The sequence below is a fragment of the Cyprinus carpio genome, chromosome A14, assembly GCF_018340385.1.
Source record: "Cyprinus carpio isolate SPL01 chromosome A14, ASM1834038v1, whole genome shotgun sequence".
In the NCBI taxonomy this organism is placed as follows: Eukaryota; Metazoa; Chordata; class Actinopteri; order Cypriniformes; family Cyprinidae; genus Cyprinus; species Cyprinus carpio.
The window spans coordinates 5181086-5238982 of record NC_056585.1 but is presented as its reverse complement, the minus strand read 5'-3'; the positions used below and the strand labels follow the sequence as shown (position 1 = coordinate 5238982).

At 38.0% G+C, this 57897-nt stretch overlaps 2 protein-coding genes across 2 annotated transcripts; both read left to right on the top strand.

Moving 5' to 3' along the window:
* Positions 1-1193: 1193 nt before the first annotated feature.
* Positions 1194-24716, top strand: LOC109056858. The gene is made up of 13 exons (XM_042769743.1): positions 1194-1608; positions 2757-4307; positions 6065-6203; positions 6428-6534; positions 15896-16075; positions 16349-16438; positions 17931-18125; positions 20719-20898; positions 21153-21385; positions 22135-22264; positions 22608-22739; positions 24300-24543; positions 24673-24716. Exons 2-13 carry the CDS (start codon positions 2829-2831, stop codon positions 24705-24707), a joined length of 3144 nt encoding a protein of 1047 aa, XP_042625677.1. The 5' UTR covers positions 1194-1608; positions 2757-2828; the 3' UTR covers positions 24708-24716.
* Positions 24717-45473: 20757 nt separating this feature from the next.
* On the top strand, positions 45474-47326 carry LOC109056864 (SH2 domain-containing protein 1A-like). The gene is made up of 3 exons (XM_019074055.2): positions 45474-45673; positions 45976-46039; positions 47060-47326. The coding sequence occupies exons 1-3, from the start codon at positions 45537-45539 to the stop codon at positions 47183-47185; spliced, it is 327 nt and encodes a 108-aa protein (XP_018929600.1). The 5' UTR covers positions 45474-45536; the 3' UTR covers positions 47186-47326.
* The last annotated feature ends 10571 nt before the right edge of the window (positions 47327-57897 follow it).

Genomic DNA, 57897 nt, shown 5'->3' with positions numbered 1-57897 from the left:
TGCTGTAGAAACCTATTAATAGTCTTTGGTTTACTGACATTAGAACCTCATATGTGTCACACAATGCCACATGAAATAAATAGACTGATTAGAGCAATGGCATTCAGCTGAAGTTTAAAGAGGTCCCATCTATAAATGTTCTTCCCAGCCAAAGTCCAAACAAGCCCTGTATGTCCTTATGAAAATAAGTAATGTGCATGTCAGGACAATTCAAATTCTGTCAAGTTGAAAGCCATGATAACTGTCAGCAAGCTAGAGCAAGAATGAATATATACCTTCACAAAGAAGAAAGATTAAGTATTTTACTTGTTTCATTTCTACTATTTGTAGCACTTAAAGGGTCTTTTAACTTTGTCATTATATAATTACTGGTGAAACCGTTCGAGGTCTAGCTGCTGTTGTTGTACTCGGGAACTGTGTCACAGGAAACTAAGGAAGAGGGCAATTGTTCTACAAGATAAAAAGTGACGACATCTCATGAGGTGCTTTCTGAATAACTGTTAGAAATGCAGATTATTCTGAACAAACATCAGCGTGTTAGCAGAGTAAACGTCCTTTAATTTTGAGTTAAACACTGATAACTCTCCCTCTGTCTCGCCCGCTTCCCCTTATCAGTGTTTTCTTTCTTTCTTTTTTCCCCCAGCTCATAAAAGTTTAGTCTTGCCCTTGGTTTTAAAAAACAAAACGAAAAGGAGGGTTTTCTTCTCCAGGATGTGCATTGTGACAGAAATGGATAGCAGGAAAGCCGCCTGCTCGTGCACAGGAAGTGGACTGAATGTGAGGCGCTTGGAAAATGTTTTATGGTCTTTTATAATCGTTAAGAAGAAAGGTTGATACCGATAAAAAGCCTTTGAATGTATGGTGTGTATGTTGGATACGTATACGGAGCGCCAGTGACATGTTTTAGTGGATGTTTTGGCCATATCATGTTGACAAACTGGAGTGTACTGACTCACAAGGGGAAAGAAAACCCAATTGTCTTTCCCTCACAATGGCGCAGCACAGACAGAAGGGAAAGAGTGTACGGCGCAGATATTTACATGCTGTCAGCCAGGCTTCCTGTCTTTGTCAAGCTTAAAGCACTTGTGTAAGATCCTCTCTTTCCTGTGTAGAGCAGGAAAATGCCATGTGATTACAGTAGTACCAAAACAGGACAAAAAGGAAGTGTTTAAAATAGGCCCTCAAACTTTGACCCTAGGTTTTGTGTATTGTGTCCATTTACTATGTAGATCACGACACTGGCCACAGCACTGACTAACATGTTCGGTTTGAAGTCATTTCCAGTTATCATTGGATTGTAAATGTAAAACTGACTGAGCCAGCTGAATAGCACGCTCCATTTGGAGCGTCAGTCTTTGTAGTTGCAGTGGAAGAGTGGCAGAAATAACTGGATCGTGACTTCAGACTTAATGAGAGGAACTGGGCGTGTGTGTATGTGGCGTCTGCTCGGTCTCTGTGGGGCATCAGGCTGAGAAAACCCTTGACCGCTCCAGAAGAATGCTGTGGATTAACAACCGGACAAATCATTATATCGGAAAACCATTGCTGATGTTAAAGGATTCACACAGAATGTTTTCTGGTCTTTTATGAGAGGAATACACTACTTCGGTAAGTTTTTTTTCTTTCTTTCTTTCTTCTAAATACATTCTCTTATCAAGGATGAGAACTTCCTGATGTGTGGGTTCATAACTTCCTGACTTTTTTTTTTTTTTTTTTTTTTTTTTAAGTGCATTCAGATCATGTAGAACTGTGACAATTCTAACAGGATTAGAGTTTGGAATCACACTTTATGTTGGCTGTAATTTCTTGTAAGTTCATATAGTTTATATTTATATTCATAAGCTGCATTTATTTGATCAAAAGTACAGTCAAAAACTGTAATTTTTTTTTTAAATTAGTGTCAGAATTTTAAAGTAAATTTTAAATTTGCTCTTTAATGAAGTGTGGAAACTGCGATACAGTGTGTTTTTTTTTAGGACTCTTTGATGAACGGAAAGTTTGAAGAACAGCATTTATTTGAAATAGAAATGTAATATTGTAACATTAAACTATAAAAATAATTTAAATGTGTCCTTGATGAATTAAAGTATCAATTTCTTTCCAAAAAAATTTCTTACTCACCACAAACATTTGAATGGCCTAAAAATGTGTGTGTGTGTGTGTGTGTGTGTGTGTGTGTGTCAGAAATTGTGTGTGTGTGTGTGTGTGTGTGTGTGTGTGTGTGTGTGCGTGCGTGCGTGCGTGTGTGTGTGTGTGTGTGTGTTTAATTAAGCTACATAGTTGTCTGTAACTATCAGTCTATGATTAGAGATTCAGATTTGTAAGCCAAAGGTCACGGGTTCGAGTCTCAGGTCCGGCAGGGATTGTAGGTGGGGGGGGGGGATGAATGACCGGCGCTCTCAGAAGATGGTGCCATCATGTGGGTGAAACCCTCAATACCACGACTGAAGAGAGACCCCTGAGCAAGAACCGAACCCCCAAGTGTGTGTGTGTTCACTACTCACTGCTGTGTTTATGCACTTGGATGGGTTAAATACAGAGCACAAATTCTTAGTATGGGACGCCACACGTCACTTTCACATTTAATAAATTATAATTAAATGTGAAAGTGAAAAAAAAAGTATTATTGTTTGTCTTTAAGTATGAGTCTATTAAACAGGAGACATGACTGAATGTCTTCTGAATGTAAAATGTTAAAAATAGATTTACAGTAGACACATTAATCTCCCATAGAGCATGGTTTTGTTTTATCGCAGGTTTTCTCAATGAGGATAAAAATGATGCTTCCTGAGCTGGACACCTGACATCTTGTCTGAAAATGCGAGAGGATGGATAGCACAACCAGCCCCGCGTCAGAGTCTGGTCTTTCCAATGGATTCGTCAATTGTGTGTTCAACGTTTCAGTTGACGAAGAGAGCAAAGCTGAGATCTCATGGATTCCAGAATGCAATTCCTCAGACTCCATTATTCCCGGTCAGACGCTCAGAAGAGAAAAACAGGAACCGGTGCGGCGCTCCAGGACGGCGGCCATCTGGAGGATCCTGCAGCGCCGCAAGACCCCCTCGGGCCTGGACAGACGCCCTCACTCCGTCATCCTCCCCGGTGAAGCGTCCTTCCTCAAACTGTCCATCACTAACAAAGTCAGGTCCTTCACGAAACTAAAGTCCCCGTCTGTATTTAAAGGGAAAGCTGGTAAGACTTCTGATGCCAAATCCAGCATTGACCTTAAAGACGAGGCCGATGATGTGTACATGTGCAAGGACTCTCCTTCTTCAGACTTCAAGCATGTGTTTAGGAATAAAGCCAAGAGACATTCGTTTGCAGGACACACTGCAGACTTCTACTGTTCGTTTGAGGACATCGCCCCCGCTGGAACCCCAGACAACGTCCAGCAGGAGACCAAAGACACCGTTAGCAACCAAAACGGGTGTAAATTCTCAGAAAGAGTCGTTTATACGAAGAAATCTCACCCCAGCTTCTCAAACTGCAACAATTCATCTGCGACGGAGCAGGAAGACTGCTGTGCGAAGCAAAGCCTCAAGATACCTCAAAGAAGTCGCTGGTCCAAGAGGGGGGACGTTTTGAATTACTTGAGAAGAATTTCCCTCAAAGGAAAAGGAAATCAGACGTTGGGAGAGAGTAGTTTTGAGTCGATGAATGCCCTGGACAAAACCATTGATTCTGACTACGGCTCGGTCAACTTTGAACTGGTCAAGGATTTGAACTCTGCACCTGAACAAACAGGGATTGATGGCAAAAGCAGCCACTTTCGAGGCCTTCTCAGATTTTTCAACACTGTGGCTGAGACTGCAATGAAATGGAGAAACTCGTCCCGCTCGTTCTCCCCCCCTGAAGGCCAGCAGTCGCCTCCCGGATTGAGAAAGACGCAGGAGTCTGGAGAACTCGTGCCTTTGACAGTCAGGAGTGAGGAGAAAGCTAAAACCTCAGTTCAAGGTAAACCCACGTTATCTTCTGACACGAGCAAGGCGGTCTCGTCTGTCAGTGCTGCGGTGGATTGCTCTCCTCCTGTGGTGCTGAAGGCCTGGAGAACATGCCCAGACTCTCCCAGAGATAACAGCTCCCTGTGTAATAACTCGGATGAATCGCAGTCCCAGCTCAGCTCTACTCACATCTCTCTAGCCACCATCGAGAGCCACCCCAGATCTGAAGAGACAGAGCCACCAAAAGAGACACAATCTGACTGTGAAAACTCCATCCCACATCACTTATCTAGCAAAACTGCTGATGAAAACCAAGATATCTGCACAGCAAGGAAAACAATGAACTGCCCGGAGGACATATTTAAGGTAATATAAGATGACTTGAATGACGACTTTTTGAGCAATGCAGAGTTGTTTCAACATTAATCATTAAATCAACAAGAAATGACACTCAAAACCCATATTATTTCAGTAATGTGCATATTTCCAGGTGAAACGGAATGAAAATATATCACAGGACTTTGATGGCTGATAGCTCTCTGTGTCAGGTAGATGGACAGTGGTTGACAAAATAAGAAGGATTGGCATGATCAGGAAAAAAAAACACAAACAATCATCCAGGAATGTGTATTAAGAAAGTAAACAGAAAGTTTCTCTTTGATTTCATGTTGACTTTAACATTATTGATTTATTATTCAGAGTTTATCTCCATCTCTAATCAAAAACAAATCTAATCAAAATCTTCAGGATTACTTGAAAACTACAAGCTGGTGTGTTTCATTAATGATGGAGTTAAACTGCGGAAGACAGTGGCCCTGAAGGAACGGAGCTGCCCATCTATGATGTAGAGCATGTGTAAAAATTAAGAAAATTAAGAATGTGTTAGAATTAGGCTGAATTAGAAGGGCAGTTTGGTCTGTGTCTGTTTAAATAGTTCTGGTGTAGTGGCCACTCATGCAACGTAAGCAATGAAATAAAGTACGTCTGAGTCAACGAGGAGGAGGGAAGTTGGTGAGGGAAGGGCATAGAAAAGTGGACCGCAGCCTAGAAATACATGGTGTTCCTCCGGGAACAGGGTTGAAAACACTGCCTTAATGAAAACACAATATAGTGATGGTGTTATATTCAGAACGGAGAGTCTATTTACATTAACTCCGCCCAGCATTGTGTGGTTAAGCCAGACGGAAAAAAAAACCATCCTACATCACTCTTCTCCATTTTCCCTTTATATATAGTTTATTTTAAATAAAAGAAAAGAAAACATTTGAAAAATGAAAATAAAGTGTCTAACTTGTATTTAATAGGGGTATAAACTATAAAGTGTTTTAACAGGTATTTCATAGGAAGTGACGTCCTCACACTGATCCCATGAACACATGCACGCGCTGCTGCTGCTGTTCTTCTTGTTGTACATCTGATGTATTAACAACCCTTCACATGACGAATGATAAGAAGACACATCAAGTCTGATCTGACTATTCAGAATGGCATGCATTAACCAAAAATCTAATTTTAATCTAATTTCAAACCACCTCCTGAGGACATTTAATGTTTACCATTCAAATAAATAAATAATAAACTTATTATTATTTATTTTTTTTAATTGAAATTGAAATTGAATTAATCATCTTTTCATTGATGTATGGTTTGTTAGGAGGATAATATTTGAAAGATACAATTATTTGAAAATCTGGAATCTGAGGGAGCAAAAAAATCTAAATATTGAGAAAATCATCTTTAAAGGTGTTAAAATCAAGTTCTTAGCAATGCATATTACTTATCAAAAATTAAGTTTTGATATATTTACGGTAGGAAATTTACTAAATATCTTCATGGAACATGATCTTTACTTAATATCCTAATGATTTTTGGCATAAAAGAAAAATCAATCATTTTGACCCATACAATGTATTTTTGGCTACTGCTAGAAATATACCTGTGCTACTTATGACTGCTTTCGTGCTCCAGAGACACATATATACAGTATGTGTGTGTGTATGTGTGACTAACCCAACTCCACTATTGACCCCAATCCAGTACTGTAGGAGATTCTTTGGATGCAGTAGGATGTGAAATGTTGTGAATCGTTCTAAGGTTACCTGACTTAATGCAGTGATTTTCAGAGCCTCTCGCGGCCCCCAGGCCAGTCTCCTGCAGATCCTCCTCTCAAAGCTCTGCTCCAGCGGTGTCGCTCTCTGCCGCTGCCCACCACGCTGTCTGCACTGGAGCCCATTGCCCTGACACACGTGCTCACTCCTCCAGGTACAGTGCAAGCCAAAACCATATCTGAATGGTTATTCATATGCAGACATCCAGTACAGCACATGCTGTAGCTGATCACCATTCAACAGCATATCACAGTTTAGAGCTAGCTTTATACTCCCAGGTTTCTCTGATAGTCCTGGTTACCGTGTCATGTTGTGGCATGAATTGTTTTATCATTTCAAATGGAGCTCTTCGGCTCATTCTAGCGATCTGTCCTGCAGCTAAGACCATGACTAAATCAGTCGTTCTCCGCATGAGGAACAGCAGCACAGGATCCAACAGACGCAAGCTGTATAGACCAGGATCAGGACCATTGCATGTCAACATGGTGAGTGATCCGGCCTCTGTCCCGAGACCTCATCTGCCCGTGGAATAATTAATAATGTTACTGTGTGAATGGTGTGAATAATTAATTAACAACTGTAAAACAACTGAGTTACTGTTAAAGCGTTAGCTCACCGCAAAATAAATCATCATCATTTACTGAAAAACCCATGAGATTATCATTCATGTTTAAACACAAATTAATATATTTTTAATGAAACTTGAGAGGTTTCTGTCCCCCACTGAAGTAAACAACCAAAACTTTGATGCTTCAAAAATGTCATTAATATTTTATACATAAATATAATAAATCCATATGAATTTATCAGAATCTTCTGAAAGTGATCTGACACTGTTTAAAAAGTGAAAACTGTTGAACATGTTTTTCACTTCAACATAATAGTTTAGATCACTAGAAGTTCTTGAAAGGTAACACTTGAGAAATTAATGATGCATTTTATGCAAAGTTTCAAAGTAATTTGCTCACATCTTGCTCACATTTAAACATTGTGATATGTAATTAATTGTTAATACTATTTATAACTGGTCATACAGTAGTTAGTTATTAGTTCTAAATGCGTCTCATTCAGTAATTATTGGTTTATGATGCGTCTCGCTCTTTCACAATATAGACCCAAAAACAAAATACCCCAAAAATAATATAAAAATCTCATCAAAAAACTCCAGAATAATATTTTTCTTTTTCTTTTTGTAGCTCTTTTTGTTAAAACTACAGATCATACTTTCATTTTTGTCTCCTGCTCACAGATCGAACCCAGTGTATTCTGAGTGTTGAACCACGTCCCTCTTTCACTGTTTTCTCTAGTCATGTAGCACCAGTTAAAAAAGAAACAAATAAAAATCTACTGCCAAATTTTATTACAAACCCATCTTGGCAGTGCTTCCACTGTGCTGCTATGAAATCAGCTGTGTACGTAACCTTGAGAACGCAAGAGTGGGCAGAGATATGATAGTGTCGATAACCTGGAGATAATGCATTATGGAGAATCACATCATATAGAAAGATATAAGTTCCCAGACTAGTCAAAAGGGCATTTACTGGCATAATATTTAAAGAAACTGGTATACTATGTAAGCTTTAATGAGTTGGCAAGCGTAATGTAGCTGCTTGTGATATTGTGCATTTTTATTCATAAAATAAAATTCAAAACTTTTCATCTCTTGCACACTAGATGTGAGTGTGGTGGAGTAGTGTCTGGTGCTGGCATCTGTCTCATTCCTAGCAGCAGATGCGTTTAACTTTTGAATGAAGGGCTGATGAAGCTGCTGAGTGTTGGTTTAGTGATGAGCTCAGATGCTGTCAGCTTAAAGGGTTAGTTCACCCAAAAATAAAAATTAGGTTACGTTTTACTCACACCCGAGGCATCCTAGGTGTATATGACTTTCTTCTTTCAGACGAATCCAGTTGGAGTTATATAAAAAAATTGTCTTTGATCTTTCAAGCACTATCATTGCAGTCAGCGGGTGTTGCATTGCTTCAGTCCAAAAGACATGAAATAAAAAGCGCCCTTCCATAAAAAAAAGTGTCTCACACGCAGTGGCGGCGTTTCACAACACCATAGGGTATGGGGGGGGGGGGGGGGGTCGGTGGTAGTATTGGGTGTTGATATATAAAACAATCCAAAAATTTAAGAATTAAACAACGCTGTCGTCAGCGTTGGTATTGTATCAGACATTATATGAAAATTAAGCTCAAATGGAGTTAACAAGGTTTTTGACCAGTCAGTGACGGAGCTGTAACTGTTATCTGATGCATAAAACACTTCACAACAATCTCAAATCAACCACTAAAGCATATATAACGTTTATTGTAGCTATGGATGCTTAGTTTTTCTTGTAGTTTAATACACTTTGCCAAAATCTCAAATGAAGCGCTTATGCACAGGATATTTAAAACGTACAAAATTAGCCTAAGTTATATTGGCTAGATGGCAAATAACCTACTTCTTCCCCGCTCTTCAAACACACGAAAACATTAGCCTTTACAGACATATATAGTGTTTGAGTAAAGAACACGCTGTACTATTCAAACATCAGTTATTTATTTACCCTTGCATTGGTAAAAGCGTCGACCTCCTCCAGGCTGTGCGCAGCGCGTCAGTCTGAATACAAGCAGAGAGAATTAACAACCAAAGATCTTAATAATCCAAACTTGCAACCACTTTTTAATGTAAAACTCTTTTTAATAAATAACTTCTCAATATAAATTATTGGATCAATATACATTAATTCAATTCTTTTGTTATTATGTTTTGAATATGGATATTTTTCTTACAAAAATACATCAGTTCACTAAAGGAGGACTTTGTTCATCCTCCCGAGCCATGTGAGACAATTTTTTTTATTGAAGGGCGCTTTTTATTTCACTTCTTTTGGACTGAAGCAATGCAACACCTGCTGACTGCAATGATAGCGCTTGAAAGATCAAAGACAATTTTTAATATAACTCCGACTGGATTCGTCTGAAAGAAGAAAGTCATACACATCTAGGATGCCTCGGGGGTGAGTCAAACACAGCCTAATTTTCATCTTTCAAGACTTTGATACTTCACTTGACGAATACTCTCAACAATGCAATTTGTGAAAAAAAAAAAATACTTTTCTTTTGTTACATAACAGCTTGTTTAATAACATTTTATACAAAATTAGACACTAATTTAATTAATTGGTACCATAAAATGTCATATATTTATCACTATTTAACCACATTGATGCACATGCATTTAGAGTTGTGTTAATCTGTTATTGTTTAATTGTTTCACTTCATTTTGTGTTCCTTCGGAAACTTTAGAAACTCACAGACTCAGTAAGACCAGACTTACAATTAAGAAGACTGTGTCAAGTCACAATAATGATGTGATTATAATGTTTGATATCGACAAACAGTTAATGGTGATTAAATTGCAGTGGCAGGTGCATAATGTATCACCATTGGCTTTCAAATTCATGAAAATATGCATAATTCATGATCAATTGCAATTAGCACAGATTATGTTTGCAAGACGGCACACTAGCAGACGTTCCAAGGCAAGAGTTCATCGCTCTGTTTGTGGATGTGGAACTATCCCTTGACCCAGTGTTGTTGAGGAATATATTATTCATGCTGATGATGGGTTGTTATTGAGGAGAATCAGACTCATCAGATGTTCAACAGCGCATTCGTTTGTCGCCCACCAGTGCTGCAGCTATGTGAGGGATTTTCTGGCTATTTAACAGAGTGTCGTATAGGAACAGGAACATTTTCTCATTCTCATTTGGATGCTGGATAGAGCTGATGATCACTGAGCTCAATATTCAACATTTCATCTAAACTGGTCAACTTTCTCCAAAGAAATTTTATGAGAAACATTTGAGCTAAAGATACTTAATGTGACAGGCCTGAACACTCCAAGATGCGAGAAGACATTCAGCTTCTTTTATCATGGTTTCTGTTTCCTTGGCAGTATCTTCTACTATAGAGCAATGGTGGGGGGACTTAAAGGTGAAGTGAGCAGCTGGGTGCCGTTACGCACAAGCTCTCACGACAGGAAGTGTCATTGTTTTTCTATGTTCGTCAACATTTTGTCCCGTCTGCTGTTGTTTCCTCAAAATGTATGTCTACATGACTAAAGGCCCGTTCACACCAAGAGCGTTAACTTTAAATATAACTATATTAGTGTCCACAACGACGTATGATATGGTTCTGTTTCTGCAGTTTTGTCGTCGGCCGTTTTAAATGCTCGAGCTCTTTAAAGTCAGGTGGGTTTGTCATTATTATTTTATTTGTGGTGTGGACTTCTCTGTTCTCGTAGAATTTTAACAGTGATTAAAAACAGTCAGATAGATAGATAGACAGATAGATAGATAGATAGACTCAGATTGCCCAAGCTTGCATTGCAAAACAAGCGTGTGTAAGTAAAAAAGCACGAGACGCATCATTCCTCTCCCCAAAAAACAATTAATACTGAGATTTTCAGTTTGATCTCACATTGGTTTAAAGTTCAATCTGTCTATAAAGTGGCAGTCTTATAGAGACACTGTTGTGTGTGTGTCAGTGTGCAGCTCTGAAATCATACATCATGCTGACAAACTTTGGCTTTGTATTCATGAAACTATTTGGATCAGTTTGAATTTCAGATGTGACCTTTGTTGTGTAAATGTCAGGATGTGTGGAACCGAGCCGTATGGGAATCTCAGTGTCAGCGTTATGTAACCATCTGCTCTGCATCTCAAGAGAAAAGCTCTCTCAATGCATCATACTTCAGATATTTCATTAGAATAATCTCAAGACACAAATGATTGTTTGCCTTCTGCCATATTGTGTGAATATACACATTCATCTGGCTGATAGGTATAGTTTTGTTTAAAGAAGTAAGATCATGTATAAACAGCAGCTGATGCAGGTTTTTTGGACTATTTCTCGTCTGTGAACATCAGTTTATAAACCCCCCAGTATTCAAGTGGAAGGGCTAGAAATCTGTTGTGAATCATTGTTACCTGAAATTGGAGTATTGCATACATTTATACTGTAGTTCAAAAATGATTATGAATCATAAAATGTATAGTACACAAACAACCTTTTTTTCTGAGCAAATTAGTGTGAATATATAATATATTTATAGGGCAAAGTAATATTATTTTTCTTTCTTTAATTTAGACCTTGTACTATGCAAAGTGTGAGTTGGTTTGGACTCAAAACATGAAGTGTGCAGAGCTTAACTAACTTCCCCGCAGTGAGTGAAAGCACACTGAAAGTACTGATGGAGTACAGCAGGGATGATGGCTTTCTCTGGACAAAACCCAGAAACGAGTTTGCATTTAGCACTTCTGGACCCACTGTTGCAAAGTCAGTGGGGTTTTGGTTAAATGCCTGAAATAAGGTCTGTGGTGAACACAAGAGACTACATTCTACAACATACATGTACATCAGCAAACCCCTTGTGATGTTTTTACTTATCTTGAAAATGGCGGTTGCTAACATGTGTCTAAATAGAAAATGAAAAAAAAAAAAAAAAGGAAGGAAACCGGGGTGATGTGATCTTCCGGGTTGTCCTTCAAAACTGGGTCATCACTGCAGTGCTCTATTATACCATTCCTGACTGAGTGGATTTATCCTGCGATAATTCACCAAACAATGGTAGATGTGACCACACCTTCATTCTGGTGGCCATGTGTACAACATAATAAAATTATGAGACATTAAGATATTCAATGATAAAAAAAAGGTGTATGTTGATTATGAGATACTACATTTTTAAGTAGGAGAAAGTAGGCTAATCGAGAAGAAAATCTTACATTCTGGCCTGGATGTTGTTGAGTTCCTATAATTTCTTCTTGTGAAATTGTTTTGCACGTGGATGATTTTGAACGGCTTGGCTTCATCGTTAGTTCATTCTAGTCAAATATGAGCCAGATGTGAATGACACATTGTGTGTTAGGTCTTCTATAGTAGAGTCGGGATGTTTGTTAATGTTAATGACGGTGTTTCCATGGTGAGGCTGTGAATATGATGTTCTGACGACAAAAGATGCCGATGAAGACGATGGAGAGGATGAGGCATATTTATGCGTGCCTTGTCTCACATTTCACAGAGCTGCATCTCGAAACCTAGTGGGCTGCCTAGCAACACAGCATCACCGGACATCACAGGTGCGCGCCGCAGCTCAGCCCAAGTGTGCAGTCTAGGCAGGCAGCGCGCTAGGTGTTGAGGTGTGTGTAAGCTCTCGCATGCGTGTCTGAGCAGCTGGATGCAGGATCACTGCGCTGATCGCAGGCTTGACAGAAGCATCGCGAATCTCGCAGCACTGCAGCATGACCTTGGACGTGCAAACGGTGGCGGTGTTCACTGTGATCGCCATTCTGCTGCTGGTCAACGTGATTCTGATCTTCTTCATGGGCTCCAGCTAAAGGATCTTCAGCATGACTGACGCACAGTCCAACAGGCGCGAAGATCTGTGATTGTTTCTCGTCCTGGAAACATCTGTTCGTATCTGTGATTCTGCTCTTTACTGCGGCGGATATGGTAAAATATACCTTACACCTGCGTTGTGAAGTGTGTGCGTGTGTGTGTTCTTCACCGTCATCATTCAGTCCCATTGCGTTATATAAGCTGATCTTAAGAATTATTCCAAGGCGATTTGAATACATATCATGACGTGTTCTATAGAAGTAGTGTTTGTATTGTGCGAATTATTCATAAACGTCCAATGCTGGTGAATTAATATTCATGGCCAATGCTCTGAAAACATAAAATGTAATACGACTAGAATTGTGCTGGATTCTGAACTGCATTCAAAACAGTCTGATAAGATATTTAAGAATGTAAAATGATAAAAAATACTAGTCTTCTGGTGAATCTGCAAAGCTTATTTTAGATCAGAGTCCTTACAAAATATTATGAGGCAAAATTACAATCAAAAGATCATGTGTATGTATATATATTATGGTTGGATGTCATTTTGTATTTAGAGAAAGGCAAATTCAGAGTATCTGTTAAAGTCATATGTTTGATCAGAGCTGTGATCACGTGTCTGTCGGCACACATGGTGTGGCAAGCTGAGAATTGTTAATGTCCACATCATTTCTGTGAAAATCTGTGCTTGGGCTTATTAAGAGTCTGGACGGCTGATTCTCAGACTTATGCTTCAAACGGCACATCATATGTTTGAGATGTGGAGGAGGATGCTTGTATCGATGTGTGTGTATGTGTAACCTGTCTCTGATTGGCCCTCGCGCTCAGGACTCAAGTCTGTTACGTAATATCTCTCTGCTGGCTCTTCAGTGACGATGCTGGTATTCAGGCTAATGTAATACTCACAGCAAATTTCTACCCATTAAAACAATCCCCCATCTCCAATGTTCATCTTGCTCACATATAGTTCCTTATTTTAATTCTGATTTGATGTTAATGCAAGATTTTCCTGAAGAAGTTGACTTTAGTCAGCTTTAGTATTATTTAGTATAGTATTTTAGGCATATTTCTTCCTAAAAGATAAGAAAGTCCCTTGAATCTGATAATTAGTAGCGCACATTGATGTGAAATGGCAAATAGATGACGTGTTTCTCCTTCTTCTTTTGATTTTTGACATCTTTGCATTTTCATACGCACTTGGTGCTGATCGATGCTTTCTGCTTTCTGTGTGCAGAAACACGAGGGGAACAGCGGTCGATTATATAACAATAATTTCACTACATTCGCAGAACCCTGGGACTCTGTAATGAGAGATGATTTTCAAGGTGTCTTAACATTATGATCTGGGCACTGAGTTATTCCATATTTGTAATGATTTATGTTCACAGAACAGTCGGAAAGTGCTCGAGAGGATATTTATTGGCACTAATCATCCAAACAATTATGATGATATGTAGCCTTCTCAAAATATGAAGCCATTGGATCGCAGAAGTGCTTGTCAGCTTGTGATGTCTGCAGTCTCAGCCCAGGGAAAGCTTGTGGCGTTTGCTGTTGGAGTCTGAGTGCTGAACCTGTGGCTGCCACCATCGACAAACACGCTGACGGCACCCATTCACGCATGCTGAAGGTGACACTCTCAGAGGAGCATGTACAAACAGACAGTCAGGAAGCCTTCTGCTTAGTGTTTCGCTGTTTGTGTCACACAAGTGGCATGATTGGGGAAAGACATCAGATTTCATCTGGAGAGATCTTGACAGACTCAAGATAGAGGCCTAGGCTCCAGGTTTCTCCTATATGCCACAGCCACCTTAGGCTTTCATTCTCTTTATGAAGCACTACACCAAGTAAAAAAAAGACTTGGAAATGGTTTGATGAGGTGGTGAGAATGGTGAGGGCCGGCCACACTATACTTTTCCTTCCCCTGACTTCCACTCATATGCATGTGTACTGAGAGACAGGAAACACGAGCTCAGGTGAATTTCACTGCGTCCCAAAGTTCAAATTTGGAGAACAAACTCTGATCTGTGAATTCGGATTACATGATCACGTGACCTATAGAAGATCGAACACAAAATTTAGATCTGTAGGATTGCAGTGAAGTACATATTTAAAATTATGCACACCATAATACGTATAAATCGTAAGTCTTTAAATATTTTGCATGCTCAAAGTCTAGTGTGACCGAGGTTTTCATAAGAATTACCTGCTTCGTTACATGCCACAGAGGACTAGAAACGGTTGCATTGCGTGACTATAAATAAGCCTGTGAATCACTGCAGGAACACGTGCTTGAGGCTCGTTTTGGTTCTTATGGTTCTTTGTTTGATTAAATGACATTTATAGTCACAGGGCCTGTGGAAAACAAATAAATCAATAAAATGTATTGAAATACAGTGATTTCAGAAGGAGCCTGTTCATCTGGTCCTGTCAGTCATTTAATAGGAGTTTATAAGCAAGCACACACACTTTTCAGTGACAAACTCCTCCAGCATCCCTCCTCCTCCTCCTCCAACCGTATCCCAGTTTCTGTTTCTCTAATCCCTGCGAAGATGATCAAAGACAGCAGTTCTCAGTTAGCACCCTGGGTCTCGCAAAACACTGGGTATAAACAGTATGATTTTAGCTGTCTTTTTCTTTTCTTCTTTTATTTGTGTATAGCTATTTATTGCAGCAGTGTTGCCTGCCCTTATCTGCTAACGCGAGGCTTGTGCTGCAAAAACACGCTGAAAATAGAAACCTCTGACACAACGGGAGTAGATGGAAATATAGTGCTGTGGAATCAACACCTTTCATGATTAGTTATTTGCATGATGAATTGAATCAAGTGTTTAAATAAGGAAGACAGTGCTGTGGGTCACCACGAATGATATCTTTAGCTGCACACTGCACTCACAGTACACCTTTGTGCTTCATCTACTTCTGAAGAGTGCATATTATATACCTTAAAGGTGCACTACGCAGATTCCTTTTCTTGGTTTATTCTCTATTGCGTTTCTGGGCTGCAGCCTTTCCCAGTAGGTGTGTCGTCTGTGTCTGAAGCTCAGGCTTATTGACTGCTTTCCGTAACTCGACAGATTATTAGCCATTGTAAGCATGATTTTATGATGACACGTAATTATTGTTTATTAGCGAGCCAGACTGAAGATGGGTAACTCAATTGCAAATTACAGCCAGTCATCTAGTTATAAGTACAGTATAACTGTTTGTTTATATGCACAAGCAATGCAGTTGATGTTAAAATGAATCTCTGTAGGGTACAGGTGCAGGACTAGAATTAAGGGGACTCTCTCTCTCTCTGTGTTTGCTTGAGCATCAGCACTGGCTCAGCCTGTGGCACGAGTCAGATGTTTTCTGACCAATGGCAGACGTGTAACCAATGGTAGTGTGTTTCAAACATGTAGTGTGTGTGACAGCATGACCGCTTCTCCATCAGGCTCATCGTGTTTTTCTACAGTTGATCAGCGGCGGTTCGGTGGTCAGCGCAGAGGCAGTATGGGATCACGTGACAATGGCCGAGAGGGAGCTGGCCTTCAAGGCGGGAGACGTCATCAAAGTCCTGGACGCCTCCAATAAAGACTGGTGGTGGGGTCAGATGGATGACGAGGAGGGCTGGTTCCCCGCCAGCTTCGTGAGGGTACGTTTCAGCCACCTCTATGATGAACTCTCTCATCTCATCTAATCAGCTCCTAGATCTTATCATTGAATTGTGATGCGGCTCAAGGTCTCAGGTGAAGAGACGAGGTCTTGGACACTGATCCTGATTAGATGCGTCCGTCTGGATTTCAGAAAGAACGCGGCCCGTGTTGAATCAGTGTTGCCAAGCCACTTCCATCTCACTGTTCCATTTCTATTCTTCCACAGCAAGAGTACATTAAAACCAAGTGTATTTCTGTCATTCTTTCCAAAGGTCGATCCCCACTCTCCTCAACCTTACACAAAACCAGTTTTCTATATCAACCCTATAGCAACTCCAAGGTTCCATAACACAACAGCAAAGGTGCGTTCCCAGCTCCTCAAATCTCATCAAGTGCTGCTTCAAAACAGCCGTCTCACAAAGCATTTTAACGCATCCAACTGAAATCACGCTCCTAGTGCGCTTCATAGCTTTTCAAATAGATGCGCATCCGATATGTTTCTTCATTACATGCGCTGCTTTGGATGCGTTTTGTAACAGCCTCCAAATGTTGAAATAGATGTTAGTAGTAGTATCTGCTTTGCATCCAGAACCATCTTCTCGTTTTCGCCAGGCAACATCCCATTTTGTGTTTGCATCTCTGTAGATGCCTAGATTTGTATTCGCAATGAGTGTCTATGATCATTCTAGATGGAATTTCAAAGCTGTTGGTCTGTATTACGCTGCCGTTTGATCAGCGAACGTGGTTTAATCGCTCAAGCAAGTGTTCCTGACGGGAAAGAGTTCTGGTAGGCCATGTTGGTGACTTATGAATGGAGAATCACTGAGAGTGAACTTTTATGTCCTCACTTGACCCCATGTGTTAAGACCAGACCCTACAAAACCCAGGCCGAGTCTAGACGCTCAATACTCAAACACACATCAAATATCCATAAAATGTTTTTATTTGTTTTTTCTCTCCATCATTCATTTAAAATTCATTTATTTTCAATGTTTCCAATTGGTTACCAAAAACATAAATCTTTTTACATTGCCTTTTTATTTTTCACCATTTTTATGTTTTTTCCTGCTGTTTCACAGTTTTTTTAACCTCTTTGAGCTAACAAATAAAAATTCCATACGCGTTTTTTTTTATTTACTCTGTAACATTACCAACATTACTTTTAAAAAAAGTTAAATTATTTTTTATGTTTCATTATTTTTCTGTTTATTCAGTGTGTTTAAAGTGTGTTTAAAAACAAAATGGAAGACTTCACCCTTTTCCATAACATAGGCCTACACAGTGCATGGGATGTACAAAACCGCAAAATTTCCTGGGACTGACCCGCCATGGAAACAACCCAGAAGACATTATCTCATGTAACATTCAAGAGTGTGATTCTTTATTTCCCAAAATTGTGATTTCGATGTAAATGGATTTATGCCACCATTAGATTTCTGTTCCCCATTAAAACATGAAAAGTCCATTTGAACTGCATACATGTCACTACAGAAGCATCTCCGGTGCCACCTTGCAGCATAATGCAGTCTTGTCTCAAACCATAAGCTGAAACCCAGACCAAGGGCAGATTTTTTTGGTCTTCTAACAAAGAACATGAGAGCAAGACTCCAGCTCATCACACATTTGGAATAAGAAGTGTCCCTCAAATGGTTAAAGATCAACTATCTCCAATGGAATTCTGTAGAGAAATTACTTAGTATTTTCATAGCTATGGAATCTTTAATGGCATGGACTTCTCAGTCAAACAACTGTCTGTCTATCTTTACCCCAGTGAGAATCAGGGCCCAAACCTGTTCCACTTCGCAAAACTCACAGCTTGGAGATATAATGTGTCTCTCTGCCTTTTCCTGTTAGCTCTGGGTTAATCAGGATCGCGCAGAATCAGCTGAGGGTGCCAGCGATGTGCAGAATGGTCACACCGACCCCAGCAACGGCTGCCTGTGCATCGGCCAACCACTGCAGAACCGAGACCAGATGAGGGCCAACGTCATCAACGAGATCATGAGCACTGAGCGCCACTACATCAAACACCTGAAGGACATCTGTGAGGTACTGCTGACAGTATCAGATGATTGTGATTGGTGCCCTCTTGGTTCCATGGAGAGTTTAAAGGGACAGTTGAGCAAAAAAAACTAAATTCATGCCATCATTGCCATTATCACCCATGTCCAGTCCACCTGAGAGATTTCTGTACATCCACGCAAATCGTTTACTCTTCAAAAAGATCACAAAGACACCATAAAATAAATACAAAATAAATAAAATATTTAAAACAAACTTCCACTAAAAGAATAAAAGCTTTAAATGATAAACAGATTAAAATAAACATTTTAATTCACATAAACATTGATCAGTGCATATACATATATAAAATATGGTAAACAAACTGTAACTGCCTGACACTCAGAATAAACTTCATTGGTTTTCACTTGTTAAAGGATTAGTTCACTTCCAGAATAGAAATTTCCTGATAATTTACTCACCTCAATGTCATCCAAGATGCTTACGTCTATGTGTCAGTCGAAAAGAAATTAAGGTTTTAGAGGAAAACATTCCAGGATTTTTCCTTCATATAATGGACTTCGTTGAAGGTCAAAATTAGCTACTCTGGTTAAGAAAGGTAGGGTAGGGCAAAAAACTCAATCTCATTTTCTCCTTCAACTTCACAGTCGTTCAGCATCATTGTTTTACCTTTTTTTTTTTTTTTTTTTTTTGGAAAGGACATTTGACTTTGACTTTTACCGCTTTGTCGGTGATTCCGTCTACGTCACATGTTACCTTTCCAACACGACTGCTTAATGTGTCGAGAAAAAGTCCAGCTAGTGCAAGACCAGCATTTGTGCTTAAAAATGTATAAACTATAATTTTTTAAAGAAAATTACCTTATCTTTTTGTTAGATAAGACCCATATTGCCCAGCTGGGATCATGTACAGTCCTTTGAAACTGCACTAAAAACTGCAATTTGGACGTTCAGCCTGTTGGGTCCCATTGAAGTCCACATGGAAAAAAACCCTGGAATGTTTCCTCAATTTTCTTTTCAACTGAAGAAAGAAAGACATGAACATCTTGGATGACATGGGGATGAATAAATTATAAGGAAATTTTTATTCTGGAAGTGTACTAATCCTTTAAGCAAGCATTATTAAAGTTTTGTTTACCATATTTGATGAGCTGTTCAATTTTCTTTCCACACACAGCTTTGTAAATTAAAGTGAGAGGTTTAAAATCAATGTGCGACTGAAGAGGCAGCCAATGCAGACTATAAAGGGTGCCTGTGATATGCTGACGAGATGGCATATAAGTGAGCATGTGCTGCTGAATTCTGGATATATTGTAGCCATTTGAGAGATATAGCAGGTAGACCAACAAATAATGCAATAATCGATCCTGGAAGTAACAAATGCGTGAACAGGCCTTTCAGCATCAGGCATGAGGAAAGGCCTAATTCTAGTAATGTTTCTAAGTTGATGGTATGTAGATTTTGTGATGCTTTTAATATATGAATCTAATGTCAGATGGGCATCGAAAATCACACCTATTTTAATAGCACAATTAAAAAAAACTATGGCACAAACAAAATTTTATTTCCTGCAAACACCTCTGTCTTTAAACCAAGTTCAATTTAAAAAAATTATGGCTCATCCACATTTTTATTTCCTGCAAACACTCAAAGAATTTTAGAGTTGACATTGATAATGGACTTAAAACTGATCTAAATCTGAGTGTCATCAGCATAAAAGTGTTACCCTAAGCCAAAGTTCATAATAATTTAACCCAAAGGAAGCACATAAATGCTAAATAATTAAGGGCCCAAAACAGATCCCTGAGGAACATCATGACAGACCTATCTAATGTCCTATTTGTTGTTTCCCAAGACAATCAATTGGGAATGATCAGTAAGGTAGGATTTAAACCATTTAAGCACAGTCAGCTGAGACATGCAGGACATTCAAAATGCGAACCAAGGCTGTCTTTGTACTGTGTCCCTTTCTAATCTCAGATTGGAAAGGCTTAAAAAACTTGTTGAATAATAAATGTGTGAATGAAGTTGTGTCGTAACGAGAAAGGACAGATTTGAAATACCTGTAATTTGATAGATCAAACTTACCACATCCAGGCTTTTTAAGGACTGGTGTAATAGCTGCAACCTTAAGGGCTTCCGGAACAAAACCAGTAGTAAGGGAGGTGTTCACAATGTTCAAAATGAGGGGACTTATTGATAGCAAACACTCCTTAAGAACAACTGTCGGGATAGGGTCAAGAGTACAAATCTGTCTTAAAAATCATGTTGGAGTTTGCAGCACTATTTAAGTGAAAAGTCTAAATAAAATCAGTTTATCTTATAAAGTGACCGTGTCTCTTCAGAAGTCTTTGATTAAATTACTCAAGGATTTCTTTGGCAATGTTTTCATTAACTTTTTGAATGTTTAATTCAATGGACTTTCAATGGGGGACTCGATTTCCTTTGTTAAGCAATGTCTGGAATCAAAATTATTCATGCAGATTACTTGCATGCTGTTATTTGACATGGTTGCAGTCATGCAGTGCACAGTGTCTGAAGAAGAATGAGTGTCAGAAAACTGTTGGTCTGTGGTGGACATCGCTTGCAGCATACTAAACTGAAGGAGTTTCTGTCTGTAGGGCTACTTGAGGCAGTGTCGAAAGAGGATTGACATGTTCAATGATGACCAGCTAAAAGTGATTTTTGGAAACATCGAGGATATCTACAGATTTCAAATGGGATTTGTGCGGGACTTGGAGAAACAGTACAACATTGAGGAACCACATCTTAGTGAAATTGGTCCATGTTTTCTGGAACATGTGAGTACATTGCCTCATGACTTGGCATTAACATAATCTACTACTTATTTCAAATTATAGACATTTTTAGCTGTACCTACAAGCTCCTTCATAATAAATCTAGAAAATTTCAAGTGCATAATGGTTGCATGGGTACTGACATGTATCAGCTATTCAGACTTTTAAACTAATTCCTGAAAATCTTCAAATTAAATGCATTTTTTAAGTTTTCAAGTTTGCTTCAGTTCTGACCTTAATGACTGTCTGCCATACAGCAAGACGGTTTCTGGATCTATTCAGAGTACTGCAACAACCACCTGGATGCCTGCATGGAGCTCTCCAAGCTGATGAAAGATGGCCGCTATCAGCACTTCTTCGAAGCCTGTCGCCTCCTCCAGCAGATGATTGATATCGCCATTGATGGCTTCCTCCTCACCCCTGTGCAGAAGATCTGCAAATATCCACTACAGCTGGCCGAGTTACTGAAGTACACAGGACAGGATCATAGGTAACTCACCCACACACATGCAAAAAATACACTGTCTAGTAGGGGATGGAATCACAGGTTTCCTCACGATACGATACACAGTACATGGATAACGATACCAATCATATCACAATACAGCAATTCTGCGATAATCATATAGCTAGACAATCCTAGACGAAATCTGTCTAACTATGAAAATGAAATGCCCGTGAAAAGCTTAAGTGCAGGTTTTCTCGCTTTATTCAAGTCCAAAACTGCTGAAGATTGCTGCAAAAATTCTGATTGCAAAATTCTGCTGCAAAAATGAAAATTCTGTTATTATTTCCTCACTCTAAAGTAGTTTTAAACCTGAATGAGTTTCTTTCTTGTGCACAAAAAGCTCCAACTTGCCTCAATACATCTGCGTGGAAGATTAGGGTTGATTATTGGTGTTGGATTAGGGTTGGAGCTAAACAGAGTAAGTGAACCCTTTAATGTAGTAACTTTAGGTCCTCCTTTAGCAGCAAAATCCTATACCCATCATTGTGCATTTTTGCAAAAAAAAAAAAAAAACCTTTGACAATACATAAATAATTAATTTTACTTACAGTCTCATCTTCTAATAGTGAAAATATTAACAGCCTTCCTTGTCAATGCTCACTCACTGCAATACAGTTTTGAATGCATGCGTCAAAATGTTTTAGTCAGATTGTTTGTCTGTAATTGTGACCACATTTTATGTATTTAATTATAGTCTGTGGGTGTTCTGTGTTTTTTTTTTTTTCTCACAGTGATTACCGCTATGTGGCAGCAGCGCTCGCTGTCATGAGGAACGTCACGCAGCAAATCAACGAGCGCAAAAGAAGACTGGAGAACATTGACAAGATCGCTCAGTGGCAGGCCTCGGTGCTGGACTGGGAGGTGTGTTTGAATAATAATTGTGGATTGCATGAAGTTATGTACAGTTAGCGGCTCACATTCAGTCACACACACTTTGTTCTCAGATGTCACTGTGCATCTGGACAAGAGAGATCTTTACAGTCACGTTTATTCTTGAGTCCCCCACATCGTGCCTCATATTTGTTAGCATCCTTGATTCTTTTCTACTGATGATTCTTTTTGTTTGTTTAATAATTCAGCTTTTAAATAACTGTTTTATTTCTTTAAAAGATGAATTCTTAAAAAAAATGCATTAATACAATCTTTAGGCTGCTGCCAGTCCTAGTTTGTCTGCCTTGACTCCAGACTATTTCGTTCACATTAGGGTGATGATATTCTGGACAGAAGTTCGGAGCTGATCTACACGGGTGAGATGTCGTGGATCTATCAGCCGTATGGCCGGAGTCAGCAGAGAGTCTTCTTCCTCTTCGATCATCAGCTGGTCCTGTGCAAAAAGGTACATGATCTTTATGAAATATTTTGTATTTCCTTAAAAAGGGTAATAGATGGTCAGCATAAAGATGTAATAAATAAATAAAAGTATAAACACTGATCATAAAAATACTCTCAGACCTATATTAAAGTGCCCCTATTATGCCTTTATGAAAATTGCATTTTTTTATTATTCTTATTTTACTTTTTTTTTATGAAATCAAAACTAAGACTGTCAAAAAATGTAAATAAATCAAAATAAATATTAAAAAAATTTGCATTACACATTTACTTACAATCACGCTGTTCCATACCCATATGCAATAAGAAGTGCATTTACACTAAACTTCAAAAACATTCATTCCATTCAAAAAAACACACACTTTAATTCTATGCAGCTGCCATAATCTTCACAAAAACACAATGACATCATAAAAACATTAGTACAACAACAATACTAATATTGAACTATAAGCATTGCTTTATTCTATGCAGCTGCCATAAGAGTTCTGGTCAGAGGAGAACTGGCCCCCCCCGACTGAGCCTGGTTTCTCCCAAGGTTTTTTCTCCATTCGGTCACCGATGGAGTTTTGGTTCCTTGCCGCTGTCGCCTCTGGCTTGCTTAGTTGGGGACACTTCATTTACAGCGATATCGTTGACTTGATTGCAAATTATTGCACAGATACTATTTAAACTGAACTGAGCTGCATGATGACATCACTGAATTCAATGATGAATGATTGCATTATTGACACACTGTTTTCCTATTAATGTTGTTCAGTTGCTTTGACGCAATCTTTTTTGTTTAAAGCGCAATATAAAAAAGATGACTTGACTTGACTTGACTTTATTCTATGCAGCTGCCATATCAAGTTTATGGTTGAAAAAAAAAAGAAAAAAAAAAAGCACAGACAACATAAAAATAAATGAAGACTAACAAATCATAAAAAAACGTGGACGCACCAGCAGGCATTACTTACTGCTGACTTACAGATGCATAAAGATATAAAATTGCAGGAAATGTTTAATTCATGGTCTGCAGAGGCTTTCGGAGAGATCGAGCATTTTCAGTTGATCCGGATGGGAGCGGAGCTATGCACTCACACATGGAATTGTGGGATTGAGAGCGGATCAGAGAAATGAGCTGACAGCAGTCGAGAGCGTCCAAAAGAAATGCTCAACTCCATTCAGATGTGGTGTGGGTGGAAGCTAATCGCTGTGAGGCACAGACAGCGGCGTCTCTTTCAAAATCTGCCAGTTGTGCTGGCACACATCATATTGTTTAAATATTACTATATTTCATTCAGATTACAAATAGAGTTTGGATGCTTTCATTGTGACGAGTGTATGTGCATGATCTATGGTTGTTTTACTTTTTACAATTTAATGCCAGTGTATTTTCTAGATCCATGCAATCCACTGTCACTCTTTTTTGCATTAATGTGAAGCTCGGCTCCCATAGGAATGAACTGAAAGTGCCTGCTCACTGTTAGTCTGTATTTATTCCAGTTACACATACAGTAGTCATGTCCCAAAGATGAGTGTGATTCTGAGGTCATGAATGAGCCTCTGCATCTCTTCTCAGGACCTGATCCGCCGGGACATTCTGTACTACAAAGGGCGCATTGACATGGATCGCTATACGGTGAGAGATGCTATTGATGGACGGGACGACGACTTTAATGTCAGCGTGAAAAATGCATTCAAGCTGCACAACAGAGACAGCGAGGAGCTCCATGTCTTCCTGGCCAAGAAGCCGGAGGAGAAGATCCGCTGGCTGAGGGCTTTCCACGAGGAGCGGAGGATGGTTCAGGAGGATGAAAAAATCGGTAAACTGCCATAAATTCTCATGCGTTTATTATATTTATCATTGCATATGTTCTTAACGGCACCAGAACACAGTGCTTTTTCTGTGACCCTCCATCATATCTTCTGCTTCTGCTGCTGGTCTTGTTTAGGTTTTGAGATTTCTGAATATCAGAAACGACAGTGACCCATCACAAAGCGTAAAAACACAAAACAGAAACAACAAACAACAAACAGGTTAAATCAAAATTCAACCATTTTATCAACTTTACCACCCGACTTCTCACTTACTCCATTAATCCAGTGATACACAGTAGACAGAGTGAGCGTAGTCTCCTTGGGCTGATTGTTCGGGGCGTAAGTGAACTACAGGATTGTGACGATAGGTCGACTGAAGTAATAGTAATGAAATACTTTTTTAAAAGTTCTTTCTCAATTCTGTTCACCTTTCAAATGAAGACATAAAAGCCCTTAAAGTGTTTGATGTACTTTGTCTTAATCACAACAATAAAACATAACTCAATCAATAACATCTTAACACTATAAAAAAATAAACACAATGCTATTTAAAACTAAATAATACTATTATAGTTTTTTTAATAAAAAACTAATAAAATATCTTAAAGGGGTCATGACATGGGGTTTGTTTATTTTATTATTATGGTCCCCTAGGTGCAATTATAGTATTACTATAGTTTTTTTTAAAAAAAAACTTTTAAAATGTAGTGAATTATCGGACATTTTCCCACCCTGTTTCTCATCCTTTGATTCAAACAGTCTGTTTTTGGGTTGTTTTCCCTTTAAGAGTTCAGTGTTAAACCCCGCTGTTATGATTGGCTAATGACAGTGCCTATGGATCAATTATTAACACCCCCCCAGCCAGAACATTGCGGATTGAGCGTAACTGTTTAGTAGCGGGTGATTCCATGTACGATGTCGCGTTTTCATTGGTCAGTCGTTGAAGCCTATTTCTGATTGGTTTTGCCGTTTTGACAGCGTTTATGCCAAGAGCAAAGAGAAAGACATCGAAGAGAAGAGTACTGGCCATGAGCGAACGCACGGGACACAGTCTAAGCACATACACGCTTACTTTAAGCAAAGAGGAGAGATTCGCGATTGCACTGAACACGGTTTAAGTGCAGGCTGACTCTCTGAGCGAGCCCAGAGAAAATTCTTACAAGAGCAACGTGTATCTGAGAGCGCGCGCCCCAGTTCCCGCGCGCGAGCAGAGAGATTCGCGCGCTCGCACATTATATTAATGTACTTTGGCGCTACAATAATGCGCTCTCGACATTTGACAGGGAAATAACGCCATACTGCGTGGCATTGTAGTTTTCCTGTACACAGACCCACTCGCTGTCCGTCGACTGAACACTTGTGAGGCGTGCGGCGCGACAACGATACGAAATGAGCGTAGTTGTCTTGTGCTGGAGGCGGTCATATGCAAATGATTGGAACGTCACTTCGCACCGTGACGTCACTTCTTACCATGGATCCAGAACGGAAGTCGACCGGAAGTTGAAGTCGGCCGCGTGCCGCCATCAATCAGGGGGCAAGGAAGTCGACCGGAAGTTGAAGTCGGCCGCGTGCCGCCATCTTGTAGCAGAAAACTTCACTTGCGTTAGCATCCCATTGACTCCCATTCATTTTTACGTCACTTTGACAGCGAATAACTTTACATCTGAGGCGTTTAAAGACTCCATTTGTCCATTATTTATTTCTAAAGATGCACGACAATGTATAAAGGGCTCCATTACCTTCTATGTTACATAATGGCCCCGTAGAAACAGTTTTTGTAAAAATAGGCTAACGATTGTGTCATAAACTCGACTCTCTGTCGCACAGTAGAGAAATTACCGTACAGACAGGAGGAGAAGCTCGCAGGCAATCGGGGAGACGTCAACGAGATATGGCGTACTGGAGTTACATTTTAAAATACTATACAAAATAATTAATCAGAATACTTACTCCTGCTCCACTCAGGCCAAAGAACTCCCCCGCTCAAGCTCGCCGTCTCTGCAAGATTAACGATGGCAGTTTGCACGCACAGCTACTAGAAGATTTACATCTGTCAGACAGGTTGCTGACGTCATCAAGCTTAGTTTTTCTGCGCGTCAGAAACGGAAGTTCTAAAAATCGCTAAAAACGGGCTTCACTTGTTCTCAATTGAGTTCCAATGGGGTCGCTGTCGGACGCGTCCGATTCGAGAACCGAGATAATGGGGAGGACGTCTTAAGCTATGAAACTTGCAGGACGTTTTTTGGTAAAAAGTCTTATATTCCAAAAGATCAAGGCAAATTTGGTTTCTCATTTCATGACCCACTTAAATGTGAATTTAAGTGTAAGAATGTTTTTATAATAACCTCTTATATGTCAAAATCTCAAGGAAAAGTTGTTTCCACACTTCGTGACTCTTTAAGTACTGCTGCTCATCATGCACAATTCAGCTCGTGGATCAGGGTTATATATATTTATAAAGGTGTTTGATCTTTACAAATCAGGATTCCTCTTCAACGAGACGTGAGGGAGAAATCACAGAATGATTCTGCCATTAAAAGAAGCAACAATGAAAAGACATAAATCTTACAAGCTGATTGATATTGATGTCTAATTTATGTACTGTAAAGATCTGTAAACAGCGTACAGATTGTATGCTGTGATGACTGCAGTATATTTTAGGGGCCAAGCGCTGAAGGTGCACAGACAGCAGCTGTGGGTAAAGCGTTGTGAAATCTGCCCACTGACTAAAGAGGCTCTGAAAGGTCCCTTAATTAATTTATAAGTAAAGCTAATTGTATATAGATGATGCACTTATTAAACTTAGTCATAACAGCACCATTCCATGTAATGGACCTCCTGTGTTTGTGTTTGGCCCCTTAATATCTGCATTTTTTTTCATGAAATTATCGTGAATGTAGTGTACATTTGGTTTATAGTGAATGCTTTATATTTTATAGATTAATATTTTGGTGTCATATTTACACTCTGTTGTGAATCCTCAATGCTTCACTGACAAACGGTGAAGTGTGTTCTTGAATTTGCAGATTCATTGATAGATATCATCTTGAGAAAGAGGGCCATTTTATATGGACATGGTATGAAAATGATAAAGGTATTCTCATGAGCGCATAAAGTAGAATTAGTTTTTTCTACAAAATGCCATGGCAGTGAATTTGAAATGCAACTATAACAAAGAAAAAATCCAACCCTAAGATCATTGGTAAAATATGACTCTATTATCCATAGATATTTAGTTCATCCAAAAATTAGAATTCACTATTTTCTCACACTGGTATGGCCTTATGAATTTCTTTCTTTTTCAGAAGATAAAAGGAGATTGTCAATATATATCACTTGTAAAATTTATTGCCACTGTGTCTTTAAAATATAGCAGATGGTAAAATTGTTAGGACAACTACTGATAACTATTGCACTTCAGTAACTGTGTGAATGTCTGAATAATGAAAGGCACATTTACAAAGCATGTGAATTAATAATCTGCTGTGTTCCACTCACAGACACGTGTAAATAGATCACAGGGTCTGTATGACTAAATATTTGTGTGCATTATTATTTTTTATTCATACTTTATTTTATTGCTTATATATTTTGTTTTCATCAGAGAATGACCTCAATACTATATTAAATTCAGAATGCAATCATCTAAAAGCCTAGAATATGTGTGGTCATACAGCTTTAGAACAGATTGAGTTAATACTGACTGAACTTTTATTTTTGGGTGAACTATCCCTTTAAGACACTCAGAATACTCAACACAACTAAACTGAAGCAATGCAACAGATTGTGTTTCAAAATGCCATGGAAATTATTTATTTTTATTTTTTAGCTAGAAAACCAGCTGCCTAATTATACTGTATGTGTGTGCGTATATTAATATTTATTACTTTCGCTTATATCATGTAGTTAGAAAAACTAAATATGTTTTATATTGCATAGAATCATTGTACTTATGACTATAGTTCATACTTTTTAATTTTGTCATGACTATGGTAAATTCTGCCAAAATACCATAGTTACTACAGTCCTGTACAGTAATGCATTATATATAGTGGCCCCAAAGAGCGTTTAGACACTTGATGACCTAGAGACCAGCTGGTTACTAAAAAGTGGCTCAGAAAAGTGAAGTCAGTTCTGAGTAAAGCATATTTTGGATCTAATGCAGTTCAGACTTTAAATATAACTTTTTGGGGCCTCTGTATACATTATACACAAGTGTGTATATGTCTGATAACTTATTATTATCCAGTCTGTCATCAAAGCAGATGTACCAGTTTTTAAAACAGTGACTGTATTAACTATGATATGTGTGTGGAAACTGTGGCTTGGTGCATTTTAAGGGATGTGCTGTCTGCCGTGAAGCATGATTCATCAAAGCTGTGCGCTGCTTATTTTGCTTTGAGCATTGACACTGTCCTGTTGGCTGTGTTTCTGTCCTGTCTCAAACATCTCCTGTCTCTGTCTTCTGACCCGATGGGAGCAGGTGTGAGCCAGAGCAGGTGCGTCTCCCCGGCGGACCCCTCGTCTCACGGACCCCTCATGCTCTCCGATGACACTCCACAGTCAGATCTAGCTGAATTCAGTGTTTCCAAATCAGGACAATCTCCATTCTGGCAAAACTTTAATAAGCTGACATCGTTAAAAAATGGGAAAAAATAGTTTTGAATGCTCCCAGTGATGACGTTCAAGCTGAAGTGTATTTATTACTGACCTTAAAAACTCCATCTGGATATCACTGACTGACCGACAATCAGGAGCTTGATGAGATCGTACCCGTCCAGAGTCCAAACTCACCTCGGAGACCCCTCTGCCCAGATCTTCATACGTCACATTCACTATTATTGTATCAAAATTCAGTAGAACTGACCAGTATATGGTGCTCTATGGCCTGCTGTTACAATAATGGCCATCAAACTGATATATGTCTCAAAGGTTTGATAGCAGCTTAGAAATCTGCTCCACAGTCCCTCTGTCTGAAGTTTAACGATGAAGATCTCAGACTAGAGGATATATACACTACAAATTAAGACGCGGGATGAAAGATTGTAAGCTTTATACACAATTAACAATCAAATCGTCTAAACAGGGTATTGCTTTCTTATCCACAGAGGTGTTTTTGTCAATCTGAGGAACATGGAGTTTGACAACATGATTATTCCTAGTATTAGTCACAATCCCAAATCATGCTCTCCTCAATCGGTCACACACGTTGTATATTGACTGAACTCATTTCATATGATAAATATATATGTTTTTGTATGTCTATAAAAGGTAAAGTAGATTTTTGAAATTGCCTCCAAAGGGGGTTATTTTTGATTGTATTATATAATTACTCTGTAGTAAGCACACTGAAACCAATCATATTCTTTGTATGTGAGGTTTTTTTTGTTGTTGTTCATTTGTAATAGCTACTCTGAATACTATTTATTACTGTAGTAAATGGCAAATTTTAATACATACAGTAATGTGCAGAAGTCCTGGGCCATGAATAAATAAAAGAACAATAAAAAATACATACAAAAATTTTGGAAACATTACTATTTTTAATGTTTTTGAAAGAACTTACTTCTGCTCATATATATAGTACAGACCAAAAGTTTGGAAACATTACTATTTTTAATGTTTTTGAAAGAAGTTTCTTCTGTTCATCAAGCCTGCATTTATTTGATCAAAAATACAGAAAAAACAGTAATATTGTAAAATATTATTACAACTTAAAATAATAGTTTTCTATTTGAATATACTTTAAAATAAAATAATTTATTACTGTGATGCAAAGCTGAATTTTAAGCATCATTACTCCAGCCTTCAGTGTCACATGTAACATCCAGTCTATCACATGATCATTTAGAAATCATTCTAATATTCTGATTTATTATGAGTGTTGGAAACAGTTCTGCTGTCTAATATATTTGATGAATAAAAGGTTAAAAAGAACTGCAATAAAAAAAAATTCTAATAATATATATTCTAATAATATATTTTCTTTACTATCACTTTTTATCAATTTAACACATCCTTGCTGAATAAAAGTATTGATTTTATTTAAAAAAAATATTAAGCAGCAGAACTGTTTCCAACTTTGATAATGAATCATCATATTAGAATGATTTCTAAAGGATCATGTGATAATGATCCTAAAAATTAAGCTTTGCATCACAGAAATAAATGATAATTTAAAGTATAATAAATTTAAAAACAATTATTTTAAATTGTAATAATATATCACAATATTACCATTTTTTTTTCTGTATTTTTGATCAAATAAATGCAGGCTTGATGAGCAGAAGAAACTTCTTACATTAAAAATAGTAATGTTTCCAAACTTTTGACCTGTACTGTATATATATATATATATATATTATATATTATATATATATAGCAAAGTATATATATATATATATATATATATATATATATATATGAATGAAATAAAGGTAATTTATTAACTGTACGGATGTGTTATGGTTCCTTTGTCAAATGTCATAACCATCGCCATACGGCCCAAGACTTGTGTACAATGCTGTACATAGAGAGTGCACTACACATGTATTCATGTATGCTCATGAAAAAGAGCTCCATGGCTGTTGATGGACTCTAACTGAACTCTTCAGTCCTTCTGCTGAATTTACTGTAAATGAATGTGAATAATGGGACAGCAGAATTCAGCAAATACTAATATTTGTTGTGTAGTAGTGTGGGAAAGGTGGACTGAGTACATCGGGCCCAGTACTATGGAGACTTAGGGTTGTCCACAAGAGAGATGTGGACAACCCTATCCTGCTGTCTTGTGGACAACCAGTACACTCAGGCCTTCAACATGCTGAGACACAGTAGAGAGTAGAAGACCAGTATGGTATTTTCCATGGAATCCACAACGTTTACAGAGCAGTTTTCCTGCTTTGAATAAGAAGTGCTTTTCAAAAGTGATCTGATCAGGCAATGGCCCATTTAATGTTGTTTGTTGAGAATTGCAATGCCTTTTCATAGCATTTCTATTACGGAAGGCAACTGACATCCTGAAATGAATGATCATATTTGTTCAGCAATTTTTTTCATCCGGTTTAAAGTGTTACATTCTAAAAAGAAAAAAAAGGGAAAAACATTACTAAAAATGTAAAAGTAGCCTACACCTACATTCATTTATCGGTGATTAATGAGTTAACAGGTTACATTTGGCACAGTGCAATGTAAGAAAACATGGGATGTGAAAATTGGTTTGTATGATATGCGCTCATGTTTATAGATGCACCTAAGAAGTTATGTGATTAACTCATAACTATATAATCTATTGGTGTTCAGTAATAATGCACTTCCTTATTTACTTTCTTATGAATGTTTAGTATGAATCTATATTTTGTTGGCTGTAATGATGTGCTATGTTTTAAAGTAAAGAGTGAAAATTAAGTACTTTCTGTTCTGTTTTAATTTGAATAACTGGTTTGTTGTTTCATGAGACAAGTGCAGGTATAGCTTAGAATTTTCTTGTTCTGAATGAAACTTGAAAGGCCTATTCTCACCTAACACAAAGCCAAATGAATCACTGATGGAATGAACTTTGAACATTCTCATGTCTGAAAAAAAAGAAAGAAATAGCCACAGTTTTGACTAAAATAAAATTATTTGAAGTTATTTGTATGCTTGAATTTGATCAAAGGTAAACAGCAAAAACACTGGAAAATAAAGTGATATTCAACATTAAGTATATTTGTATTATTTAACATTCCATTTTGGTTCAGTTTACATAGAATACAGTGTTTGCATTGTTCTGGGTGTTTTGATGTATTTACAGAAATATTTCATTTGTTTTTGTGCAAGTGAGACGAGTAAAGAGCATCTGGTGCTTAATTTAAGAAGCACATGCAGCATGAAGTATAGAGCATACACATTTTTATTTTCTTATCCTAAAGGGAACCATGCATCCGTTCCACTTTGGAAGGAAACTCAATTTCCTTGGTAACTTCCTCCACTTGGTCTGCCCCGGGGTTCACTTCCCAGCTGAACAGGCCCAGAACACCTCCCCCTCGAAGGGTGTCCAGGATGTCCAGATGCCTGAACCACTTCAACTGGCTCCCTTTGATGTGGAGGAACAGGGGCTCTACTCTGAGCCCATCTCTGATGCACAAGCTTCTCACTCTTAGATTAGCACTGACATCCTGTGGATGAAACAAGAAACCACAAGAAACACCATTTTTTGATGATTGGCCAAATTCTCCTTTTCAGCACTCTGGCATAGGCTTTCCCAGGCCAGCTGAGAATTGTGATTCCTTGATAAGTGGAACACACCCCCCAGTCTCCTTTTTTAGAAACAGGAACCATGATACCCCACTGCTGACACGGATGAAAAGGAGCTGAACCAGATGCAGTTACCTGCGTGAAGTTGGCACCATATTAAAAAGAAATAACCACCAAAACTATGCCATTAGTTTGTGCTACGTTTGTGCTGATTTGTGCCGCAAAAATGAATGTTTGTGCTGTTTGGTGTTTGAGATATTAAACATTCTTTTTTCGACCGTGTGACGTCACTCTCCGGCCCATGTGGATGAAGACACACGCCCGTTTCCCATTTTTTATTTCTAAAGAAAGGAAACACGGGAAATAGATACAACGTAAATTTGAATGGCACAAATCAGCACAAATCGAGCACAAACGAATGACACCAGTTTTGTGCGATTTAGACGAACTGGGATAGATACAGTGTTTGTTTTAATGGCACAAAAGGGGCACAAATCGAGCACAAACGAACTGTGCTGGTTTGGAGTGATTTGGGCAACATGGGGTGGAGAGTGACGTCACACTGTCAAAAAAAGAATGTTTAATATCTCAAACACCAAACCAGCACAAGAGTTCGTTTTTGTGGCACAAATTATCACAAACGTAGCACAAACGAATGGCATAGTTTTGGTGATTATTTCTTTTTATGGGGTGCCAACTTCATGGAGGTGATGCAGTCAGCTTAGTAGAAGCTTTAGTCTACACAACCTGAAGCTCAGAGACAACTTCAGGGACAGAAGCAACCTCAGGCACAGCCTCCATAGTGTGCATGGCATTTGATTGCAAGCCAAGCTGTGGATCCCTGGTAGATCAGAGATGTGCAAACATCCCAGCAGGACCATGGTGGCTCCAGTAGAGTTTGAGGAATCTGGATGGAACCAGTGTGATAAGCATGGGGTGTTAAATCAAGTGGGGAGCAGGTAAACGAGGAAGTAATTGGGGTGGAGACAGTGGTATGTTGAATCCAGATATACTGTAGCTTGGTGACAATGTGCTGTCATGCCATACACAATGGCTGAGACCTAGAAACTGATTAGGAGCTGGAGAGGAAGCAGATACTGTGTGACATCAATACCTGTCAGCCAAATTGAGAGACATATGGGTTAACCAATGCCAAAAGGGCTTCTTCCTTTGCCTGATGGCCTCTGTCAACACCAGTGTCTACTAGAGTGTTTTTAGGCTGCCACCACAACAGGAACAACACCCTTCCAGACCAACTCGAGGCAGCCACTTCAGGACTGGAGCTTGAACAGGTCCTACTCATCTCTCAAGCATCCTCCAGGTGAACTATAGCTTTCTTCCTAGGACAAAAATAAAATTTAAGGAGGATCCAACCTGTCCTCCAACTAATATGCTGCGTATAGGGTCGTTTGTCCAAAATCCTCAAATCACGACCCATCAGAAGCGTATACTACAATTGATGCGCCCCTATCGGCCAAAGATCGTTTTTTCATATTAATGGCACTGTGATTTGCATTTCGTGTAGCTCAGTTGGTAGATTATTGCGTTATACTATTTGATATGCAATCATGCTATCATAGGTTAGATCCCAGAGAACGGTGTGCACATTAAAATGTATATACTCAATAAAGTCATAAATTTAGCATGATTTCTTGAGGGTTAGGTTTAGGGGGGTTGGGTTAGGTGTGGTCATTGAACGAATAAGCCACCTAGTAAAATATGTCACGAATTACTGAGATCGGTGTAAAAGTCCTCACATTGCATTTAAATAAATGCGTTTTGATTGATAATGACATTATACGATCATTTCATGGCGACCAAACGCTAAGCGATACTGTCATTATTTTTTAATGCTCGCTAGAGCTTTAACTTTACAAAACGTAAATATAGGTCGTAATAAGGTGCTTGCACAAACAACCTATATGGCCGTTTTTTGTTGGAGGACAGGCTCGATGATAAGTTGACAAAAAATGTTCTTAGTGGAAGAGGATGTTGAAGGGCTGATGTAAAACTGTCTGAGGGCATTTGCAACATAATCCTCCATGGCCTTCTGTTTGGGAAAGAATAGTGATATATGCGACCCTTGAGCAATGATGCACCCAGCTGGAGGTGAGATGGTAATTTGGCAGCATGTCCAGGATGATTTTAGACATCTTGGAATGCCCGGTACTTGACATGAATAGAGGTTTTGACTTCACTCTATGGGCTCTTAACTGAAGTGGTACAGACATGTAATGAAGGAACAGAGTGAGAGGCTCCCGAGGAGATTCTGTGCAGCAGGTGGGTAGATGCCTGCCTAGGGTTCTTCCCATTATAGAGTGAATGTGAGCAGGGGTTGGCAAGGGAATCACCCGGATGGGGAGCCAGTGGTGGAGGCGGAGATGAAGTTCCCTGCCAAGTCTGAGTCAATAAGGAATTTGACAGAGAGAGAGTGGGACGCACTAATGACTTTCACAGTAATAGTCAATGGAGTATGAATTACTCAGAGGGCTTAAATAACACTCACCAAGGGATGAGAAGGTATGACAGGAAATTTAGGAAAGAGGTGGCCGACAACTCCACCATAGCGACGATTATGAAGTCTGTGTTGTCTTTCAGATGGTGGCAGATGGAATGAGTGGACCTGCATAGGGTCAGTATCTGGTTCTGGAGGGTAAAAGCTGTGGATGGCTGGCAAAGCAGGATAATCATTCACACATGATGTCTTGTGTAAGGCTGCTCGAATGGACAGCTGGATGAAGTTCTCTAATCCTATAGTATCATCACATGCTGTGAGCTGCAGTCGTAACCCATATTAGTCCAGCAGTGAAACGTCACTCTCCACCCCATATGGATGGAGAGTGACGTCACTGGCCCGTTTTGTATTTTTTATTTCTGAGGACAGGAAATAGATACAACGTTAATTTGAACTGGCACAAAACCAGCAACAAATCGAGCACAAAACGAATGACACCAGTTTTGTGCGATTTAGACGACCACTGGGATAGATACAGTGTTTGTTTTAACGGCACAAAGTGGCACAAATTGAGCACAAACGAAACTGCTCTGGTTTGGGTAGCGATTTGGGCAACATGGGGTGGAGAGTGACGTCACACACGGTCAAAAAAAGAATGTTTAATATCTCAAACACCAAACCGGCACAAACGTTCGTTTTGTGCGGCACAAATTTAGCACAAACGTAGCACAAACGAAACGATGGCATAGTTTTGGTGATTATTTCTTTTTATGGGGTGCCAACTTCACGGAGGTGATGCAGTCAGCTTAGTAGAAGCTTTAGTCTACACAACCTGAAGCTCAGAGACAACTTCAGGGACAGAAGCAAACTCAGGCACAGCCTCCATAGTCATGGCATGGATTGCAAGCCAAGCTGTGGATCCCTGGTAGATCAGGAGAGTGCAAACATCCCAGCAGGACCATGGTGGCTCCAGAGAGTTTGAGGAATCTGGATGGAACCAGTGTGATAAGCAAGTGGGGAGCAGGTAAGAGAAGTAATTGGGGTGGAGACAGTGGTATGTTGAATCCAGATATACTGTAGCTTGGTGACAATGTGCTGTCATGCCATACACAATGGCTTAGACCTAGAAACTGATTAGGAGCTGGACTGGAGAGGAAGCAAGATACTGTGTGACATCAATTACCTGTCAGCCAAATTGAGAGACATATGGGTTAACCAATGCCAAAAGGGCTTCTTCCTTTGCCTGATGGCCTCTGTCAACACCAGTGTCTACTAGAGTGTTTTTAGGCTGCCACCACAACAGGAATCAACAACCTTCCAGACGCAACTCGAGGCAGCCACTTCAGGACTGGAGGCTTTGAACAGGTCCTACTCATACTCTCTAGCATCCCTCAGGATGAAACTATAGCTTTTCCTAGGACAAAATAAAATTTAAGGTTTTCTGGACAAGATCCTCTGGTGGTGATCAGTTGACAAAAAATGTTTTAAGTGGAAGAGGATGTTGAAGGGCTGATGTAAAACTGTCTGAGGGCATTTGCAACATAATCCTCCATGGCCTTCCTGTTTGGGAAAGAATAGTGATATATGCGATTCGCCTTGGAGGAATGGTAAGCACCCAGCTTAAGGCCGTGAGAGCTGATAGGTGGAATGTTCTTAGTAAGAGGATTTGAAGGGCTTGCAGCATGTCCAGGATGATTTTAGACAAACATCTTGGGTAATGCCCGGTCCGGATGACTTTTAACATGAATAGAGGTTTTACTTCACTCTATGGGCTCTTAACTGAAGTGGTACAGACATGTAATGAAGGAACAGAGTGAGAGGCTCCCGAGGAGATTCTGTGCAGCAGGTGGAGTGATGCCCCTGCCTAGGGTTCTTCCCATTATAGAGTGAATGTGAGCAGGGGTTGGCAAGGGAATCACCCGGATGGGGAGCCAGTGGTGGAGGCAGATAAAAATCCCCCCCAACAAGTCAGACAAAAAAAAAAATTACACAGAGAGAGAGTGACACACAAAAAACACTCACACAAAAATACAAAATAGTATGAATTACTCAGAGGGCTTAAATAACACTCACCACTGGATGAGAAGATATGACAGGAAATTTAGGAAAGAGGTGGCTGACAACTCCACCATAGCGACGATTATGAAGTCTGTGTTGTCTTTCAGACAGATGCAAATAGAATGACGACTGGACCTGCATAGGGTCAGTATCTGGTTCTGGAGGGTAAAAGCTGATGACTGCCAAAAAAGCATAATAATCAACAAAACATGACTTCTTTAATAATGCTCCAATAAACAACAGGATGAAGTACTCCAATAATACAATATCATCACAACATGCTATCTACATGCAGTCGTAACCCATATTAGTCCAGCAGATGCAAGACCAACACTCTCTAACACATAATTCTAACTGGTCAGTGCATGTGTGAATACAAAACCACTGTAGGTGATGTAGGACATCCCAGGACACACCAAAAGTAGAAATGTATGCTCTTCAAGATTTTCCTTATTTAATATTTCTTTCTATATTTCCTCCAGCAACACCGTGTTGAATTTTTCTTTCTTTCTTTTTTTCTTTTTTTTTCATTATGAGAGCATAAAGTCAGATTATTATTTTGTACAGTGACCCCCTAAAATTTTTGCCAACATTTAAATCTGATAGAATGTGATGCAACCAACAGCTCTTACAAATATATTATGGACCCACTGCATATTAATTGTCCTTAACTACTATGTACTTACATTTAAATTAAACATTTGGTACAATGCACTTATTGTGTACATAAATGTTTTTACATTGTACTTATATTTTAAAAATACCTGCATGTAATTACATATGTAAATTAATTTCATGTAATTTCATTTGTAAAATTACACTGTTGAACCCATCCCTTCACAACCTTAACCCAAACCTTGCACACCTACCTATACCACCAAACAGTGTCCCTAACCTTTTACGTTGTATCCCATCTTTTGGCAATAGCAGCAAAAGTGTTTTGCAAAGACAATATGAAAAAAATAAGTAAGTGGGAAATTGATGTTTTTTATGTAAGTACATAGTAGTTAAGGCCACTTAATATGAAGTAGGACCAGTATTATGATATTTAAGTTTATATTTATACAGTACCTAGTGGGAAATTGATGTTGAAAAGTCATCAGTTTGACCTCAAATATGCAAGGCAAGGCAGGCAAGGCAAGTTTATTTATATAGCACATTTCGTACACAATGGTAATTGAAAGTGCTTTACATAAAAGAAGGTAAAATAATCATGAAGAAAAATAATAACCAAAAATAAACCAAGCAATTTTAAAAACATAAAAACAATCAATTTTAAAACATTGGACAGATTTAAAAATTGACTATTTAAAATGAATTTAAAACAGTTTAAAAATAGAAAATGATTTTACATAGAATACAGTGAATATGTAAAATACAGTGCATCAATTCGGACATCGCACAGTGCCACTGTCTTCAAAAAAAATGCACAGCTAAACAGATGGTTTTGAGTCTAGATTTAAATGTGACTAATGTTTTAAGCACATCTGATCTTCTTCTGGAAGCTGATTCCAGCTGCGGGCGGCATAAAAAAACTAAAAGCGGACTCCCCTTGTTTTGGTGTGAACCCTTGGTATTTCTAACTGACCGATCACTAATGAACTGACTGAGTGGTCTGTATAGGTTTTTTTTATATTCAGTGAACATATCCTTCCAATATATTTTTGGTCCTAGGTCATTGAGTGATTTATAAAACGAGTAAAAGTACTTTAAAAAATCAATCCTAAATGTAAAACTGGAAGCCAGTGTAACGGACCTGAGGACTGGTGTGATATGCTCAGATTTTCTGGTTCTAGGTCAGAATCCTGGCAGCAGTGTTCTGGATGAGCTGCACGCCTGTCTAATGGTCTTCTTGGGGAAGGCCGGTGAGGAGACCATTACAGTAGTCCACCCTGCTGGTGATAAAGGCATGAACAAGGTTTCTCCAAGTCTTGACTGGAAAGAAAACATCTAATTCTTGCAATGTTTTTTAGATGATAGTTTTGCTGATTTAGTTACTGCCCACTGACATGACTACTGAAACTAAGCACTCTGGGAACAGCCTATCGAATCACACCAAGATTCCTGACTTGATTTTTAGTTGTTTGTACCCTTGAGTCAAGGGATGCATTCACCTTGAAAACTTCATCTCATGTTTCCCAAATGCAATAACTTCCACATTTTTCCTTGTTTAACTGAAGAAACCAGGCTGGCACATTCCAACTATTAATTTCATTGATGCATTTGCAGAGGGGAGTCAATGGAGCTGTAGTCATGATTGGCGATAATAGCTAGGCTAGAGAAAGCTGGGTATCATCAGCATAGCTGTGATAGGCAATTTTTGGGTCTTTTCATTATTTGACTTAGTGGGAATCATACAGTATAGGCTAAAAAAGAGCGGTGCAAGAATTGAGCCTTGTGGGGACTAACGCATGTCATGGACGTTCCACTTAGACTTATGCTCTCCTAGACTCACATAATAACCTCTCCCTTCTAAGTATGACCTGAACCATTTGAGTACCAATTACAGAAAGCCCATACCCAGTTTTTTCAGTCTCTCTAGTAGTATGTTATGATCGACAGTGTCAAACGCCTTAGCACTGAGATCACCAAAATACCCAGCACTGATATTTTGCCAGAGTCAGAGGTTTTGCAATAGAATTAAGCGGACATCATTTATTATTTTAATGAGCGCTGTCTCTGTGCTGTGATGCAGTCGGAAACTTAGATTGAAAATTGTCCAGTATATCCATTTTACTGATGTCAAAAACTTAACATGACGCTGATTTGATGTAAATTAAACATCAAACATATTGTCCTACATATACAAAACTGATGTCAAAAACTTAACATGACGCTGATTTGATGTAAATTAAACATCAAACATATTGTCCTACATATACATTAAACCACTGATCTATAACAGAGAACTGAATTGCTCATGACGTCATAAAAGTGAAACCACCTTACCGCCATATTGGTTTTCCCTAGTATTCTCATACATTCTATTGAATGGATAGGAAATCCTACGATTTAACTGAGAAAACATCACCTAGTAAGTCAGCATTTTTATATCTGAAGTATCCCTGTACATTCTTACAACGCAAACGTCCTGAGCATGTAAACGGTTATTTGTTCAGTTTCGGAAATTTCACCTGCATATTAAAAAGTTACTGTAGATTTATGCTTTATATACACATATACCTTAATTCGCCTTGCACAGTTATTTGCTGTTCATGTAATTTTATTATAGTGTTTTTATTTGTAAAGAAGGCTAACTGCAAATGTTTCAACAATTAATTCGTTAACAGCATTCATTTTGAAATAATTTTTAAATTAATAATCAGTTCTACAGAATTGGTGCAAACTGTTGTCACATAACCAAAAACACATTTAAAAAGCATTTAAGTATTCAAATCTTAGATGTTTGAAAAAAATGGCATATACTAAAACAAACTACAACACTATAACTTTATGTAGAAAAAAATAATTTAAAAAAATGTCCCGCATTTTAATGTCACTACCGAAAACAGGGCATGTTTTAATCCATTGGCTGAGACTGAAATTAACTACACCCCTACATTTATGATCAGGAAATATTTATGTGGTTCTCTTTCTCTTATAGCAACAGGGTGAGTAGATCAGCCACATCATTTTGAGGTAAATGTGTTCAAAAGTCTGAATAAATCTGTGTGTATCTCTAAGGAACATCACTACCAAACGCTTTTTTTCTGCAATTAAGCACACTTTTGGCGGTGGGGGGGGGGGGGGTGGGGGGGGGGGTTCCATATCATTTAATTTTTATGTGTATACAACTATTCAGAACTGTGCTAGCTAACTATGTGCTGATTAACATTTTTGAGATAGGTTCAAAAGTATCTAAAATTGTTACTACTGAAACAGTCACTACCGAAACATTTGGTGTAGCTTCAGTAGTGACATCTTTGTTTGTTTCTTTTGTTTTTGTTTTTTGTGGTGTTATCCCACAGAATTGTCACTACCAAAACAGTCACAACTGAAACATGTCATCATTGTTTTGGTAGTGACAAGAGGGAAGACATAATCCTCATATTTGGGGGAAATAAACAAAATTTTAGTACAGTTATGCAAATTTGTAGTATTTTAGTATGTTTTAGTAGTGTTTTAGTATGTGAGTTTAAATTCTGTAATGTGATATATTCGCTACCAAAACATTAGTCACTACCGAAAATGTGCTGTCACTACCGAAACATAGGATGTTTTGTCAAAAATAAAGTATCCTCAATTATCAACTAAGATGTTATGATAATTTTGGTTCAATGTATATTCAAACTAATGAATCTTTAGCTTTGAAATCAGTACGATCAAATTTTTGCCTTTTACAAAGAAAAATTGGATTCAAAATACAACAAATCTCATAAATTACACTTGAAATATTGTTAAAAATGTAATTGTAATTGATTTACCTCTGGAAAAAAAGCAAATAAATAAATATTTACAATGTAGATGTAAGCAAAATCTTAATAGGTCAATATAACCCTTCTAATTAAATTATTATTATTGTGTTTCGGTAGTGACAAATTTGGGGAGATGACAAATATTCCAAAACTTTCTGAAAATACAATAGGAGAATTAACTGCGCAATTACTAGAAATGTGTACCTTGGTACCTTGTATTTGCATACATACAAACTTTTTTTCAAGATGTTTTTAACTCTGACGTTGGACCAATTCTGTAGAATGGCCCATATACATAACATTTTACTCCTATAGAAATGGTAATGCTAGTGAAACTCCATTTAAATTGTGCAATATTTCACAGTCTGAAATAGATGTTGCTCAATCAAGACATTAACAATATACACATCATAACTTATTCAGAGAAATAACGCTGACTACATACAGTATGGACTTAAAGACATGAAGCTTTATTTCCAAGATGATGCATGGTAAGCTTTAAATTTCAATACACCAGAGCAATACACTAACAGAGGCTTGTACTGTAATATGTATTGTATATTCAAGTCAATTTCAGATACTAATACCAGATATGTTCTCGTTTAATATTTCCTGCATAATTACGTACATAAAGAAATATCTTTTGTGTTAGTTCAGGTTCCCGTGTTGGCAGTGCAGCTGACACACCCTCCTAATCAATTTTAATATAGCGCTCATCCTGCCCGTAAAATCATAAACATTGTAGATAACACCTGAAGTAAAAATTAATTTACATGCACATATCTTAAAAACTAATCCTGAGTGACTGATACGCTTCAGATCGGGTGATTTCGGGTCAGTGTTTCGGCTGTCAGTCAGTGATGCTGTCTGTCTGTAGGGAATATTTAGATGGCACTCGAACACTTCCGGTGCTTCAGCGCCTGACTGCTGTTTAGAACACAATGAGCGATGCAGTATTTATAGAGATCAGTGCATTAAACCAATTTCAACCCAATTACCACTGGAAGAAATTGCCATCCAAACTGAATTTAAAATGATGTTACAGCATCTTGATCAAGTCTTGACTAATATTAGACGTCAAATTGACATCAAGGAGCCTGCTGGGTAATAAGATTTTAGTTTGAAGGACAGAATTCAGATTCAGTGTTTCCAACCATCTTCAGAAGTATGTGATCATATTTCATGTTCAGATATTCCTACTGCTTATTCTCTCTTTTTTGGCTCATTAAAACTTTTCTCTCTGTTCATGTTAATTATGAAAATTAACATGCTTTCCCCTGGCAGCCTACGATTCAGAAATGACCTACTTTACGGTGTATGTTGGTTCTTTTTTGTAAAAAATAAATAAATAAATAAATATTCACCTAAGCTTGAAATAATAATACAAAATATCCTAGGAATAGTTCACCCCAAATGTCAATCATAAAAACATAAATATAAAAATACAAAATAAAACAACACGAATCCAAATAAGTATATATCAATTATATATACATATATATAAAGTTATACAAGATTTAACTCAATTTTCTAAAGTCAGTTTAATATAATTTGAGTTGAAATGACTTGTATGTCCAATTTGCTTATATTTAAAAATGTAAGGCAGCAACTGAACTGAAGCTGTTAAGATGAAGTAGGTGAGCATTTCTTACATTGTATGAGTTTGAAAGGATATGAAGGTGAGTACATGGCAGCAGGATTTCCATTTTGGTTGAACTCTTCTTTTAAATGACCATAATATCTAGTCCACAAGAGGGCAATATTGATGTGTTGCTGCATCTGAGTGTCTAATGTACAACCTTTGATATCTGTGTCTGAAGATAAAATCACGCCATGATCATGCAGTGTCATAAACACAGAGCTCAAAGAACATTTTGCCAATATTAGTGATTGTGTCAGAAGTATCTACAGCAGGCAGGACTTCGACTCTGCAGTCAGAAACTAATTCAAGCAATTCTAAGAGTTTTCTCATTCTTGTCTTAATTATAATGCTTTTAACAAAACCTACACTGTAAGAAAAGGACTAAATTCACTGAAGGGATTTTTTGTATTGTTATTGTTTTTTTTATTTTTTATTTTTATTTCATGGGTGTTTTACCCATATTTTGAATTACACATTACACTGTGTAGTGTTTTAGGGTTGAAGGAACTGTCTGAGATAATAATAATAATAATAATAATAATAATAATAATAATAATACTACACAGAACTGGCACAGACATTTAGGCAAAGACCAGAAACCAATATTATCTACAAATACACTGCAGAACAGCCAGCATAGTAATAAGATGAGTATATCAGAGTATATTGATCTGAGTGAATCTGTAGCGTCACCCATAGATTCAAACACAGGCTCACTACCAGTAAACACTGGGGAAAACATCTCACCATCACAGACTGAGGTTTCTAGAAAATACTCTGCAAAAGCACTTTCGGTATGAGTAAAATCACAAACTAGTCCAGATTAAAATCATACACAGAACAAACAAAGCAAATGCTTAGAACGGGACTTCAAACACACACATCATCTCCTCCATGCATTTTGATCATTTCCACCTGTCATTTCTGATTCAGCATTATTCTCTGCCATCATCATGCATCATATAATACTGATCCAATTAAGCCCTCTCTTTGATATTATATTGTCTCTTTTTTTCCACTTCTTGATTAATTGGAAAAATGGACCTGTGGATGCAGTTGTTGGGGTGTGATTTCAGCTTCTTCTATCACAGTTACACTATTAGGATTTTAGCATCAGTACTCTTGTTTTAGGCAGAACAGCACATTCTGTGATCATACACTCACCCTCATCTTTCTTCTGCGGAATCGATCTTCTCTGTGCTCTCTTCACTGACCGATGACAGTGGCATGAGCCAGCCGTGTATTGTGAAGTAAACCATCTCTGAAAAATGTCTCTTCCTTGAAAAACTCAGTAACATCTCCAACTGTGTTTTTCTGTCTCTTCATCTCATTTATGTATTCTCTGCTTGTCTTTACATTTCCAGCTATACCGTATTTAGTCCAACTAAATAAGAATGTCTTCAATTAAATTGGTCTAAAAGAAGGAGCTGGAGGTAAAGGTGGGAAACGAGGAGCAAATGCAGTTCTGATTCTTGGTTTATATCTATGTCAACAACATGCACTTCAAGATACAGAGAGAGAGAGAGAGAGAGAGAGACAGGATGTATGTGGTGACAGGGATGCTCTATCACAGGATACATCACTATTTTCCCACCTTGTTCATGCGCAATACTATCAAACAAACAAAGAAAAGGAAACTTCAACATTCATCACAGAACTGATGTGCTCCTCACCCATCTGAAGTCTTTCATATTTTCCCTGGCCAAAAACAAGTGACATAACCCTAACCCATAACCCTAACAAGTGACATCTAGTTTACAGAGCTTCAGTTGAGGCCTGCTATATTTTTGAAAACTTAGGTGAGACTCTTAGGTGAGACCTGTGAAAGCAACTAGAAAGATCAATACAATATTGGTTTATTGAGTGGAACGAATGTGTGAAAAAAAAGAGATTTTTGAAGAGGTATTGTCTAAAATAAAATGTTACATATAAACAATTTCACGCACAAAAGAGATCACACCCGTTATGCAGCATTAATGTGATATCAGCGGTGCGTCCTGATATCTGACTCCAGATGAGCTGAACCTACATTCTCTAATGCTCACCTGACATTTTGCATGCTTTTGCTATTGTTGCAGAAATTGTGCCTTATTTTTTGAAGTGCTTATTTCCTGCCTTGTTTCATCATTTCCTGCTCAAGGAACAAATATCACATGCGTGTAGTGAAGTCTGAGAGACAATGCATGCAGTGCAATGGAATCGCTGTCTGTGTATCACGGGGCCATCAGCCGAGAGACGTGCGAGAAGCGTCTGTGTGAAGCGGGCAAAGACGGCAGCTATTTAATTCGAGACAGTGAGAGCGTTCAAGGCGCATACTGCCTCTGCGTTCTGTAAGTCCTCCACAAATCTCTGCTTTTCTCATGTAGCCTCAACATGTGTCACTCAAATATATATATATTTGCTGTAGAAATGCTTTTCACTCAGAAATTTCAGAATTACAAAGAAATGGCAAATACCACATTAAATTAAATCTGAAATTTTGAAGCCGAAAAACTGAAAAAATAAATAAATAAATGATTGTACTCAAATATATATTTATGATGTGTAAATGTAAAATCTTTTTTTAGAGTGTAGCCTGTTTTTCCTCAGAGATGCTCAGACTGTGTTGGTTTGTGCTTGATTTGCGCTGCAGGTGTAATGGTTTCGTCTACACGTACCGGCTCCAGAGAGACGCGGCGGGCTCCTGGGCGGCCGAGGTGAGCGACGGACATCAAACACAACAGCAGACATGAGCATTAAAAACACTCAGTTGTCCTGAAATGCTCTTCTTTGAACATTTATATTTCAGGCAACAATATGACTAATAATTACCCCTATAATAATAATTAGTATTTGTATAATTACGAAATTGTAGTAGTTGTGTGTTTCCTCATTTGTCAGCTACATTTATCTTTTATAAGTTGAATAAAAGCATCTGCTCAAACAAAGAAAGACTGCAAATGAGTCATTCTCAGGAAACCATCTGTGCATGAATTTTTCTAGACAATAGATTCTTGTTTTTTTTAATTTTTTTAATTTTTTTTATTATTCATGATATTATTAACATTTGTTTTAAAATGGTCTGTATTTGTGATATTACTACTTTTTAACCTTAAAAAGATGCTTTGTTTCAACCCTGTCACATTAAGTCTGGAATTCTACTTATATATAAAAATAAATAAACACACACACACACACATGACATTTCTCTTTTAAAACATGCTTTGTGCCTACATACACACAAACTGACTGATTATACTAATGAAACACAACCAATTAAAAACGGTTTTATATTGAAGTTTGTTTTGCATGTGTTAGGAAGTTCAAAATGTGTTAATCTATCAATGATAATTATAACACAACCGTGTGTTGTTGTTTTTTGAGAATGCATCAAATGTATATAGTTATGGAAAGGTTTTGTCTGGATGGAGTGGGATTGAAAGAGTGATTAAACAGAGAGAGAGATCTCTCAGCACTATCAGCTCCCTCACAGATGAGCTGTTTTATAAAGCTAACATCTCAACTTGAAACTGCGTGACATTATAGATACAGATCTAATATAGATGATATAAGGAAAACAATATATGCAGCGTTATATTCATGCACTATACACACACATTGATAATTTCATATGGTGCAGCAGAAGTGGTTAGAACAATTTTAGTTTATCTGCTCCTTGCAGATAGATTATACTGATGCTGTTGTTGTTTGTTTATTTATTCATTTATTGTTTACAGACAGCACCAGGTCAGAATAAACGCTTGTTCAGAAAAGTCAAGAATCTGATCAGCGCCTTTGAGAAACCGGACCAGGGCATCGCCGTGCCCCTCCTGTACCCCGTGACTGTCCAGAAGCCCTGCTAGAAGGATCCTCATGACCATCCGCCGCAGACCTCCAAAACAAACTACAAGCATGTGGACATATATCATTATATGATAATACTTTTTTACACATGTGGATTTCTGTACATATGAAAGGATTTGTATAAAAGGAAAAAACAAAAACCTCATTTTGTAAAGTGTTTTCAATGTGGGAAATTGAGAAAGCTGAATCTAAAATGTTTAATATTGAGATCAGTGGTCAACGATTAACCCTGTCCTAAACATGTAGTTATTTGGGTTTATTATCATTACCAAACTGACCTATAAAGTTCTGCATTATTCCATCCTCATCTCAGTAAACCTGGACTTTCTAAAGCATCATTTTAATTTGAATCTGAATAGATAACTGAAAAAATTCTGGTAATATATATATATATATATATAATATATATATATATATATATATATATATATATCTATAGATATATATATATATATATATATATATATATATATATATATATATTATTATTTTTATATATATATATATATTTTGCAGTGCATTTTAGTAAATCACACATCATTTATTACAGTTTAATAACAATAATTATATTTCAAAACTTGTTTTGTGTTGTATACAAAATGTTTCATGGTTCAAGTAGTCTGCTCATAAATTGGCTCTTTAGCTGTAAATACATTTTTATCTCTGACTGGTTTTAATTATTTTAAATTAAAATTTGGACTACCCTTGACCACACATTACATGAACATTTTTATTTATTTATTCATTTATTATTTTGAGTGTGAAAGTTGTGTTCATTACTATAGGTACCTAATAGTAGAATATTAGAAATGTATTTGACTCCTAAATGTATCTATATATATACAGTACAGACCAAAAGTTTGGAAACATTACTATTTTTAATGTTTTTGAAAGAAGTTTCTTCTGCTCATCAAGCCTGCATTTATTTGATCAAAAATACAGAAAAAAACAGTAATATTGTGATATATTATTACAATTTAAAATAATTGTCTTTAAAATTTATTATACTTTAAATTATCATTTATTTCTGTGATGCAAAGCTGAATTTTTAGGATCATTATCACATGATCCTTTAGAAATCATTCTAATATGATGATTCATTATCAAAGTTGGAAACAGTTCTGCTGCTTAATATTTTTTCAGAACATGTGATACTTTTTTAGGATACTTTGATGAATAAAAATAAAATAAATATTTTGTAATAACAATATACACTAGTGGTCAGTAATTTGGGGTCAGTAATTTTTTTCTTTCTTTTTTTAAATAAAATCAATACTTTTAATCAGCAAGGATGTGTTAAAGTGATAAAAAGTGATAGTAAAGAAAATATATTATTAGAATATATATTATTAGAATTTTTATTTTTATTTTGAATAAATTTAGTTCTTTTTAACCTTTTATTCATCAAATATATTAGACAGCAGAACTGTTTCCAACACTCATAATAAATCAGAATATTAGAATGATTTCTAAATGATCATGTGATAGACTGGATGTTACATGTGACACTGAAGGCTGGAGTAATGATGCTGAAAAATTCAGCTTTGCATCACAGGAATAAATTATTTTTTTTAAAGTATATTCAAATAGAAAACTATTATTTTAGGTTGTAATAATACAATATTACTGTTTTTTTCTGTATTTTTGATCAAATAAATGCAGGCTTGATGAGCAGAAGAGACTTCTTTCAAAAACATTAAAAATAGTAATGTTTCCAAACTTTTGGTCTGTACTGTATATATATATATATACACACACACACACACACACAGACAATTTACTGAACATAAAATAATTATGAAAAGTATTTTTACAAATAAATTGAATAGGATATTACAGTGGTAAAACTTAATTTGTCATTTTTATTAAAATATTAAAGATAAGTAAAGTATATTTATTAATGTACTGTTGAATATAAGTATTGCAGACTAGTCTGATTCTTTAAATCAGTAGTTATTGGTGTTTGTCATGGCAATCCATGCTCCATACAGCCTGAAGATGCAGCTTGTAGAACATCATGCCGATCTTTTCAACATGTTTTAATGATCTATAAACTCTAGGGCTGTAAAAAATCCTCGCTTTCTAAGATAAAGTGTTACCCTCAAAATCAAACACTTCAGTGGGTGCCATTAACAGTGTGTGATGGTTGATTGAGAGCCAGTGCATAGATGAGGAGAGAATGTGCTTTTCATGGTTAATAATCACTTTAACATGAACAGTTAGCTTGAGCTGAGAGTAGTCGAAACTGCACATGTATATACTGGCATAAGGGGAAAGATAACATTTGGCATTAAAACATTGTTTTTAAAGTACAGTACAAACATAATTTATATAAATGTATTAACTGCATGATGATAATATAATGATAATGCAATATCCTAGAAAAATGCTAAGGACTTAAAAAAGTTTTTTTTGTTTTGTTTTGTTTTTTGTTTCCATGTACGCTACACTTGCTTCTGTTTAAGTGTTCACCTTTGGAAACCATTCAAACCGTAGAAGAAGTGTAAAGGTCCACCGAGGCACAGACAAACTCACACAATCAGCCACATCAGAGTGAAACGAAACAGAACAAACCACCTCTTTCCTGCTCCTTCCATCTTGTTCTGGCTTTTCTGCTGCGGTTGCTTATTTCACGCTTTAATAAGCATATTTTCCTTTTCAAAAAAATATTTAATCACATTTTCCTTGTCCAAAGATGAATTCACCGCAACCCCACCTGCCAGCCACCTACGCGCTGTCCTTTCATCTCAAACCAACAGTTTCCCCGTACGATCAATGCGATCGCAACTGTGTGTGAGATGAAACGCTTCTGGGATGGAAACTGAAGCATCCAACATCTAAATGAAGCCCCTGGGATGAGTGATGAAACGCCTACTTTAAATATTTTCTGCATGACTATCTCCAGGATAACTAAACTGATTTAGAGAAGCTCTGGTTTGATGGGGACTTTCCCTGCGATCGGTTACTTTGAAATGATGAGCATTTAAATGTCAAGCAACGAACTAGGTTTAAAATAAGCAAAGCAATTCCTAATGAATAAATGCATTGATGAATTATAAAACCAAAACAAGCTTGTGCATTTTTACAAACAATAATAAACTGCCAAACAAACCAAACATGTTATAATATTCATAACTTGCTTGCAATTGGGCCATTTATGAGCAATGTGTGTCCCCAATTTCACTGATATAATTTACAGAATACTGCACTAAATTGCATTCTTTTATTGATTTGACACTGTATACATGTATGTAATATCACTATCTGCATTTCATTATAACATTATAATAATTTGATGACAAGATAATGATGACAAGATAACAGGACGGTGAGTATGGATCGCACACTTGCAGCAATGCACACACACAGGGAATTACACACTGGAAACACAGAGAACACTGGAGCACAGAGAAGGAGAGGAGTACCAGGAACGCTGGAGCAGGAATCATCTGAGATAAGTATGACAGGGAAATAGATTGCAGGTCAGTATACGTGTTTCCATATCGGAGACCAGACAAAGACTGAACTTAAGATAGAGAGCTTGTATATTGTAAAAATTATTTACATTTAGGTGCTGGTGATTAGTATTCAGGTGACATGGACCATAATGTATCTTGACCATAACTTGGGAATATATAGGAAAAAGTGTTTGCTTTTGTTTTCTTTGAGCCTGGTCGATAGGATATTGGTGCTGAACCTTATGAAGAAAAGGGCCTATCTGGCTTGGTGGGGGTAAGGCGTGTTGTGGAGGTGTTGCAGATTTTTGTGGTCGGTAAGGATTGTGGATAGATGCCAAGTTCCCTCTAACCAATGCCTCCATTCCTCTAAAGCCTTCTTGATGGCCAGAAGCTCACGACTGTCGATGTGAGTTTCTTTGAAAAGAAGGCACATGGATGGAGTTTTGATGGTGTCCCCTGCTGCTGAGAAAGCATCACTCCTACCCCTGTGTGGTGGAGGTGTCCACTTCGACGACGAAGGGTTTCTCAGGGTCAGGATGAAGAGTGGTGTGATGGTCTAAAGCCCTCTTGAGCTGTTGCATGGCTTTGGTGGTGCCTAGCGTCCAGGACAGAGACTTGGGCCTGCTTTTCAGGAGGTTGGTCAGTGGAGTGATGATGGACTTTAAGCAATGGATAAAGTGGCAACAAAAGTGGGCAAATCCAAGGAAGCATTGTAACTCTTTAACTGTTGTGGGCATAGGCCAGTGCAAGATAGCAGATACCAGTTATCCATCCGAATAACATCTTTACTGATTGTTCAGATTTGAGGAACAGTTGAAAATTCCGCCAGCATTGGAAGACCTCTGAGAGGTGCTGGCGATGTTCGGCCAAGCTCCGGGAGTAGATGTCTTTGATGCAAACTAGAACAAACTGGTGAAGGTACTTCCCGAGCACCTCATGCAAGAAATCCTGGAATACGGAAGGAGTGTTTCCCAGGCCATACGGCATCACTAAGTATTCATTGTGACCCATGGGGGTCATGAAGGCGGTCTTCAGTTTTTCTCCCTCGCATATCCGGATGAGGTTATATGCACTCCGGAGGTCCAACTTATTCAAGATAGAAGTGCCTCTTAGATGTTCCAGGGCTGCTGGGATGAGGGCAAGTGGGTAGTGGAACTTTACTGTGATCTTGTATAATGCCTAATAGTTTATGCAAGACCTCAAGCCTTTGTCCTTTTTTGCCTTGAAGCAGCAGGGGACATAGAAGGACAGATGTATCCTTGCTGTAAAGCCTCCCGAATATACTCCTCCAAGGTTTTCTGTTCAGGGATGGGGCCCTGGCTCACTCAGAATGAGGTTACTGGAACAGTACCATGGTCTGGTGGTAGTTGGAAGGCTTTTCTCGGGTAAAACACATCACTGAAAGGGGCGTAACAGGCTGGTATATCTACAGATTGTTTCTCCACAGGACTTTCTTGAATGTGAAGAGTACTGGGATCTTCTCCACAGGTTTCTTGGGAGGAAGAGGAACTTCGGGAAAGCACTCTGGAAAGCATCACCAATTTTAGGACTTCTGCTGTGGTCCAGGACGGCACTGGATGCTGTTTGACAAACCAGAGGTGCCCAAGGATGATGTCAGTGGTGGATTTCTCCAAAAACAGGAACCATTCTATGTTCCCTAGATGGAGATTGCCAACTTGAAGTTGTAGTGGTCTAGTGGTCCACTGGTCCACTGGCAGCAGCTAAAGTGTGTAAACGTATGGCATAATTATTCATAGAGCTATTTCCTTATTGCAAATAGTATAATTGCTCACCAACACTGGAATCTCTCACAGTTTTTCCCAAAACATTCCTGGAAATGAGCCAGAAATGCATCAAGAGACTGGATGATTGGGCCACGTGCTGTAGCCTGTATCGTTTCATATCAAAGCGCAAAAAAGAAACTACGAGCACGCAATGTCATAGTTATGTATTCAGTTAAGTTACCAAAAAGGCAATGCTTTAAAACTGTGCATGCATGTAAGTATTTGTTATATGAGTTACATTTAAGAACATGTCTCAGAAATGGTTTTTAAAACTGTCCTGGAGCAGCAGCACTGTCTTCCTCATCTAACACACCCGATTCACCTCGTCAGTTCATTAGCAGAGACTTTAAGACCTGAAGTGGTTCAGAGGTAAAGCGCTGCGATGCGTGTCAGATCCACGGCATGTTCAGCAGCCGCAGCTCTTAAAACAGCCAAAATAACCTCATAACCAGCTGCTGTGATGTCTACTAATCAAAGAACAAAAGAAGAAAAGAGGAAATCAATAACTTTTGTAGCTTTAAGGATTAATCTTTATTTAAACTAGAATTTAGTGTTTGATAACTTTATTCAATTTCTGTAAATTTCCTAATTTCTGAAGGGCGCAGGGAGCTAAATATGGCATAACATGACATGTGAAGATTGCTTTAAGCAACACCATGTAACTTTTGCTCATGTGGTTGACAAGTGCGATGGTCTGTCACCAGTGTCATGAATACTGTCGCTGTATAAGCTTGCTTGTGGGCAGCGTAATACACTTGCATTTGTTGATTAAGCTGAGGAACCGGTGAATGGAGAAACCTTGTTTGGAAACCATGCCCACCGACCAGGAAGTAGCCCGTGTTACACTATGTTCTACAAATATCATTCCAGATATCCAAATATCTACATATATACTCCAGAATTGAAAACTCCAATGACGAATGAAAAGAATGGTAGTATGTTTACATAATCATGTAGCCATAATGTTCATAATAGCATATACATTGGACATTGTCGTAAGTTTATAAGGCTGTAAAGTAACAGAGCCTCTTTATTTGAATAATCGTTCAGACATGAAGTAGACTGGGAAATTAGTTTTTGGATCTTGGCTGTTGAACCAGACATGGTGCACATGTTACAGCTCTCGTCTTGTGTTCGGCCTTGTGTTCGATCACTCTATCTCTTTCTTTTCTTCACTTCCTCTGACAAATTCCTTTTTGGTTTCTTTGCTGGCTCTGCCATGGCGTTGGTTTTGAGACTTGTTTATTAGATCGTTTCGCTTTATAGTTAGCTGTTGGCTAACTCCACCCAGGCTACGAGTAAAATACATGACGTATGTGGCTAGGAGGCAGCTCAGGTGGATGGGGCAGTCGAATGTGTCCGGTTTAGAGGTGCTCTACCACTGAAATAATTTTAGAACATTACTTTAAGGTCGGAAAACTACATTGCTACATGCTCAAATAGAAGTTATTTTTTAAAAGACTAATAAATGTTAAAAATGCTCTCAGGTGTACTGTAATGTTGAATGGTTAGTCAGTGGTTAAGTATTAGAAGAAAAAAAACAATTTCATAGAGACATCACTAACATGGGTTTCAGTGATACTTGCCTTCAGTCATAAAAAAGATGCCATTAGACAAATATTAAAAAATATACTGTCTTTATGTTGTTTCTTCATTAATTTAAAGATTTAATGTCAAATAATGGCAATATAAAAGTATATTTAAAAACTGTAATGTTAGGTTGGATTAATTTATATATATATATGAATCTATAATAATGGTTTACTTGCACTGTTGGTGCAAAAAAAAAAAAACAGAATCATTTACTACACAAACTTTTATGAATTTCATGAGTTTGTCATGTAAATTAGTTATAAATTATTTTTGCAAAGTGGTTGATAATAGAACAAGGTGATCGCTGATGCAAAACTAAATGATACATGCATTTGGAAATAGTTAATGATGACAGAATTGAGTGGTTACATTTCATTTATTTTATTTGGACAACAATTCAAATTTCACTTGTTTTCCAAAATGCTATTGTCCTGTTTTTGACTCATGCAGGTGTGTGACGAGACCCTGTCCATCTATCTTTGTTTTAACACCCCATTCACACTGCAACCAAGCGATACAACAGCTTTCTTCAACACAGTGCAAAAGTTCACGAGAGAAGTATGTGAGCACTGAACTACAGGCTCAAAGACTCTCTGAATGCTGGATGTTTCATTGCAGAATCATGGGTAAACCAGGAATCGCACTCTTAAACATTATTTTTGAAACTTATTTTAGACAGAGACCTCAACAGGATACCATCAATTAATACCCTCAGAACTCAGGTCTAAGTCATTGTTAATACAGTATATATCTATTTTCCTGAGAAAACCTTTTTTTTCATTTCCTCTGTATTTTTTAGACGTACATTTCTACAGTGAATTTGATCTTTTACTGTATTGGCTCCAGTCAGAAGAGCTGGATAGCTGGAGAACTGTATAACATTGCACCAAACCGGCAAATCCACATCTCCAAAGTTCCTGATGTGCTAATAAGAGTCATCATGCATGCTTTATGTGGCGTTTTATCTGTCACAACCACACTTACTTCTCACTGTTAATAAGAAATTGCACTAATTCAGATAATTAAGACCACAGAACACTGCATTTGATTAATTAACGTGCATTTTTCTGAACACATCAAACTGAAAGTAAAACCTAGTGACACGTGTAGTCATGTCACTTGTGTGTGGTGGTCTGCGGTGCTGGTGATGCAACACTTCAGAGGGCTGAGGGTGTTTAGTGCTGTGTGTGTCTCTGTCTGCACCTGCAGCAAACAAACACACTCCCGCCTCTCTGTCTGTCTCTCTCCACTCATGAGGTTTGGACTATTAACACCATGCAGCGCAATCTAGCACTTCTGCGGGGCTGATCGCTCCACATGACACATATGATGCCGCTAGCACAGGTCATGTGGAAAGAGCCTTCGACGCGAACATGGTACGTGTTTTGTGTCTCTTCTGCAAAAAATGTGGTTAAACTGTAAACATCTGTGGCTGCAGCTCCCTGTCGCTATCTGATACGTGCAAAAGCCAACCGTTATAGTGTTCTCTCACCATCTTTTGTACTGTCTTTTGTTTTTTCAGTGCATAGTCACTCTCCTTCACCTTCCTACGTACGATTCGGTTGCAAATCTCAAATGAAAGGCTGGATATATTGGGGCGCATGCCAAATGAAAAACGGTTTCCTGTTTGTGCACTCTCACTTTGAGAAGTTGAGCTCTTCGCACCTTTGCAAAATCTTCCCACAGTTTGGGGCATTGCATTTTTTTTTTCTTTTTTTTTCAGTATCTGAAATCTACCAACATTTTACTCATTTTCATAAACTGAAACACATTGTTTTCATCCCTTCAGTGAGATTTAAATGATATTTTGGAAATGTCCCCGGTTTTAATTGTAGAAATCTAGTTTTCGGAAATGAGGGTGTGAGATAAGGGTGTTCTTTTGCAAATCTATCACACAATGCTGAACTGTCAGTAAAATAAGCCACTGGGACTGCAGCGGAGGAAACTCTCATTTTCTATGATCCTACAGCAGGGGACAGCAGTCCTGCTCAGAGTTCAGTTCCAAGTCAAGTCACCTTTATTTATTTTTAAAGTACTCTACACAATATTCATTGTCAAAGCAGCTTTACAGTGTCAAACAGGAAAATAGTTTGTCAATTATGCAAGCTGACAATAACAAACAGTCAGTTTTTCAGTTAAAGTCTGTTCATTTATGATTCAGTGATGTCATCATGTTGTTCAATAGGGAGCCAGTGCAGTGTTGACAGGACTGGGCTAATATGGTCATACTTCCTGGTTCTAGTAAGAACTCTAGCTGCTGCATTTTGGACTAACTAGAGTTTGTTTCTTAAGCATGCAGAACAACCACACAATAAAGCATTACAATAATCTAACCTTGAGGTCATAAACGCATGGGTTAACATTTCTGCATTTGACATTGAGAGCATAGGACGTAATTTAGATATATTTTTGATATGGAAAAATGCAGTTTTACAAATGATAGAAACGTGGCTTTCTAAGGAAAGGTTGCTATCAAATAGCACACCTAGGTTCCTAACTGATGACGAAGAATTGACAGAGCAGCCATCAAGTCTTAGACAGCGTTCTAGGTTATTACATGCAGAGCTTTTAGGCCCTATAATTAACACCTCTGTTTTTTTCAGAATTTAGCAGTAGACATTCAGTTTTTTATATCAACTATGCATTCCTTAGTTTTGAGAATTGGTAACAAGTATTTCTTCACTTTCAGCTAAAATACAAATCCATTATATTGCTTTCTGACAAACACACAGCTTTTCACTACACAAGATGTCACAGGTAATGCCAACTGAAGATCTAAAGGGAAATTTGAGCAAAATTGTACCAGTCCATTTAAGGTTTGTTCATTCTGGTTAAATTAGTTTGGATTATATTAGTGCCATCTTGTGGCTAGAGTTTTGTTTACCATTACTTTTCAACTGGTTTACTTGAAGAACCCAGATTTTACATTGAATTTAGATTTTACATCTGCCCTGACAGAGACACAGATACATCACAGAGACCAGGGGCGTAGCAAGCTTTTCAAAAGTGTGGGGGATGGATGTGGTTTGTTTATTAACAATAAAAACGATGAATACAGTGACAGAGGGGTACAAAATGTATAACATACAAGATATAAAAAGCTTCCCATTTAAATGAGTGATACTAGATAAGTATAAAAATGCACTCGGAACACAAGGAAAATAAGTCAAAACTCTGTTGTGCAAATACACAACAGTAGACTTGCTAAATAATCAGAATCAGAAATACTTTAATAATCCCAGGGGGAAATTATTTTTGTTAAAAACTCCAGATATACTCCTCCTCAGCACGAGCTGACCGATAAATCAGAACACACCAGGAGAGGCGGGACTTAAGGCAGAACAGCCAATCATCAGCCGGTCACATTTGAAGCCGGTGTCATGTTTGAGAGGGAGGGGGAGAGGAGGCAGCCGCAGCGAGCGCAGACACAGAGCGGCCAGAGAAACAGAGTCAAGTCAAGTCAAGTCACCTTTATTTATATAGCGCTTTAAACAAAAAAGATTGCGTCAAAGCAACTGAACAACAATAATTAGGAAAACAGTGTCAATAATGCAAAATGACAGTTAAAGGCAGTTCATCATTGAATTCAGTGATGTCATCATGCAGCTCAGTTCAGTTTAAATAGTATCTGTGCAATCATTTGCAATCAAGTCAACGATATCGCTGTAAATGAAGTGTCCCCAACTAAGCAAGCCAGAGGCGACAGCGGCAAGGAACCAAAACTCCATCCATGACAGAATGGAGAAAAAACCTTGGGAGAAACCAGGCTCAGTCGGGGGTCAGTTCTCCTCTGACCAGACGAAACCAGCAGTTCAATTCCAGGCTGCAGCAAAGTCAGATTGTGCAGAAGAATCATCTGTTTCCTGTGGTCTTGTC

What these genes read in the sequence shown, in the direction of transcription:
- LOC109056858 (XM_042769743.1), top strand. Translation starts at nt 2,829, where the DNA reads ATGGATAGCACAACCAGCCCCGCGTCAGAGTCTGGTCTTTCCAATGGA. An exon ending in GACCATTGCATGTCAACATG is followed by an intron (nt 6,535 to 15,895) that starts GTGAGTGATCCG and finishes GTTTTTCTACAG; the next exon opens with TTGATCAGCGGCGGTTCGGT. An exon ending in TCCCCGCCAGCTTCGTGAGG is followed by an intron (nt 16,076 to 16,348) that starts GTACGTTTCAGC and finishes TTCTTTCCAAAG; the next exon opens with GTCGATCCCCACTCTCCTCA.
- LOC109056864 (XM_019074055.2), top strand. Translation starts at nt 45,537, where the DNA reads ATGGAATCGCTGTCTGTGTATCACGGGGCCATCAGCCGAGAGACGTGC. An exon ending in GCATACTGCCTCTGCGTTCT is followed by an intron (nt 45,674 to 45,975) that starts GTAAGTCCTCCA and finishes TTTGCGCTGCAG; the next exon opens with GTGTAATGGTTTCGTCTACA. An exon ending in CGGGCTCCTGGGCGGCCGAG is followed by an intron (nt 46,040 to 47,059) that starts GTGAGCGACGGA and finishes TATTGTTTACAG; the next exon opens with ACAGCACCAGGTCAGAATAA.